Source organism: Pempheris klunzingeri, chromosome 13 (assembly GCF_042242105.1).
Source record: "Pempheris klunzingeri isolate RE-2024b chromosome 13, fPemKlu1.hap1, whole genome shotgun sequence".
Taxonomy (NCBI): Eukaryota; Metazoa; Chordata; class Actinopteri; order Acropomatiformes; family Pempheridae; genus Pempheris; species Pempheris klunzingeri.
Window position 1 is genome coordinate 6,688,976 of NC_092024.1, and position 72,089 is coordinate 6,761,064.

At 40.9% G+C, this 72,089-nt stretch overlaps 2 protein-coding genes across 2 annotated transcripts; one reads left to right on the forward strand and one right to left on the reverse strand.

The window, feature by feature from the left end:
• Window positions 1–1,766: 1,766 nt before the first annotated feature.
• On the forward strand, window positions 1,767–14,681 carry dapp1 (dual adaptor of phosphotyrosine and 3-phosphoinositides). Its single transcript, XM_070842406.1, has 9 exons — window positions 1,767–1,866; window positions 4,076–4,198; window positions 5,179–5,312; window positions 7,680–7,810; window positions 9,283–9,330; window positions 9,515–9,577; window positions 9,699–9,784; window positions 12,030–12,117; window positions 14,003–14,681. The coding sequence occupies exons 1-9, from the start codon at window positions 1,808–1,810 to the stop codon at window positions 14,024–14,026; spliced, it is 756 nt and encodes a 251-aa protein (XP_070698507.1). The 5' UTR covers window positions 1,767–1,807; the 3' UTR covers window positions 14,027–14,681.
• An 831-nt stretch (window positions 14,682–15,512) lies between these two features.
• Window positions 15,513–19,068, reverse strand: lamtor3 (late endosomal/lysosomal adaptor, MAPK and MTOR activator 3). Its single transcript, XM_070842402.1, has 7 exons — window positions 18,913–19,068; window positions 18,600–18,649; window positions 18,239–18,273; window positions 18,069–18,127; window positions 16,842–16,975; window positions 16,288–16,351; window positions 15,513–15,912 (listed from the first exon to the last, which is right to left on the reverse strand). The coding sequence occupies exons 2-7, from the start codon at window positions 18,606–18,608 to the stop codon at window positions 15,839–15,841; spliced, it is 375 nt and encodes a 124-aa protein (XP_070698503.1). The 5' UTR covers window positions 18,609–18,649; window positions 18,913–19,068; the 3' UTR covers window positions 15,513–15,838.
• Window positions 19,069–72,089: the final 53,021 nt, after the last annotated feature.

The window sequence follows — 72,089 nt, forward strand, 5'->3', positions numbered from 1 at the left end:
AGGCAGCGGTACCACAGCCCTGACCTGCCGGGGTGACTGAGGTCTTTTCTGCTCCAGCACCTACAGATTTAAATGCTGTATAATTCTTAGAGTTGACGTCCGATGGTGCACCACCCTCTGCAGGACCAAGTGTCCCTGTTGGTGCCGTTTCCACCCAGAATGTGATGCTGCCTGGTGGTGGGACTACACCGCCTGGAACAGGGACAGGTTAAAGATCTCCATAGATACAGGTGGTAGATGGTCAGGTCTGGTCCTGTGGCCTTCCTGTTCACGCTCCTGAAGCACCTCATGCCCCTCTCTGGTGGGGACTCCAGCCTGGATGTAGCCGGAGAGATGTTCGCAGTCACCGTCCTGGAGGAGGTCACCCTATAGCCCGAGGTCCACAAGCGTCTCTAATCAGTCCTGAAGAGGAGCAGGAGACAGTCTGTTGGAGACAGAGGGTGTCTGTTATGTGTAATAAGGCCTTTTGGTGGAAGCTGGATAAATTGGCTCATTTATTAACTGTCTGTATTTACAAAGCAAGTATGCAGCCTACGTGTATGAGGCCTCCATTATGTGAAAAACACTGCATGTGGAGTGCCTCTTCGTATGTTATACATTCACGTGATGTAAGGACGGATGGATGGGAACATGTTGACTGAAGACGCCACATGTGAAAGCACAACGCACGCAACGTGTGATGAATGTATATAAAGAATCACGTCAGTATCATAGTTAATCTCTTGTAAGCTGTGTTGTATTATCCCATCTCAATCAATCAATCAATCAATCAATCTTTATTTATAGAGCGCCAATTCACAAGAGCGTTATCTCAAGACTCTTTCCATAAAGAGCAGGTCTAGACCAAACTCTTCAATTAGAGAGACCCAACGATTCAGGAATTCAACATTAAGGATTCAAGAATCCCCACATGAGCAGCATCAGATATTAGATTAGGAAACAGTGGAAGAAGAACTCCCCTTTAACAGGAAGAAACCTGGAACAGAACCAGGCTCCTTGTGGGAGGCTTCTGTAGGGGGCCGTCTCAGAATGATTTAGTCTACATTCACATGGTCTTAAATCACTGGGATATGCTCAGGTGTCATTAAGACTCCACCACCTGTCCACCTGCTGACGAAAGGATCCTGGTCCTGGTCCTGCTGATGTGGTTCTCCATCAGCCAATGGATGTGCGTCTGTCCAAGGCTACAGCCTGTCCGTCCTTGGGAGCTGGATCTCTCCTTCACTGTGGTGCTCCCGGAGGTTTCTCTTTTCCCACTGGGTTTTTTGAGTTTTTCCTTCCCAAAGAAGGAGGGTCATAAAGGGCAGGTGATGCCTCGGACAGATCCACCGGACCGATCCATCGGCCTCATCGACTGCTGGACTCTTAGATTAGATTGTTTGTTCGCTTACACTTGTTTATTTCAGTGAACTTTGTAAAGCACTGTGAGACAACTCTGTTGTGATATTGGGCTATACAAAATAAATTGAATTGAAATTGAATTGAATTGAATTGAAAGCTGTAAACTGTGGAAATGATCAGTCTGTGGACCTTGAGTTAATATTACTTACTTTAAATCACACAAAGGAATAAGTCCTCAGGGCTCCTGTCTAGTCTAGTCTGCTGGTTTGGGAGTTCAGACATGTAATGAACAGTACAGGGAGAGCAGCACTGATACAGTTGCTGCCTATTTCCTCTTAGGCGTGTCTGACCGGAGCTTTCACTTCTGTCAGCCTGCTGGGCTCTCTCTCTCTCTCTCTCTCTCTCTCTCTCTCTCCCTCCTTCTCTCTCTGTCTCTCTCTCTTCCAGCCTGAATCCTCCTGGAGACATGAGCTTCTGCAGCGATGCGTCCACTGGAGACATGAGTGATGAGCTGGAGGCTTTGGGGTAAGACCGCCCGACACCCCACACACACACACACACACCCACACACACACACACACACACACTTCATCTCTCCGTCTTTCATTCTCCGCTGCGGGAGCGAACAGGTCACGTGCGTCAGTTGACCAACAGACTCTTAAAAATTAAAAGTGTTCTCACTTAATTCCCGAACACACACACACACACACACACACACACACACACACACACACACACACACGGGTTAGAACACGTGATGAAGTGTTTACAACACGCCGTTACAGTTACAGTCATTCGTTCTTAGCTTCAATCCGCCATTAGAGGATTACAGAAGTAGCCCATGTTCTATTGACTGCACACTGAGGGCTAAACTAATGTACAGTAAGTGACCAGACCAAGTCTTAGATGCTGATCTATTACTGAGACCCTGCAGCACTGCGCACAGAGGATCATGGTCATCTGATTCCCTGAGGAGCTGCTTCTCTTCTACAACATCCCATTTACTAATAAAAGATCCTGAAGAGGCAAAGTATGAAATTCATAGAAATGCCTCTTTATATGAGTTGTGTGTGCACTGCATCACTCCAGTCAGTCTGTATGAGAGCTTCAGGGCTCCAGCCTTTCTTCGTGTTGCTGTTAATGACTGGATAGGAAGGTATTAGTTCACAGGACATAGTTCCTTTCTGCGTTGCATTAGTTTTGTTCTGTTTTTTTTTTTTTTTGTAATGTGCATCAGTTTTTTTATTTACACATTCTCAGCAACTCTTAATGCAAACATGAACTTTCACATCCCTTTGCTGATTTCCTTTGCATCTGTCTTACGGTCTTAGGTTTGTTTGGTTCGTTAACTACAGTAGAAATCATCCCCCATTTCCTCTGAAAAACCTCAGAAGGGCTGTTGTTTCACGCTGTGGGCCCTCAGGTGGGCAGTAAATGAGTATTAACGTGTGGTATTGTATCGTGACGATATGATCATAGCCCATTATGGTTTGGCAGAATTCAGTCTAAAGTTAAGAAAGCTAATATTTCTGAGCAGACTATAATATTTTTAGAAATATTTTCCAAAGCTTTCAACTGCATCTCATAGTCCATCAGAAGAGACTGATAAATACTGACTGAAGTCCATCCGATGAAATAGTGAAATAATAGTGGAAAAGTTGTGTTCATAAGTTACTAACTGCTGACTTATTGTTGATTTGTGCCATCCTGTTCTACCTATTCTCTGTGAATTCCCCAATCTGACGTTGTCTGCTCCTAAATATCCATGAGGGGGATTAGTGATCCAAAACAGGCTCGGCTAATTCCTCCACGTGTAATGCAAGACTATAACTACATTTTTAACTGTCAGTGGATGCATTGATTCACCAACATCCTTTAACAGAACAAATCAAACAATATATTTAGCAGGTTCATTTTTTTCCCCTTGACTTTTATCTCATAGCTGTCAGCAATCTATCCCTCTTCTGTGGAGCAGTTTAAAACTTTAAAATTCGCAGAGCAATATACTTGTGATGACTTCCTCTATTTTGGACGTGTCCTTTGTCCCTCACAGGTCAGACTGTCGTGTAAGCTTTCTAGTGGTCAACAGCATGCATGTGCCAGGCATGAGCAGGCCTTAATGTAGATTGGCTGATAACTGATCTGCCTCAGGAGGTCAACACCTCAACTGATCCTGATCCAACAAACCAGATCTGTGTATGTCTACTGAGAATGGTTCTTATTAGTGTAATACTGTTTTCTAGGCTGTTTAAGAAATTATTTTCAGTTCTATTATGCCTATCAAATGCTATGAAATGGGGTAAAAATAGAAATGAAACAACAATAGAAGACAGTGTTGAAAAGATCATCACTTCATGGCAGGAGTTTTTAGATTAGATAAACTAACCACCTGAGGAAGTTCAGCTTATGATGATATGTTTATGGTTAGTTAGGCTTCACTCATGAGCTGCACTACCTACAATATTTGATCCTTATTCTAACGTAATCTAGACTTCAGTTTTACTCAGGACATGACTTTTCATTCGAGGTGCACCTTAATGCAAATAAATGTGAATGTTGTGAACCTTTGGAGACCTTCATGCTGGTGCAGCAGCATGAAGTCATCTTATGATCACACTTTCCCTGAAGAATGTGGCAATTTAGATGAATCTCTCTTTTCCACAAGAAATTTAAATGATCAAGACTGCTTCTTCAATATTGAGCTACAGGTGATTTCTTGTTTATTCGTTTGAAGTTGGTACCACTACGACCTGTCCCGCCACGCTGCAGAGGCCCTCCTGCTGTCCAACGGGACTGATGGAAGTTATCTCCTGAGGAACAGTAATGAGGGACCAGGCTGCTTCGCCCTGTCCGTCAGGTCAGTTTCCCTGAAACATCATCACTCAAAGTAAAAGAAACACACCTTGGTTTTAGTACGTTTAACTGATAAATGGTGATATCGTAAACATATGTTGTCATGTTGTTGTAACTAGTGCTTCAGTTCTTTATTTGTACATAGAAAAATGTCTTCATTGCACCAAGTATTGAAAACTGTCTAAAGTTGGCATTGTGTGGTTGATCAGCATTATAATCTTGTTGTGTTATTCTTTCCTCAAATTCACACTTAATACAGTTCAGTCACTCTGGCTTCTTTTATTAAATGAAAAAGACATGTTAAATCATGTTTGTATTGCTTACAGTAAGATATTGAACAAGGCATTTTTTTCGTGTTGGTACCAAAACTCAGGTATTCTATCAGCACTATAACAAAACTAAACCAGTGATTTACTGAGAACAAGTAGATGTTTTTGATGACTGATGAACTAAGAGTGTTGACAAACTTGCTTTTAACCATGTATTTGCATCATGACTGCATAGCCAGTATATCAGTATTCCATGTGGATTAATTCCATTTGACGTGCACATCCTCAGAAATGAATGAATGATTTGCAAGATGCAGTTGAGCATATAAACACTGAGGGTAGTGAGTTAGAAACAGCAGACTGTGACCGTGGCTGCGTGTCCCAAATCTGAGGTTCAACATTCTGCTGTTGGGTGGGGATGGATCACACCTGACCCCCCAATGGACATACTTTGTCATTTTCAGGTTATACACAAAGTCCATAGGTGAATATGGAACATGGTTAGCAGCCAGTAGGCTACACATACACATACACGCTGTTAAAAGCAAGCATGTTACAAGCCTTAAACTTTCGGCAAATATGAAACTAACATTTGGCATCTTATTTTAAGCAGTCTTAAAACTTTGTACGCAAACTTCCCACTGTTGCGTTTTTGCATGTGAGCAACTTTGAAAGTGCAATAACAAATGGTGTTTGTTTGTCATGTGACACCCAGGGCAAAGGATTCCGTCAAGCATTTTCATGTGACACGCAAAGACAAAGGCTACGTGTTCGGGTTTAATGAGTTTGCAGCCCTTCGAGATTTTGTCAACCACTTTGCTAACCAGCCTCTCCTCGGCAGTGACACAGGTATGCAGAACTTCACGTCTTCATTAACAAGCTCACTGCGTATACTGTAAAATGATATACAGGGAAACAGCATACCGGTCTGTTGGCTCTGTTTCTGGTTCAGTGTTTTCACAGGGAAGGTGACAGTGTATCTAAATCATTTGTTCAAGACAATTGTGGGAAAGGCCACAACTGAAACAGGGAAGTAGTTTGAAATTCTCAAAACTATGGGTATGTGTTAGGGTGGTTGATCAGTAGTAATAATGACAGTGATAATAATAATAATAACTTCATTCATATAGTACTTTCCAAAAAATAGTTACAAGTGCTTAAAAGTAAAACAATCCAATTAACAGTTGAAAAAATCAATTGGAAGAATAAGTGTTGATGAAAAGTAAAACAATGACAACAAGATAAAAACAGACTGTTTGTGTGTGTATATACAGTCATGGAAAAAATTATTAGACCACCCTTGTTTTCTTCAATTTCTTGTTCATTTTAATGCCTGGTACAACTAAAGGTACATTTGATTGGACAAATATAATGAAAAAAAAAAAACTAGCTCATAAGAGTTTAATTTAAGAGCTGATATCTAGCCATTTTCCATGGTTTTCTTGATAATAACCAAAATCACTTAAGTTCTTACATCAATACCTATGGCATTGTACTGCCTAAAAACAGTGCTTTTAGGCATTTCTAGCCCAATCATCAACAGTCCGATCCTTGTGATCCCTAGCAAAGAGTAACCAGGCCTTCCTCCGCCTTTTGTTGATGAAGGGCTTCTTCTGTGCCCTGTGTGACTTCAGACCAGCTTCAAGAAGTCGGTTTCGAACTGTCCTTGCTGAACAAGTCACATTTCTCGACAGTGCCCACTCATTTTTAAGGTCCCTGGAGGTCTGACGACGATTCCTGACACAGGAACAGATGAGTGCACGGTCCTCTCGTGGGGTAGAAAGACGTTTCCTGCCTCGACCAGCTAGCAATTTGGTAGTACCATGTTCGGCTTGCTTTTTCTTGGTGTAATGAACGGCTGTCTTGGAAATCTTCAGTTTTTTGGCTACCTGTCTCTCACTCATGCCAATTTCCAGCAGTGCCAAGATGGCTGCCTTTGTGGCTTCACATAATTATTTTGTTTTAGGCATTATGTGAGAGCTGACAACTTCTGAGTTGTGCTACGGCTTGAATGTAAGCAGGAAAGCACTATAGGCCTTTGCACGTGCAGTGCTGCTTATGACATGAAATGGCCTCTTACATACCCTGGGAATACAATTAAGCTTAAGCATGTCAAATAGGACATAAAGTATTATGGAATCAGCTGCATTTTTTGTCGTGTTCATTGTATTCTTCAGGTAATGTACCTTTAGTGGTACCAGGCATTAAAATGAACAAGAAATTGAAGAAAACAAGGGTGGTCTAATAATTTTTTCCATGACTGTATATATGATATAGATACATACATACATACATACATCATTTTTTTTGTATGATTGTCATTGTTTTACTTTTCATCTACACTTATTCTTGCGATTGAGTTTTTCAGCTGTTGATTGGTTTGCTTTGTGTATATTCCACCCACCCACTGCAGAGCTGGCCGGTCTTGGGCCACGCACAGCCCATGCCAGTTTAATGTGTTTCCACTCAGGAGCTTTCTATTGGTCTTCTGTGCTTCTGTGCAGGTTGAGGGGCTAGCACCTCCTCACCTACTTTCAGGCTGCACGGAGAGGAGATTTAGTGTCTCCAAATGCATTTGTCCTGTGTGGGTAATATTAGGATTTTCAGACTACTATTTACTGCATCTATTTTTTTCTTATATAAAAAAAATGTCAGCACGGGAATTAAAGCAGATGCCCAATGTCTCAATGGATGTATAACTAGACAAATAAAAATGTCAATATTATCTTCATTTTATTAAACGAAAATGATTACAACATACATCTCAGAGACAAGTCTTAGGTTAAAAAGATAATCTTTGGGACCAATTTGCCAAAGGACATTTCAGTAGGCTGATCGGGGGAGCTGGGGATCAAATCGTCCATCTTCAGATTGCTGAACTCTGATGGACTTCCATCCATCCATTCCACACCAACAGTACTACATCTGGGTTAATCATGGGCAAACCACAGTGCAGTCACATTGAGATATTGCAGGATTGCTTAACCCTACTACGCGCTTCTTTGTTTGCAGCTCTAGATTTTCCTGTGTTGCACAGTGAATGTATGACGTGTGAAACATTTCAACACCCACCAGCATTGTTTTAAAATCTCCCCTCCACATTTTCAAACACAACAAGAGAAAAGCCCCACGCATGTCTGTTCTGTTGCTGAATATCTTCAGTGTTAATAATGTCATCTTGTCAAGCCTTTAACTTCCTCTATGCCTTTGAACCAGGAACCCTCATCGTGCTAAAGCATCCATACCCATGGCGTGTGGAGGAGCCATCCATCTATGAGTCTGTGAGAGTTCACACAGCTATACAGACGGGCCGCACAGAGAACGATCTGGTGCCAAATGCGCCATCGGTATGACACTTACTGCACATACCCACGAGAAGCTCATATCACCTCTGTTATGTGACATAACCTATAATAGGGTTCAAATTCAACTTGCAAGTCAGCCATAAAAGGTAATTCTGTATTATTACAACATGGGTATTTGTAGTTTTATTCATTATTTTGAAAACGTGCTACTCACCTGTAGTTCCAGAATCTGATTAAATACTATGTGTGCTCTAGCTTTAGATACAGTGTGTCGTCAAAGACTTTATATAATGACATATATGTTATATGATATAAGAAGCCATCAAGTAGACCATCAAGGCAATTTCTAGACTTCTAGTTTTAAAACATTAAACATATTTCTGTAGATAGCACAGGGTCAAAAGGGTGCCCTAGCCCGAAGTGGGACCATTAATGTTGTGGTCATGTGTTATGCACCTTAACCATGGGGCTACTGGGACATCCCAACCTGAACCTGAGCTTTCGACCACATCTCTCAGCCTTCACCAGCAGATTGGGTTGTTGAAATGAATTATTGAAATTATTTTGCAGCTTTGGTTATCAATGCACAAGCCTATCAAAACAGCTGACACAACTTATTTCTCGTACAGAGACAATTTCTTCAAGCAAACTAAATGAATGGCCGTGGGTCCAACTCCCATGGAGCTAACCTGGAGCAATGATCAATAATCTCAATTTAAATTTTAACAACCAGTTTTAACAACCAGTGTCCTCACTGACAACACTACATGTTGTCAGTGAGGACGGAGATGCAGGTGCAAAATGCTAGGGCAATGGGAAAATGGAGTAAGTGATGAGCATTCCACCCTCATTTAAAACCAGGACAATACAGGGACCACCAGAAACATTTCAGTGGTATTCCCCCTGAACTGTAGCTGAAATATCTAACCAGGTTCATTAGGTCACATGAACTCAGCACAAACCATTACCTTAATATGTAGCACGTAGTATCGTAATATGTTTGCTGCTGCTACACCCAAAAGACAGGGCCCCCAGTGAGAGGAAGACTGGAGTGGTGTATGGCCTCATTATGACATCACATGTAACCGCTGTCGGAAGTAATAGATGAGTGAAACGGCAAAGACTTTGGACTGAAGGAACGGCAGAAACAAAAACCCGTCTGTGAACACCAAACTGGGAAGAAGTCAAAGATCACTGACCAGGGGTCAATGGACGACCAGAGAAAGATCAAGGTCTCATCTTTAGTGACATCAGATACCAACTTTGAACAGAGACAAAGGTTACCATCCATCCCCATATACAACCACCTGCCAACATGTGAGGGGGGTTCCATACTGTGGTCATGTGATGATAGCTAATTCCATGACAAATGAGCCAACAACTTCAAATGGACCTTGAGTTAAGATGATTTTGGCCTAGATCCACATTGTAATTAACCAAAATGATCCTTCAAATGTGTGTACTTCACTCATTGTAGAATTGTTTTTCTACTAAAACAAAGCATGTATTTTCAGCTGGGCACAAAAGAAGGCTATCTGGTGAAACAAGGAGCATTTGTGAAGGTAAGAGAAGTGGAATCGTGAAAGAGTAACACCTCAGTGTCTGAACACAAATCAGCTTTTGTCAGTTGTACTACAGTTGATCACTTATCCAACTATAGTAGAACATGGCTGTTTTACAAACATGTTCACTGTTTCAATGCTGAGGTGATTTTTAACATCCATCCACATTTAAACCTTTTTGCAGAACTGGAAACAGAGATGGTTCACACTCAACAGAACAGAACTCAAATACTTCAAGGACAAAATGGTGAGTCTTTCTTCAGTGTGAGTGTGAAGTTTCAGCTACTTCTAGTCACACCAGGCAAACAGCCGGAGGGTTTGAGCTTGCATCGTGTGTGTGTGTGTAAAGTGTCGTGTCTCTGTTGAAGTGTGAGGAGCCCATTCGAACCCTGGACCTGACAGCCTGCTCTGCAGTCCAGTTTGACTACTCTCAGGAAAGAGTCAACTGTTTCTGGTAAGTGGCAGTCAGTGATCAGCACTGACAGGGTGTAACCATTAGGGGTTTTGCATAAATGAATGTTGAAAATAAAACCCAACCATATGCCACACTCTTCATTTAACGTGGCATGGGCCTTTGATTACTTTCTGTGGCTAAATTGGGCTCTTTTAGAGGCAAAATAGTGCCTTAGCCCCACCCACTATGGTTAATCTGATTAATCACATAAATAAAAGAAATTGTGCAGAAATTGAAGGACAGTTTTCGTGGATTTTCATGTTAAATAATTCCATTCCATTCCAAAAATGACTTTTTTGTGTTAACAATTAAGACTTTACATGATGAAGGCACTTGACAATGTAAAACAAAATGTAAACCATACTTTGGCGTTTTATTTTTACCGCTTTACTCGATATTTCATGAAACTTTTTTTTTTTTATACAAAATGAACAAAAACACAAGAGGAAGATCTTGGGTGGATAATGATGAGAATAAATATGAAAAAAACCTCTCTAAACTAAAAATAAATCAGGTCTGAATTTGAAACACTATCACTACCTTTGTTTACCAGATATTTAGTCAAAGCTGATCTATAGAAGATGAATTCATTAAATACATTCTATCAGGACTGCGCCACACAAAGTCATGTAAATTGTTAGAGAAAGTGAATGCTAACAAGTAACCCTCTGGCTAGCTGGTGGCTGTTCACACACCCAGAGGAACAAGTGAGAAGTTGTAGATGGAATGTGGTTAGTGAAAGTAACGTGGGATACGGATGTGGGATAGATACCAGGCTGTCAACACACTCCAAAAATGTCCTTGGGAAATTTTGTAGTTTCATTTAGACGGCCCCCCAGGATAATGTGATAATTCATGTGCCTTCTAGCCTGCTTGGTTACAGCACTGTCTCTGACCAGATTATTTATTGATCAGTCCTAAAGAGTAGTCAAAAGACTAACCAATAATGAGAATAAATGTCAGCTAGAACTCTGTATCTTTAGAAACAAAATTTTTTATTACAGGATATGAGCGACCACACAAATCGGTGAATGCTCTGTATTTGTGTAGCGCCTTTCTAGTCATTTCACATCAGTCAGTCGCAGCAATGCAATCCAGGCCACAGTGTTGTATTTCTCCATGGCAGACAATCTGACATGTTTGTGTTTGAAAAAGAGGAAGTCTGAGCATTTGAATAACAGAAGGCAGCAGTAGATTTACAGAGGTTACAACCACTGACCCCCTTTACCTTTTACATCCTGTCTACTGCTATTTGATTTCAATTTTCTTCCTTCTCGTCTTCTTCTTATTTAGCGGGAATGTGGTCATTTCTCTATCAGGAAAACAGAGTTCCTGCAGCATCAGCTATGCACATTTCTCCTGGATTTATAATATATATAATTGTAGCAATTCTTCTTAATAATTAATCAGTAATAAAATCAGTATTTTTGCCCGTGTGGAGGTGGAGAGAAGTTACCGCTTTAAGAAAAACAAAGCTGAAGTGAGGAAGTAGTATTTGTAGGCTAAGTGTATACACACCTAAACACAACCAATGCACTCATATTAAGGCATCTAAAAGACACACACACACACACACACACACACACACAATATCAGCTTGCAATGCATGGCTTGACAAACTAAACCGACAGTAGACTGTGTTCAGGTGTTACATTTTCAGTTAATTAGTCACAGAGTACAGCAGGTCAGCTAAATGGCCAACTTAATGGCCAGTATTCATAGAATTGTTCATATGGACTATTGTTTTAAGACATACTTGAAAAATGAGCATAGTTATCTAAACCATATCCTAATCATGAAACAGACCTCTGCCAAGGTTTGTGACAAATTACATAGAAAGGTCTAAAGGGTGAAAGTCTTAAACAAGACATGTAAATATATGATTGATTCAATGATTTTTACTTTTCTTTGAGGTCAGATCAAAGGTCATGTATTTTCCACTTCACCACATTTTATTCCAAAAGTAGTTGATCCATCCATCCATTATCTTCTGCTTATCTAGGTTCGGGTCGTGGTGGCAACAGGTCAAGCAGGCCACTGCAGACGCCCTTCTCCCGAGGACTAACAAGTAGAACCAGCAGGAAGCACTGACACTCTCGACTATTGTCCTCTTCCTAGTTTTCAGAAGGCAAATGACACAGCGGATGTTTCTGTTTTAGTTTGCACGCGGACGACTTGTGCTGTAACACACTAGGTCTTTCTCTCTTTTCCTTGAGTAAATCTCTGTTTCTCTGGATGTCCACAGCCTGGTGTTTCCTGAGAGAACATTTTATCTTTGTGCAAAGACGGGCGTGGAGGCAGACGAGTGGATCAAGATCCTAAGGTGGAAACTGGTGAGTTTGAGTCCATGTTTTACACGGTGCTGGCCGGGGTGGGCTGTTTTTACCAGTGATTATAACTAGACTGGAGGGCCTCTCCTCTTCACTCTATAGACAGTGTAGCAATGGGAAAAACACTCAAGGAACCACTGATAATTTGCTGCACATCTCTGAACATACAGCAAGGCCCTGACTTTCATAGGGATTGCTGAAAAGCATTCTGGTGAACACTAGTTGAGACTCATCAGAAGAAAACAAGGCAGAGGGAAAGTGTATAATTCTAACACTTCTAACACACTGAATCAGTAATCCTACAGTGCAATGAATCTGTTTGTAATGGAGGGTTTTTGCTTTAAACATTACAAATAAGTGAGTAATATGGAAAATAGCTCATGTAATATCAGCCCACTTCCTTATTACTGAAAACACTGTGTTTCTTCAAACACTGATCCTCAGCTAAACACCATATAGCTGTATTACAGTGTATGAATGAATGAATGTCTTTATTGTCATTGCAACAAGTACAACGGAATTGAAAATGTAACACAACACTGATAAAACCAGTTTAAAATTTGAAAATGCACCTTAGTGACCAGTTCAGTTTGAGCTTAACTTGTGCTTGTAGTTGATTATTTGCTTACACTTTGTCCATGAATGATTAAAAAACTCATTGAGCTTAAGGGAAAAGTAAGTCCAAAGGACAAGTGGTACTAGTCAGGCTTAGTGCTGCATTGCTTTGTTTCAAGAAATAGCCTCAGCCTTGCTCTCTAATACTGACAGAAGCTCCCCTTCTCCTGCTTGCTGAGTTTTAATGTTACCAAACTAACAGTCACTGATGGAGATGGAAGCATTACAACCATAAACAGTCTTACTGTGTGATAAAGTTGGCTTCAGGCAGTACGGGTGTTGCCTGACTTGTCTTAGTTGTACAAGCCTGGATTCATTTGCTACTGAGATGGGTCAGTAGCCTAGTGCAAACCCCTTTGCTTGACTCACCTCGGCTACTGGTGATAGTCCTCCCATATTTACCCGCTGCCCTCGCCCATGCTGCCTGTTTGCTGAAGGATTCAGCAGAGGCAGTTTTTAGCTGCACGCTGACCTGCAGTATTGGCTCATGTACCAGAGTACAGGATGTGGATACTATTTCTGAGTCCTGTCGCATTTTGCAAAACTCAGTGTTGTAATTTGGCCAAGAGACTATTGAATGTTTTCTTAGTGTAAATCATTTATAATTGAAATACTGTAGCCTACCCCTTAATGTGACTGAAGGACAATGAAGTATCATTAATCTACTTCAAACCAATCAGCACACCATGTAAGCTCTGCACTCTGGTGCCCTAAAATGCTTAATATATAAAAACCTGTTAAACTCAAACTTCCATATGCAGTATAAAGGGATGCAAACTTGGTATTTACTGAAGCAACTGATTCTAGCTACTCAACAGAATCCCACTCATTAAATGAGAAACGCTTCCCACTCCCATCCCAGTGAAGACGTTCATGTTGTCTATCATCCTGCTACATCCTGTAATTAGTGTTTAATATCAATGGTGTCTAATCGTTTTGGTACTTTGCATTTTTCAGAGAAAGGACCTGTGATATTATAGGCATTAATAGACAGACATCCATAATGTAACATGAGACTAGAAAACAGGATGGTTTTTGGAGGATTAGTTCAAATGTGCATCCTGGGAAGTTTATTAAAAAAAGTAATAATGTAAATGTGTGTAGTGGGAAAGCTCAGTCATAGAAGAACACAGCTTCTGAAGTGTTCTGAAGGTGGCAGCAGCAACCGAACTTACTTAAAACAGACAAACATACAGTATTTAATGGATCAATTGATTTCACTAGATTGCATTTTCAGTTTTTTGCAGTCAGCAGTGACATTATTTGTTTCCAGTCACAGATCAGAAAAGGGCAATGACTGCTGTCAGTGAAGACACTGGATATGGAAAGAAGCCCCACCTTCATAGAGGACATCACATCAACTGGATGAACAAGGGAGAACACTGGGACACGCTTAGTACACAAGTGGTTCATTTCTCATGAGTCTCCTGTTGGCAGTCTTGTTTTTTTCTGTTTATTTGTTTCCTGGTATGTTTGACATGTAAACCTGAAACAATCATTTAAAGGGATGCTGTAACTCCATCTTTCCTCACTTTCCGTCTACTTTGTCTGTAGCTCTTAGCTCCAAGCCCATTAGTTCTTACTGGTGAGGACAACTATAGCTGGCCACTGCAGCTTTTACTAAACACGACTCAAGTAGGAGGACGCAATGAATTTGTTGGTGGACTATTGTATCTCTGAGTATTTCCAGCAGCAGGATATTTATATATATATATATGTATTCTTATAGACTGCATGAAGATGCTTATTCTTTTCTAAACACTGCAAAGCATGTGGTTCTCTCTCCTCGACAGAAAAGCCATGTTTGTTTTTATCTAAATATCTATCTAAATATGGTACATAAAGTTTATTGAATCAAAATGCACTTAAAGTCAGTAAGAGATGAGATTCTGGAAAGCAACAAACTGAATGTGTGGACTGCAATTGTCAATAAAATGGACTGGAGAAACTGACCCTTACCCTGAGACTACATGAGCCCCTTTTCCACCGCAGGAACTTTTCTCATTTACACGGGATTTTGAAAAACCTCGACACGTTTCTACCGAAATTACCCAGGGAAAAAACCTTCCCTCAACCCCAAACTTTCCCTGAAAAAGTACCTAGTAGGGAGGTGGAACTTTTCAGATTACCCGGAAATGTCTTAAGCTGTGTGCTGAAGAACGCTGATTGGTGGAACACACTTGCAGCGCTCCACACTTCCGCTTCAGTGTGGCTGCAGACTGGTTTATTTCATTTCTACAAGCTTCACTTTGTTTGTGTTTTGATCATTTGGAAAATGGAGCAAAAGAAGAGAAGCTACGAGAAGTGGAAGGACGACGAGGTCCAGGCTCTTTTGAGCGTCATGCAGAGGAAGAAATTCAGCGGGACTTCGAGTCGGCGACCCGAAACGACCCGAGTCTGTGGAAGAATAGCTGACCAGCTGGCGGAGCTAAATGTAGGGCACACGCTGAAACAGATTCGTGAAAAGTTGAAGAAACTTAAGCAAGATTATAAGAAGCTGAAGGACTCAGGAGCCGCCGTTCTAACAAGTGGTATGACCAGCTGGACGCCTTACTGAGCCACAGACCTGCATATTCTGCCACTCCCCCATACGTCATCAGCCTGATTTGAATAAATGTTCTGGAACTTTGAGGTGCGGTGGAAACACAAACCACACAGATTACCAGGAATTCTTTTACCAGGTAAATAAATTCCTGGTAATGTTGGTGGAAAAGAGGCTAAAATGAACAATATGCATTTTTACATTAAAAGTGTAACAATAAAAAGGTCAGGGACAAATAATGTGCTTAGAAATGAAACATTTATTCAGACATCTTGACATTTGATTTGACATACAAACTCTGTCTTAGCTGTGAAAATGCTCACAAGGAGCAGCTAAATTCTACAGAAAACTGCAGAAATCAGAGTCAAGAGAACAAAAAGTGTACTAGAAAGTTCAATCATGATGTAAACAGCTCAGAGCTTGAGTCATTACTTCAAACTGTTAACACCCCCACACAGGTTTTCTCATAAGACATGAATGCACCAGTAGAGAAAGAGAGAGAGATTCAGTGAGCAGGAGAAGATCCAGACTGGTGTTTCTGCTGTTGGTTGTCCTGTATGTCGGAGCTTAGGTCACCTCCACCACCTGCCTCAGCTCATCTATTAGTGGAGCTAAATCCTTCTCCAGACTAATGATGAGACCTAAGGACACACAGTGTGCACCATCATTATTTCACCGGTCGACGACACGCTCGGCAAACAAGAGAAGCGCATGCTGAAAATAAGTCAACATAAGATGAACTCTAATGTCTGGTGTGACCTCCTGACCTTTCTTCTAATGACACCAACACATCAACTCTGCACACAATACACTAAGAGGGATTCCTTGTTTTTCAATGCCTGAATCAATATTCTAGCCGAACTGGGAGTGGAGAGATGTTAGCTCTTTTATTGTTGTAATCACATCTGCATAAAGAGCAGCAAAGCAGATAATGATTATCGTGTGGCTTTGACAGAAGAGCAAACACTATTAAATCAGTGGACTGGGTTGAACAGTGTTCAGAAAGGACATTTTACCTGTATTGGCGTTGCTGCCGGCAATGAAACTGATGACCAGTGGTAACCGATTGAACTGCACAATCTGTCCAGCACGCAGACACAACAGACAAGGTCAGCAAAAACCAGGTTAGACTTCGGGGAAAAGTTGATGTAAAAAGTGAACCATCACAGGCGACGGTCGACCACGGACCACGCTCACAGCTAATGTGCTCGCATTGATTTAAAGGGTTGTCTATGACACAGCTTTTAGATAGTCACGGCATCAGAATTCCTCCTAAACAAGCTGGCTAGTAATTTCTGGTCTAAATAAATGTACAGTCAATCATTATATATCGTGTACATTTTAGAGATGAGCAAAACTTATTAGACACTTTTTTTCCCCCCAAAGATTTAACTGATGAGACAGCACAGAGACAGGAAAGGCAGGAAAGAGGGGGGGGGGGGTTAGCATGCAGCAGAGGGCCCGGTCTGCATTCTAACCCTGGCTGCTACTGTTAGGATTCTACCTTATGTTTAGGGTTGTACCAGTGCAGCCCTGGATACATCTATTCTAGGTATACATGGCATCTGACCTGGTAAGAGTTGTAGTAGCAGATGATGCTCTTGTTCTTGGAAAGGCCCAGCTTGCTGCCCTGATCTGTGGCTAGAGCGAACGTGGACAAGAAGCCAGGTCTCAGAGCGTGGACTGGGGCATTGTCATTGGCAACTGCAGGAACACAGAAGCAGCATTAATAATTCTCCAGACGGTGAATAGCTGCTGCTTCTCCTCCTTTCTGCCGCCATTCATTGCAAACATTGCCTTACCTTATATATGCATACTGTAACTTGTTTGCTTTTACTTCCCTTTAAAAAGGCAAATGAACTACTTACCCACATTCTGTTTACAGCACTACGGTTGAGTTTCTATTCATTTAAAAAGGTAGGGGTTTCCATATGACAGGAGTGAGATCAGTCATCCTTAAATTGCTGAAAGTTTGACATTCCATCGCTATCACCACCTTAAAGCACATCTCTACTCTCTAGCTCCTAGCTGCCCCTAAGCTAGGTCCTCTGTCACGATGGGCACTGTGTGAACAAGTGCCTTTACTATTACTATTATTATTATAGCTATTTGTCATCACTCTGATTTTTCTTCTCTTCTATTGTGTTAGTGTCTTGTTTCCCTCTGTGTGCTGTACAGCACTTTGAATCAACTGTGTTGTGTCTAAAGTATCAGAGATGATAATGGCATGCATCATCATCTCTGATACAAAAAGTTAAATATCCATGGAGTTTCTCCACGTCAGATCGGTCTGTGAAAATGTATTTTCATTCACTTATTCCCTCACAGTGCAGGGTAAAAGAAGAAGATCCCATCTGAAAACCAAGATAATAATCCAACAATCAGTCTCCCAGTTATTATTCATTATTATTATTATTACTATTATGTCAACTGCATACAGTGTGACTATTATGCTTAGCTAACAGCTTGTGAGAGGTACGATTTAGATAAATGAGTATCCACCTACATCTGTTATCTGTTCATCTGTTATCAACTATGCTTGCAGATAGAAAACAATATTACAGATCACATGTCTGAAAGGGGCTTTGAAGGAAAAGGAAATTCTAAACCACAGTGATGTCTATGTAGTCCACTGCATGCTGAGCAGCGTGCTGCTTCCAACACCACCTCCAAATCATGGATCAGTGTGTTTACCCTTTGCTGTGGGGCTGTAGTGGAAATGTATGACAGTATGCAGTCTTTTCCCCAATACACAAATGAAGACTGGAGGAATCAGGGATAGTTTGTTTTTTTTTACCTTTGACAACTGGGACACCATCTCTGTCCGTCACTACAATAGCATGAAGACCTTCAACGCTGAAGGAGAACAGACATTAACATTAGACACTGATAGTTTCACTGTCAGCTGTAAAATGGATCACAGCTTTACCATTAAGCAGCATCAACCACACACACACACACACACACCTTTGCAGCTGTTTGTACAGGTATCTCTTCAGATCCTGCAAAGACAAATGATGTCGACAGAAAAGAGTTAGACAGGTTTCTACAGGAGTGTCCCTGACTGACAGACACAATCAGTGAACTTCTGCCTGCCAGAATCCATGTGGACCAACCGTCGGGTCTAAATGTGGTCCTTTAGTGCCGCCTTGTGCATGCTCAGTCTAACTCTTACATTTTATTTAACAGTACATTCACAGTTGTCGCTTCGGCCCTCTAGCTGTATGTCGCCGACATGCTGTGTACATCACATATATGGAACCCCCCCCCCCTCCCTCTGTGCTACAGAAGGACAGAGACCCCTGAGCGACCGACGGGCTGGACTCACATCAGCCATGGCGGCCAACGGGTTATGGTGTCCTCCAGACCGCTCGGCAGCTGTGGGGGAGAAAACAGGCTCAGTTAGAGTCCCCAGCGGTGGAGAGTTACTAAGTTTGTCTTTTAGTGGAACTGCGGGTTCCTTCAAACGACTTACAGCAAGCTAACATGGCAGCTAATGACCAGGATGACTAGCGATATTTGCTAACGTTAGCGTTAGCCCCTACTGTTTAAGCTAACCTCTGCGTGCTCAATGAATTTGGAATTATTCAGTAACAAACAGAACAAGAACACAAATCAAAGCAGTAAATGGGTTAACGTACCTTCTTTGAACCTTTATTTAACTGCCTTAACATCTAACAGCTAGTAGCATACTGGACTGGGAAAATCACATGACATAGTTGTTTTGTTTCCGGCTCTTGAAGAAGTGTCGAGGACAGTCAATGCTGCGCAACGATGCTGCGACGCATGCGCACAGCTTCCAGCAGTTGACAGACTGTTCCTGTCAGCTGACAGACTGTTCTTGTCAGCTGACAGACTGTTCCTGGCAGCTGCCTGCTGGTGGATGTTGTTTGGTGGCAGAATCAGAAATGTGGAACTGAAAAGTAGAAGTAGAGGTCATGAGCAGGCAGAGTGTAGGCTGTAGACTCTGGTTTGTGTTCCATTCTGATTGGCTGCTGGGTGTGCCTTTAAACAACAGGCTTCATAATAAAGTGTTTGCAGCACTTACTGAAAGTGTAGTCATTTAGTTGTTCATCTAAAACAGAACATATAGGCTGAAGATGTGCCTGAACATGGACACAGAGGACCTGGAAAGAGCCAGAGCAGACACCTCTTTACATCTTTTACATTACTATCTAACTGGAATTCACTGAATTGTCCTAGCCTTCCTTGGGTGTCTGCATATAACCATTGGCTTGTAATCAAACCCACGCAAATTATAAAATTTTTCAGTCAATGTAAAAAGAGACAGCAAGTAAAAGTTATATAGGTGATTTCAATTATGCCTATATTTTGATAACATCTAAAAAAAAAGCTAAAAAAAAAACCTAACCTGCTGTTGACAAAGAAGCACGGTGTGCTAAACAATATGCCAAAATGAAAGCTGTAATTTCTTTACTGCTTCTAATTAAACGTTTATTGCTTTAGCTAAACTTATGCTTCATGTGTTTTAGTTCCTGTTGGTGTAATCATGTGTTTAGTCCATTATTATTGGTGTTGTTGTTATTGTTACTTATGACAAATATATCGTCTTTGTGATTTTTATCATTTATAAAACTGAAGGAAAATAGGTCAGTGGAAACAGGAGGCTTCCCTTTAATACCAGTCATCAGTTTAAAGCAAAATAAGTAATTGAGGAGGATTTAGAGGCCTTTATCTTTTAAATTACGAATCAGAATGTTCAGATACTGTCTGAGGGACATCATGAGGTGGCCTTCTATCAGTCTAGGGGGATATTAGTCTGTGGCAACAGGACGATTCCTTTTACTATGAATCTGAATGTTGTGGGAAGATTTAGAGGGATTTAATTTTGAAATTCTGCATCAGAATGTCCTGAGATTGTCTGAGGGACATTCTGAGGTGGTCTTCTATCAGTCTGAAGTGAAACTGTTCTGTGGAACAGCAGGTTTCCTCTTCATGCCAATCTGAAATATAGAGGGACAGATAGAAGACAGATACAATGTTTTGGAATCCTGAGATAGTCTGAAGGACATCCTGAAGTGGGGCAGCATGGTGGTGCTGTGGTTAGCACTGTTGCCTCACAGCAAGAAGGGGTGTTTCTGTGTGGAGTTTGCATGTTCTCCCCATGCTAGCGTGGGTTCTCTCCGGGTACTCCGGCTTCCTCCCACAATCCAAAGACATGCACATTAGGTTAATTGGTAACTCTAAATTGCCCGTAGGTGTGAGTGTGAGAGTGAGTGGTTGTCTGTCTGTATGTGGCCCTGCGATTGGCTGGCGACCAGTCCAGGGTGTACCCTGCCTCTCGCCTGAAGTCAGCTGGGACCAGCCCCGCGACCCTGACGGATAAGCGGTATAGAAAATGGATGGATGGATGGACATCCTGAAGTGATCTTTTAGTTTGTGGCAACAGGAGGATTCTGCACATCAGTCTGAAGTGAAGTGAAGGGAGGTTTCCTTCAAGCAAGCAAGCAAGCAAACATATAGTACATTTATAAATAACTATATCGTCTCTCAATCATTCATTCATACTTGACATGTATTTTATGCAAGGTTATCACATTTACTGGAATGTTGCTTTTATTTTGAAATAAGTTCTGTTCTTTTACCGTAATGTCATGTGCACACGTGCATGGCAAAATATGTGGAGGCTAGTTTGTAGGGGTGTGCAATGCTGCAAAATTTGGTATCGATCCGATCCGAGTAAATACAGGGCCAGTATTGCCGATACTAGATATAATTGAAAATTTGAATTTTCATGATCATGAATGATTTTGTGATTTTCCCTTTAATTAGTTGATCATGATTATGATCATAATAAAACACAGGACAAAGATTTTAGGCAAATAAAAAATACTTTTTATTAACTAATTCAATTTGCAAACATGAAACCTGCACAGAATGATTACTAGAGAGCTGAGAAATGTTTTAAACTTACATTTTTCAGTTGAGAGTTTTGTTCAGTTTTTGTTCATTAACAATATAACAACAATTTCCCTTTCATTACACACAGTTGTTTGTGAAAAATAAAGTCCATAATGCAAATTTAAAAAAGTGCAAATAACTAAACAAAAGCAAAAACTACTATTGGCTCTCATTCACGACCTTTGGCTTTTTGTCCCCAAAGCCCTCCTGTCCAAGGAATTATCCCCTGAGGTCCCCTTTTGGGCCCTGTAGTTCTCAACATAGGTTTTTGTTCTCAACATAGCTTTTTGTTCAGAAACAATAACATGTTTACAGTTTTCCCTTTTATTGCACTTCTTCTCTGACTTACTGACTGTCCTGCCTCAGAGAAAATCCTTTCTGCGGGTGCAGATGTTGCAGTTACTCCCAGGTGTTTCTTGGCAAGCTTGCTCGGACAGGGGAATGTTGGCTCATTCGTTTTCCACCAAAGAAGTGGGTCTCCACCCCGTGGAATTGGCCTCTCTTCTGAGTACCGGCACATTACAATAAAGGCATCAGTGCCAGTTGTGCGATGCTGCTGGGATGGAAAGACCAGAGAGTCAAACTCTGTCCATATCCCACGTTTGCTGCAGGTGGGGATGGAGAAGCCCCCCTGCAGGGGAGCTTGAGGTAGTTGCAGGAGACAGAGCTGGTTCACTAATTGAATTTCAGTGATGAGTTGTTTTTTCACAGCTTCAACATTTGCCATGTCACCGAACCCAAAGCGTTTAAATGTGTCCAGGTAGGTGCTGACAGCAAGAACATGAAAGGTTTCAGTACCTCTGAAACGGGGCTGGCATTGTGCTGACAGCTCAGCAGCTAGCTCGCTACCTTGGCACTCATGAGATGCAGCTGACCTCAGAAGTTGTGTAACCAGGGGAATCACCTTTGAAACTGAAACATATTTTTCAGTTGATATCTCTCTTGTTACTTCTTTAAATGGAAACTTCAGTTGTTTCTGAATTTCTTGGAGCTTCTCTGTTGCGTTTGTGCTGTGGTGAAAGAAAGCTATTTAAGGTGTGTGCAAAACATGGATACTGTGCCCAACCTGCTTTGTGCACAGCAGCAACCATATTGGCACCATTATCTGTGATTATCTGATTCTTTTTAATTCTGTGTTTTCCTGAAATACTACTGGTTTCTAGGACATATGCTTGCATTTGCCAGTTCTCGTCAATGATGTGGCATGAGACAGTTGACTAAGCCTCTGTGGCTCTTGATGTCCACATATCCGTTGTGAGTACAGCACTGTTTGCAACATGCAGAGATTTTTTCACTTTTGAGCGACCCTCTTCATACAGTGCTAGTATTTTCCCTCCCATTCAATTTTTCCTACTTGGAATCTTGTAGCGATGATCAAGTGTCTTTACAAAATTCCTAAAGCCCTCATCTTCAACCACAGAGAGAGGTTGTAGGTCCTTTACAACCATTTCAGCAAGGCTCCTTGTGATACCCATTGCTCTTGGGGAATCACCTAGGTGAACTAACAAAATAATGAAGTCTATAACGTACACAGACCCAACCCCCCCTTCACAGACAATGGCCTTCCCCAGCCTGGCTGTGACCACCGACCAGGTTAGAAGGCAACTGGAGAGACTCCACCTTTGCAAGGCTGCGGGCCCTGACGGCATCAACCCCAGGATCCTCAGGACCTGCGCCAGCCAGCTGTCCCCTGTCCTGTGTCGCCTCTTCAACCTGAGCCTGGACCAGGAGAAAGTACCAACGCTGTGGAAGACCTTCTGCCTGGTTCCAGTGCCCAAGAAGCCTTTTCTTAAAAGATACACAGGTGTTTGGAATAGGCTTATGGCCGAACAGCGGCAATTCTAAATGGAATGAAGCCAACTGATGCCGGGGAGCCCAAAACAATAGTTGAACTATCTAATATATCAAATATCTAGTGCAGCCAAATTAGTAATAACACTGCATCTAGATCACATATGTCAAACTCAAGGCCAGCGGGCCACATTCGGCCCGCAATACAATTATAAACGGCCCGCGAGATAATTTCATATCACTATTAAGAATGGCCCATCGGTAAACAGCTCTCCCACCTCTAATACTACAAATCCCACAATGCACTGAACAGCTGCCGCGCTAGTCAGGACCCGTGCAGCAGCCCCTCCTCCCGCTGACACACCGATCAGCGGATCAATGCATCAATCAGCGCTGTAGTGATGGGAATTTCAGCTCTTTTTAGAGAGCCGGCTCTTTTGGCTCAGCTCCCTAAAAAGAGCCGGCTCTTTCGGCTCCCAAGTGGCTCCTCAGATTTTTTGTTCCTTCAATAAATGTATTACCAAATTATGTGTAAAATGAATTATTAATGTAAAAAACACATTATATAGAATAGTTATTGTTTATATTGCTTTATTAACTGAACATTATTTAGTTTTACTGGGGTCATAGAGCTCTGGGCTGTAGGTTTTGGTGGCTGTGGTGTTGTCCTGGATGATGCTGTAGACATTGTAGGAGCAGTAGACACACTGGCACCTTCATTAACAGCAGGTTCCCTTGCTTGTCTTTCCTCCTCTAACTGAATTGATGGGTGAACAGTACACACTTGTCTGTGCAGGTTGTTTGTGGAGCCTGCCTAATATGAAATTTTAATTTTGCAAAGTCTGCACTCTGCCCTCAAACTATCAATTGTATTAAAATTTGTCCAAATTTTACTACATTTTCTTTCGCTCATGTTTCTCACCTGTCCTGCCTGCAGTCTGACTATGTAGCAGTGCTCTCTCGCTCTCTTGTCTCTCCCTCACTCCAGTTCGTGTGCTCACAGCGCTGTGTGTCTGTAGCCCCCCCCCCCCTCCCGCTCAGTATGGACACACAGACACCACCACACATCTTGACCAATCATGTGTGGCTTTAACAGAAAAAAGACGAAAAAAAACATATCAGCTCCCAACCAAGAGCCGGCTCCCGTTGTTCACTTCAAAGAGCCGGCTCTAAGAACCGGATCGTTCGCGACCGACACATCACTACGAGCGTTTCCACTAGTACCTACTCAGCTCTACTCGAAGTAGGCACTAGTGGAAACGCGCCATTAAGCTAGCCCCCCCAAAATAAATGGCTAAACGAAAAGTGGACTTTGAAAACAGAGACTTTCAAAGCAGGTGGGGGACAGAATTTTACCTGTTTGTCGATATCCGAGGTGAACCTGTGTGTCTTGTTTGTGGAGCTGATGTGGCCACAATTAAAGAATATAAATATAAGACGACACTATGAGACAAAACATCGGGATAGTACAAAAAAGAAAAAAAAAATATTTAAAATTCTATTTATTTTATTGAGGAAAAGTTGTTGAAGTTTGGCTGTTTAAATTCATATTTCTGGATAATATATACAAATATATATATACACATAATATTATATTATATACTATAATAAAAGAGTCACTATTAGAGTCTTCTCTAAATGTTGAGCCCGTTTGGCCCGCAACGAAGACCATGTTTTAAATTTTGGCCCTTTCTTTGATTGAGTTTGACACCCCTGATCTACATGATCTATGTTAAGGAAAACAACATTTGTTTGTTTATGTCAGATATTTAAGTTTAAGTATTAAGTATTCTAGAAAATGGGGTTTTGGGATGGCAGTTCTCACAGTTTAGAAGTAGGGTTGTAAAAAGATGTATCTATCGAATATATCAAATATCTAGTACAGCCAAATTAGTAACTGCATACAGATGATCTATGATTTAATTCAGTAATGTACACAATATAATAGTATCATAGTAATGATAAAAGTTTTGTAATGTAATGTTCATCTCCACAGCAATGGTCAATGAAGATCTGCATGATGACACAGCTTGAACACAGATAAATAAACAGATAAAATATCTGTTATATGGTTTTAGAATTGAGAAGGAAATTATTCAACCTGATGGCCTTAACAGTGGTCCGGCATACTGTGTAGTTGTCAAGCTGTCGTGTTTTTATGTTGAGAGATTAACAAGAAAGCAGTGACAGTGAGGAAAAGCAGAGCATCTTCACCTCCATAGAAAGAGTTGAGTCCCTTTCTCCTCCAAAAACAGGATTTTTCAGGATGGAAGGACAAATGAATTAAAATACATGGTCATAGCATAAAGCGCTCGCATTGTTGACTAATCAAACGCAAGTTGGACACAAGGACCGTCCGGACCGACAGACACAAAAAAGAAAATCCCATAGGAAAACATTAGTTGCGCAGGGACATGAAAAAAATAGAAACTCGTGTCCACAGACATGAATTTATAGATTAAAATGTTGCGACAATTTCACAAACGTCCGTTTAAGTGTTTAAAAGCCTGCTCCATGTCAGCAGGTCTGTGTTTTGCACCACGAGACTCATGAAAAACAGGCTGGATTACAATCTTTTCAATCTAGAGGAATGATTATTTAATAAGCAACCCGGTGTCCACAGAACACCGTACAGGTAAGTGTGGATAGGGATGAGTTTTCATTGAATTAAGTGACAAAGATCTTTCACTCCATTACCTACAAATATGCAGTCGCCCTTCCATTTTATCACAGCAGTACAGTATCTTCACTCACATGTTTGGCAGTATTATGGGCAGCATGTTATTGTGCTGGCTGCAGAAACACTGTTGTATTGGTCCTAATACTGTCTTTTTCTAAACTTTGCGTTTGATAAGGTGAAGAAGCTGTGTGTGTGGATGTGGACAGAGGAAGATGTTAACAGTTACACTCTACAGAGCTGTGACGCATTCAGAGGAAAGAAAAGGAACAGAGTTTTCCCACAGCCTCCATGATGTATGGCATTCTAACGAGACTCTGACAGCCACAGAGTCACTGATGTTCTGCAGACAACTTGCCTTAACAGCGGGGAGAGCAGGATGGGGAGAGAAGTGGCAGCAGGGATGTCAACACAATTTACTGTGATATTAACAATGGGTAACTTGTAAGGGTCCTGGTCCAGTCAGTCAGGTGGATCCAGTCCCTCACATGCTGCATGAGCTGACAGGATCGAGCTTTGAGGGATTGAATACCATGATCTCTCCCTGCTCTGTGTTTCTGCTCACTGTGGTTGTTCAAAAACTGAGCTTCATTACAGTGACTTCGACAGAAAAAGCACAACACTGCTTTTTTACTAATGTCAATATGATTATGGATAGCACTAATCATGTTGATCATTTCACTTGCATTAGACAAAATATTAATGAAAATGAAAATACTATGAAATAACAAAGTATCTTTAAGTAGTCCTTCATTTATCTGAAAGCACAACAAACACCTTAATCTTAATTACGTTCTTTGGTATGGAAGCCAGAGATCCCATAATTAGAAAGATTGGAAACAAACCTTTGGTTAGCCAAACGTTTTTCATGTCCTTTAAAAATAAACTATAAGCATTTCAGGTACAAGGTTCAAGATGTTTACTGTCGCTCTGGTTGTACCACTCTGGTAGAGTGGGTCGTCCCTCAATAAGAAGGTCAGGGGTTCGTTCCCCAGCTCCTATGAGTCAGCATGTCGAAATGTCCTTGGGCAAGACACTGAACCCCAACCTGCTCCTGAAGCAGCTTCAGCGTGTGAATGAGTGTGAAAGAACAGTCTCCTCCAAAATTAGATTCCTCCTGTATGAATGATGTCAATGAGGATGTGATGTAAAAAGTGCTTTGAGTAGTTGAAATGTCTAGAAAGGAACTGTGCAGATACAGACCATTTACCATTTATGGCCTGAGGGAAAAGCTGTTCCTCAGTCGAGGAGTGAATTGAGTTGTTGTGTGGATGTGTTGATCCTTAATGACCCTCAGGGACTTCCTGAGACACCGCTGGTTGTACAGTTCCTGCAGACTGCACAGCTTGCACCCAGTGATGTGCTGTGCACCATCCTACCCTACCATGTTGGTGCAGCTGCGATATCAGGTGGTCAGGCAGCCTGTCTTCGGGCTCTGTATGGTGCCCCGGTAGAAATCCCTGTGGATTTGGGGTCTCAGACCAAAGTTCTTGAGGCGCCTGAGGCCACACAGGCGCAGTGCAGCCTTTTTAATGACAGCAGTGGTGTATGTGTAGCTGCTCTCAAGAGCCGTTATGCAATTTAAGTTCATTTCGTAATTTTGAGTTAAATATGTAATTAATTTGCGTATTGAGTGAATTTTTTGTTTAATTAACATAAATATGATTACGAATGTTGAAAAGGGACGGGTTGCTGTGTGGAACCAATATATTGTCGCTGGTAGCTGGATTAAGTCACGCTGCTGAAAAGAAATGTTTGAAGACTATGAAGCTGGAGATTTTCTTTTCTTTTCTGTCTTTGAGTTAACGTGGCCAATGAGGTATGGACTTCCTCCTACATTTTATTTATAATAATAACAGGACTAATATCAGCAAAAAGTGTTGGCAGCCGACGATCCGCAGCAGTGATTCATGAAGCCAGAGAACCACAGCAGGAGAACCAGGACCAGGATCCACAGGAACCTGAGAACCACAGCAGGAGAACCAGGACCAGGATCCACAGGAACCAGAGAACCACAGCAGGAGAACCAGGACCAGGATCCACAGGAACCAGAGAACCACAGCAGGAGAACTAGGACCAGGATCCACAGGAACCAGAGAACCACAGCAGGAGAACTAGGACCAGGATCCACAGGAACCAGAGAACCACAGCAGGAGAACCAGGACCAGGATCCACAGGAACCAGAGAACTACAGCAGGAGAACCAGGACCAGGATCCACAGGAACCTGAGATGAGAACCACAGCAGGAGAACCAGGACCAGGATCCACAAGATCTTTTTCCGCTGAGTTTTCCTCACTTTGGGAAATTGTTAGAGGGAATACAGATTGAGGAGATGTTGGTGCTTGCCTCTTCATCTTAAAATCTGACATCAACAGGAAACATAAACCTTATCATCAGCAGATTAACTCCATACCTCCACTAATGTCAGGCATGTTACTAGATGAATAAACTCCCATGTCTATTATCTTGGCCATTGATAGTAGCAGAGGTCAGGGTTGGTTGGAATAGTACTCACTCTGCTGTGGGCCTGTTCTCTAGCATCATTTCTGTTAGAATCTGTTAGAAATGAAAGGTCAAAGTCTCAGTTATTATGTGTTTTAACGTACACAATCATTTTCTAGAATTAGGTGATTTGTGATTAAGGTTGTCTCATGCATGTTTTCCAAAACAAATATGTGAAGTAAAATGTCACTTTTTTAGTTAAACCTGGGGTAATTAGAAAAAAAAAAAATCTCTCCCCTCTCCTGCCCTAAGCCTCCCACCAGACGAGCACGGGCAGATGGACTTCAACCACACGAGAAAACATTTCTGTCATCCTGACTGTGATTGTGATCCCAATGAAGTTACACTGCACAGTGGCAGTTTTGAGAACGTGTGGACATATAAAGCTCTTTGAGATGATATACCGTAATTCGAGGCTCTAATACCAGCTAGCAACATAAACATCAACTGGAACTAGCAGCAACCATGGGCCTTACAGTTAGCAGGAAGCAAAATTATTAGCATCAACTTAGCAACTCATCGCCTGGATGGAAGACCGATAACTGCAGCCAAGTGTAACACCACCACAGACCACATGAGAGATGAGAGAGCACAAAAACTCCAGGGAAGATACCAAGTTAGTAACATACATTTAAGGGACTTTATGTCTACAGATGGACAGGTTGAGGACGGGGCAGAGGATTGGGCTTTTCTGTTTGGAGTTTGCATGTTCCCTCCTCGTGCTGCTGTGGGCTTTCTGGTACCCTGGCTTCCTCCCACAGTCCTAAGACATGCAGGTTAATTAATGACTCTAAATTGAGTGTGAGTGCTTGTCTGTCTCTATGTGTTGGTCCTGTGGCTGACTGGCGACCAGTCCTGGGTGGACCCCGCCTCTTCAGAGTCAGCTGGGATAGGCTCCAGCCCCCCTGCGACCCTTCAGGAGAAGCAGTACAGACGATAGATGGATGAATGAATCAACACAAATAATTTGTCATCGATGTACTTTTGCATATTGCTGTACATTTGCAAGTGTGATTGTACCTTGTGCAATTTCAGACAATTTCCTCCCTGGTGGGGTCACCTGTGTGTTGGTCTTTATTGAACATATCCTTAACAGATTGATCAAGCTGAAAGACAGTTTAGTGTCAGTGTGTTTGCCATAGATACATGGCTGTGCAGTCACATACAGTTCAATTCAATTCAATTCAATTTATTTGTATAGCCCAATATCACAACAGAGTTGTCTCACAGTGCTTTACAGAGTTCACTGAAATAAACAAGTGTAAATATTATGTTAAATATTATGGCGCTGTACTAATAGTCTGGACAAGCCTTGACATAGACCCTGTTTCTTGAAAAACTCAGTATACCAGACTTTAGAAGTCTGGTATACTGAGTGCCTACTCTAAAGAATTTTCCCTCAAAAAGCATAAACAATCAATGGTGCTCCTTCCTGTATAGAATTAAGTATTTATGCCTGTATTCCTGTATATATAGTGGCAAGGAGTATTGAGTCTTATCCGTAACAGAAAGAAAGGCACAAGTATGAGCTTGTGTCTTGTAAATGCGTGATGTAACTCCACACCAATGCTATGTTTTACGTTGCTATACCTTTACAGCAGTAGGGGAGAGAGACAGAGAGAGAGAGGTTAGAGAGATAGCTGCCTGACTACAATTACCATGTGTCCCACGTTTCTTCTCATTACTGAAATCACTGTGCAGTCAAATTTGGTTACCGAAGTTAGCAAAAGTTAGAAAACAAGACTTGCAGTGCACAGTGCATGTTTTGCATGCTGTCAGACTCATATGGTCTTGGCTTCAAAATCCCATCCTTAACTCTATCAAATCACCAGGAAGATAAACCTCAGGTCTAAAATGAGTGCCACAATTGATTGCATTTTTCGCAACGGATAAAACAGTGAAGAACACAGCCAGGCACAAAAGCTAGCAGCTTTCCTTTTCTTGCAGAGAAAACGGTGCACTCCATGTCCTGACAGGTTAGAGTTTGTGCAACCCGCACAACCACGATAATTTACTATGATGATGTGTGGAAAAATGCAAATGAAAACCTACTGAAAAAACACCCAGTCACTGTAACAGCACTGCTCAGACTCAGTACCACCTACTGCTGTACACTGAGCAGCAGCACAGCTGAGAGCAGCGACGTTGCATCATATGATTGTTGAAAAAGGGGTGTTTTTCTGAGCTCTGGAGAAAACTGCCACATTCTCCTCTGAAGTGAAGACATAAGAGCGAACCCTTATGTCCTGTAAAACATATTAAATCCTGCATTACCCTTTAAAATGGTCATTTTCAGACCAGTTTAGGAATAAATGTAAAAATAACACAAAAACCTGCAAGTTGCTCTTAATACTCGTATTATAATATATTATATTATCATTAATTACTACTAATAATTAATAATAATTCATTACTTAATTATTTACTGCTGTAAGATACCAACATACTGTGAAGATGGGGTTCTTGAGCTCTGAGTCACAAGTCACCTGGTAATGTTATGTTGCCAAAAGGAAATTTTTACTACTACTTGTGCTAAATTCAGTTTCTACCAAGCAAGAAGATGGGTTGAAGTACATGCACACTTAAAATGAGACTCTGATGCTGTGGACTGTCACTGACTCTATGCTCCCTCACCAGTAGGTGTCTCTGTAAGATTGATGTATTGGATATAGAGACTGCAGAAGGAAGTATGGACAACACAAGTAAAATGTAACAGGAAAAGTAGAATATAATATTTTCATACAGTATAATATAAGTATAAACTGTCACTGTACATTTTTCAACAGTTTGCTCACCTCCCATGTTTCACTCACCAACATCTATCAACCAGCAACAACCTCTATGGTTAAGATTTAATCATGTTTAGGCACAAAACCTGCTTGTAGGGGTGGTTTGAGTGTCAAAATGATTTAAAGAAACACTAGCTGGGAAATGGGAAACAAATAACAGCCTGTGGTGCCTTCATGTAGCGCCTTTTGCGTTTCATGCTTTGTCGTGTCGAGTCACGTCTTTGCATTCATTTTGTTTGTGATTCACCACTGGGAAAAATTCTGTCCATGTTTGGTGGAACACACCTTCACAATGACACCTGACATAAAAGACTCCTTAAGTGGCCACTGGAATGCTTAAACATGTGTTATGTTTCGCCATTTGAACAACTTTCTGATTTTGTCTCCCCAGATCCCAGCAATTACTTTAGTGGTTATTATAATATAGTGTTATTATAACTAAATGATTGACAAAAATATGAGTCAACATGCAATTCATTTGATTAATTAGCGCATACAAAGGAATGGGTTGTGGGTCAAGGCACAAGAGTTGGCGATAAGGTCAGGGAGGAGTTCATGCACACACACATGCACACACATGCAATTGTCTCCATGAGGCAGTACCTGGGCACAGAGGGTCTGTGTTTAATTACATGTTAAAAAAGTTAACATATTAACTTTTGCAGATTAGCACAACCACTAAGAACAGGCGAGGATGACATCATTGATTGGTTTTGGAAATATATAAATCAAAGTGCTGGATTATTATTAATGGTCTGTATTTGTACAGCACCTTTCTAGTCATTTCTCAAAGCGTTAAGTTGGAGGAGACTGTTCTCTCACACACATTCACACACTGAAGCTGCTTCAGGAGCAAGTTGGGGTTCAATGTCTTACCCAATGACACTATGACATGCTGACTCATAGGGGATCGAAGCACCAACCTTCCGATAGAGGGGCGATCCACAGCCACCCCTGTTGTTGCTATTTTTTCTTTTTTAACCTTGATCCATTGCTATCTCCCAGTTGAGCTGCAAGAAAAAAAGTTAATACAAATTTACTGGATGGTTCACTGATGGGTCATTAAAAAAACAGCATCAGGCTTCAGTTAGCTGAAGTGACAGCATAAACAATGGGCAAAAAGTGTGTTTATAATAAAGAAAGAGAAAATACATGTGTGTGAACAGAAAGAGGAGAGACAGGGAAAGACAGTCCTACAGTGTGACCATGAAGAGCATGCCCCGTCTCTCTTCTCCTGACTGTTTGGATTGGTTAAAGCAAACAAATCCCTCTGGCCAAGCAGTAGGCTGAAGACAAGCGCTCCCTGGGCCCCGCGAAACTCTCCTGCTACTTTACACTAAACTCTTCCAGATGATTTATGGGCTCTCTCCTCTCGGAGACACATTCTTTTTTTACCTTTCAGTCACCAGAGCACTGGCTGATTGGGATCTCTGCTCAGTGCACTGTGACCAATCATTAACCAGTCCAATTCAATTCAATTCAATTCAATTTTATTTGTATAGCCCAATATCACAACAGAGTGTCTCATAGTGCTTTACAAAGTTCACTGAAATAAAGTCCACACATGACAAATAACTGATTCAGATCACAATCTGCTGCAGATGAGACCTGCTTAATCTGAATGAAACCATCTATTCCGTGTAGCACGTTTGAATATTCATGTTTCATTTTCAAGGGATGTAATATGGATGAGTTATGCTTTGAATAAGTTGACTTCCGGCTTCTGATGAGGCCAGAGGGTTAGTATGTATTAGTATACAGACTAAGCTCATGGAACAAACAACATGCTGCTGATTTCAGCTCATCCATGGGACTGAAAACTGCGCTGACAGTTTTAACTTGTGCTTTAATGACCACAGACTCATTAAGGACATGTCCTCTGTATTTTTATATACATTTGGGGCATATCAACCGCCAGTTTGGGGTATAACATATAGTCAAAAATATTAGTATTATATTGTATGAATATTATATTCACTTTATTTATATGCTTGATAGCATATAGTTACAAAATATTATATTGATGTTAGAAATGATTGACAATACCGTATGTTAAGTTCACTGTAAAGTCACTAAACCCACCAAATGTGTTCTGGAATATTATAGAAATATTATAAACTGCATCATAATAACAAGTGAACCAATGCATGATTTTTTTGTGTATGTGTTTCAGGGTGAGGTGTGTTATGAATTGTCTCCTCCTCTGGTTCTTTTGGTTCTTTTAAACTGGTTTAAATTTGATCTGAACCTCTTGTCACAGAGACAAATCCTTAAGCCCAGACCTGCCAAAGTGCAGGCCTATTGACAGCTGGATTGTGACTAATAATGCTCATAATGGCAAACTCAATATGAACTCATTTCAAATTCATTATGAAAGTGTTGATATAGTTTGTGATTTTAAAGAGAACATTGTACAATCTAGTGATTGGAAGTTTTCAGAATGAAGACAAACAAAAAACTTACAATGAGCCAAATGAAATAAAATCAACTAAAATGTTCTCACTGTTACAAGACTACTGGTATTTAGTTTGACCTTAAAAGGATTTTGTCATTTGAAAACTAAATCTTGATTTAAATGACTAACTGTAAAACCCTCAGATCCATCCATCCACCCATCTACTCCCGCAAAGAATCACCTTCGTATCATTGGGGGTGGGGTGAACCTGGGAGCTTTGCTGTTGGGACTAAAGCCCCTGGTTGGTCTCCCAGATCTACTGGGGGGCTTAGCCATAACAAACATGTTCAAGCATAGGGTGGTTCATAAGTGTAGATGGTACCCTAGGCCAAAGATCTATGATCAACTCTCTGGTTGTTTCATCTGATCTGCGGCCATATGGTAATGATCGATTCTCATGCATCCCAGGAGAGGGTGGGGACTCGGAATCCAAGTGGGCCATGTTCAAAGGCTCCATTATTGGCGATGCAGAGTCGAGGTGGCAACCTCAGAACCCGCTGGTGAGGGAGGCCATTAGGCTGAAGAAGGAGGTGTTTCTGGCCTAGCAGCAGACCAGTACCACAGGGACACAAGTTTTGCAGCTTCAGTGGTTGCTGGAGTGAAAACCTGAATGTGGGAGGATCTCAGGGAGGCTATGGAGATGCACTTTCAACTCAGGAAAGGAAAGCAGGTTGTACTCAGCAGGGGAGAACTGCTGACTCAGACCGGGGATATCGTGCAGCGGTGGAAAGAACACATTGATGAACTCCTGAACTCTGCCTACACATCCCCTGTAAAGACTAAGTGGAGGCCTCACCCAAATCCCTCTCCTGGGTGGTGAGAGAGAAGGAAGAAGCTCCTCGGTGCAAAGGCACCAGGGTGGATGAGATTCACATAGAGGTCGTGACAAAAAGGGGCCCAGAGGTTGTGCTCCGTCAGAAGTATTACACTGCTCAGTTTGCTCCAAGATGCTGAAAAGGAGGCTCTGACCAACTGTAGAACCTCAGACTCAAGAGGAGCAAGCAGTGGACCAGCTCTTTACCCTTGCAGGGCTATTGGTCAGGGTCATGGGAGTTTGCCCCTGTGTTTTGTGGACTTGCAGAAGGTCTATGACCGTCTCCCTCTGAAATCCAGTGGGGGGTATTTCTGGGGTATGGGGTGCCATCCAGTCCCTGTATAACTAATGTAAGACCTGCGTCTGCATTCTCAGCACAAACTGAATCACATTTTCTGTGATATTCATGAACAGGATCTCAAGGCACAGTGGGGATAAGGAGAACTATCAGAAATAGTTAGTAATTATTTGAGATAAGTCATAATTATATAGATCAATAGGACCGCAAAGTCCACCTCAGGAGGGGGCACTACTTCTTTAAAATGAGAAAAAAATAGGCAGTTTAAGTGATTCAGTCTTATTTAATAAACTACACTATCAATTTGGTGATATGATTAATAATTAACTAAACTACAACCATAATTACTATTATTTGATAGATTAATAGATAGAATAGATAGTTGAAGGATTTCTGAGTTTAGCATTAGACACACTTATACAACATTAAAAAGAACAGCATGTGTATTAAAACATTTCTTAAAACATAGCAAAGTCAAACAATCTAACTAAATGTGCCTAGAGAGAGTGGAGTGGGAGGGTGTGTGTACATGGGAATATGCAAAAGAAGGGAAGATGGGGCTCAGCCGGCACACAGCTGAGACAAACAAAGACTACATGGATGGCTACAAAGAAAATGACACTCAGACCCCCTGGTGTGTAGGGCATCGGTAGACAAAGGGCCAGGCTATGTGCAGGGTGAGGCACGTGTGTGGCTGTTGGGTTTGTCCCTCAGTAGACTTTGAGGCCAATTTGTGTAACTGATTATGAGTGTGAGTGGGATAAAGGTGCCAGGCTAGGAAAGGATGGTTAGTTTGCATGCAAGACCTGTCTGCCATACACATTACCACCCACTGAAAAACTCTGCGTGGTTTAGTTGAGAGCAGGGCAGCATGATGATGCGGTGGTTACTGACTGAGAAACTGAGACGCACACAATGTTGAATCAGGTCACAAACACAACAAAAGCTTGATTTTGAGTCGAAATATGTCCAGATAAGTTCAGTAGCTTTGCAATTAGTCTTGACAAACTATGAAATGACAGCATTATGTGCACTCTGAGACAACATCTTATCGGTCGCTCACTGCTGAAACTAGAAGAGAACACAATGAAAAACTAATATTTCATGGTGCAATATAAACCAGGCGCCTATGTGGACATGTGCAACCTTGTTGTCCAATCTATAACTTTTTGTCCATTTCACTTAGTTTGTGAATTGCCAGACAAGCAAGCTCTGATCTATGAATAGACAATGTTAACTTTTAAAATTTCAGCTTTTGTAAGTTTATACAAGTTTATCTATCTATCAATTGTTATAAAGCTGCCTGCTTGCTTGTTATTGTATTCTGTTTATCTGTACGGGCCAAGACACATATGTTAACACCATATCTGCAGGCTGCATAGTTGACATTACACAATGACACAAATATTATGCATCTAAAATATTTGTATCATCTTCATCGATTCACTTTAGACACTTACAATACAATACAGTACTAAATTGTAATAATACAATACTACAACATAACAGGTCCATCATCTAACATGGTCTGACTAAATACAAACATTCATTTTTAGACATTTCTTCTTCAAGTTATGAATGTCATGTCCCGTCGTACCTGTTAAGTTTGTCTAGTTCACTCGTGCCTAGTCTTGTCTCCCACTTCCTGTTTTATTGTAAAATCTAACTCTCCTCTTGTTTCAGGCTGTTTCACTTCCTGCCCTTGTGTGTTCCCAGGTGTTGTGATCGTCTGCCCTGCCCTGATTGTTTCCACCTGTTTCCAATTACCTCATGTCTAAATTGTCCCTTCGTCCTGTGCCAGACCGTCTTGTCTCGTTCCATGTTGCCTATCAAAATCAAGTTAACTATTGTAAGTATTGTTTGTCATTGCGACATTAAAGAGTTATTCAACTGCCTGAGAGTGTTTGGTGTCGTGCATTTCAATTCAATTCAATTCAATTCAATTCAATTCAATTTATTTTGTATAGCCCAATATCACAACAGAGTTGTCTCACAGTGCTTTACAAAGTTCACTGAAATAAACAAGAAGTGTAAGCGAACAAACAATCTAATAAAGAGTCCAGCAGTTGATGAGGCCGATGGATCGGTCCGAGGCATCACCTGCCCTTTATGACCCTCCTTCTTCGGGAAGGAAAAACTCCGGGAGCACCACAGTGAAGGAGAGATCCAGCTCCCAAGGATGGACAGGCTGTAGCCTTGGACAGACGCACATCCATTGGCTGATGGAGAACCACATCAGCGGGACCAGGACCAGGATCCACAGGAACCCGAGAACCATTTGAGTCCTTCCTGATTCTCTGACCTAGACGTAATGATGAAATATTCAAATATATCTGCTTTGAGGCCGAACCATTCTTGACCACACCAAAACATGGATAAACATTTCACCAGAATTTTATTTCAGACAGTGTTTGGAATTAAACACTGTCATGTGTGTAAATAAATGCTTTATTTCTAATTTATATTAGTTTGCTCTAATCACACAAAATGAGCAGAAAGACAGTAATGGTGACCGGTGCTAATAGGAAGAGCCACAGCAGAGGGCCGTGTGATAACGGCCTGTCTCCGACAGGACACAGCCAGCTGTCAAACTGCTAGACCTCGCCTCGCTCAAATCTGTACACACTTTCTGTCAGGACATAATAAAGGATAAATAAAGATGGATTTTTTTTCCCAACGCAAAGTCTGCTTTCCAGGCAGTGTGAATACAATCCGGGTCTGCAAAAAGTCTGATTCGGTAATTATCACGTAGTACAATTTACGTGCGTTACAGAGTAACTGTAGATATGAATAGCCTGTTGTGATTACAAGCTGCAGCTTGACTGATGATATCTGTCAGTATATTGTCGTTTTATTTTAACATAACATTAATAAGTTAGAGGGTAACTGCCATTATTACAGCATAATATATACTAAACAGTACAGATTTGGCATATTATGTAAAACTGAGACAAAAGCAGATTTTCCTTGACTTGACCTTTGAAAGATTATTCAAGAAAGTTCTGGAAGTCATAGAGAGTCTTTGACAGCTCATGTTGTTCAAATGAAAATACAAGGGCTTAGTGTAGATTTGTTCAACTGTTCAAGGGCTATGTAAGGGCTATACAAGGGCTATGTAAGGGCTATACATTGTCATTTTTTTGTTTTGTTTATTACTTTGAGGAACACATTTTCCCACAAAACCCTGCTTTCAGTTTAAGGCCCTGAGAATTTATTTTCTAAATCAGCTTCTTGCCATGAGTGATGGGATCCTACATGCCCATGATGCCAAAGTTTGAACAGTTTTGGTAAACACACAGAAGATAACTATGTATTACTATTGTTCTCTGTGCTCTTCTCATTGCCTTGAAGTGGGCAGGGTTTAATTGACAAATATGATGGTAAACAGAGTGCTTTTACGTTTTTTATCTTTTGAAGTGGAATGTTGACACGTTAAAAAAGTGAATAATTTTATAATGTAATGGAGTATCAAGAGACACTTTTTTAATGCTTGCTTATTCATGAAGAATGAACAGTAATTGTCATAACATTTCAATAATCAATGGACCATCAATGGAAAAATGACTGGTGCTGCTCTGAAATTTGTGATTTGAATAAATATGGTATCAGAGTTTGAATCTCACTGATGTTAACGTTGCAAGATTTTAACATAAGGAAGCACTGCCATGATTATTTGGGACTGAAATCACCTGGCTGCTGAAAATAGAGTTGTAAAGTGTGAGGAGCTGCTGGTTCCAAAATTAAGGAATTTAAAGCAGGAAGATTTCCTTTCTTTGCTCAACAACAGTCTTCTGATACTGTGGGTTTATGTTCTGAACATCAGCTTAAATGAGTCAATTTCAGTTTGTACGTGTCAACAATGAGTCCTCCGTCTACACTTAAGTTAGACATTGAATTCCACAAGGTTCGGTGCTTGGACTGATATTATTACCTTACCTTTCCTCTGGTTAATATTATCAGGAAACAGTCCATTAATTTCCACTGTTATGCAGATGATACCCACTGCGAGGAATCTGGGAGTTATCTTTGATCAGGATTTCCAGGACTGCCTTTTTCCATCTACACAAAATGCTAAAATCAGGCCCACCCTGTCAATGAATGATGCAGAAAAACTAGTCCACATATTTGGCACTTCCAGGTTGCAATTCCCAAATAAGTCTGTAAAGACTCTCGAGCTGGTCCAAAATGCTGCTGCTCGTATACTATCAAGAACTAAGCGAAGAGATTATATTTCTCTCATACTAGCTTCTCTTCACTAAAACTATGGTTGGACCATCAATCTATGGTCTGGTTACCTGGAGACTCCTGTGTCTGGGTTAAGCAACATTGAAGGCACAGAAAACTTGCCATAGCTACATCTATTCTTGTTGCCAATTTCATCCAAATTTGAACTCAAGCGTATTTAATTAACTGTCACTTATTAGAGGTCTTTTTTGCAGTGAGGTTATTTCAACCTGATTCTTTTTTTTTTAACAAAAGTGTCACTATCTTGATTCTTTAAAGCAATCTGTCAATCTATTTTATTGAAGATTCCGAAAATCTTTTCTAGACAAATTTGAAAGCAGCAGCAGCAGCAGCAGATTTGTATTAGAGAAAACGAAGAATGGAAAATAAATGATTGCCTCATGTTTCTCATGTTTGTGCTTAAATAAGCACATCAGCACTCAGAGGTAGGTCCCTTATCTTATTGTGCTGTAAGCCTCCATGATCAGGTGTACATAATAGAATAATGCTCAGTAACTTGCATCATTTACAGACTGCCTCATTTCCACTCAGGCTCCAGGGGCAGAGGAGAAGTGGGGTTGGAAATCACATTTCTTTAGGGGTTAGTTAGGCTTCAGTCAGCCATGCCAGTTGCTCAGAGAGCAATCATTAGCTGGGAATGTTTTCTTTCCAGGTCACCCACAGATAGGTTACTTCTCCTTACATGCAGTGGTAGTGAGACCCTGATGATACATAATGACTTTCCCACCTGTATGCTTCATTAGGACTATTCTTGATTATTTATAGAGAACTGAAAAAGAAGGTAGAAACACAGAGAAAGCTACTTTATCAAATCCATTTCACACAAAGTGCGCCTGGGGCAATTTAATGGCAGCTCCATTCTATATTTTTTTAACAAATAACTCCAAGTAGTGCAGTCAGTTTAATGTCCTTAATCAGCACAGCAATATCGATTGGCACTAATACTAACATGGATGTGAGGATGTGGATGTGGGCCTCACCCAGGCTGCTTCTGCTTTAACGTCTGACACATAATCAATTAGAAGTGCATTAAATCTGTATTTTTTCTCATCTACTGTTGGAGTGCCAGTATAAGCATTGACACATACATTGAAATAAGCACAAAATGTTCTGTATTACTACTCCTATTTTCTAAGTCAAACTGCTCTTTGATTGTTTCCATTTCTAAGTACACTACTGTCGAGCTCTATTCATCAGGAGTGTTCACGAAAATATACCAGCAAAAATAAAACATTTATTAAAACATATCAAAATCAATCAGAAACAATCTAACTAAGTGTGACTAGCTAACAAACAACAGGGAGAGTGTGTGTGTGTATGACAAAGCTGTGTACATGTGAATGGGCAAAGGGATGTAACATGGAGGACTACAAAAGGTCTAGAACCCACAGGGCGACTCGCTACAAAAAACCCCTGGTGTGTGGGTCAGAGGCAGACTGAGGAAAGCTAAGTGCTGTAGCTGTTAGCTTTTAACAAAAGTGTCACTATCTTGATTCTTTAAAGCAATCTGTCAATCTATTTTATTGAAGATTCCAAAAATCTTTTCTAGACAAATTAGCTTTGTCTCTCAGTCGAGGCCTATTGTAACACTGTATGTGTGAGTGTGTAGATAAAGGTACCAGGTTAGGAGAGGATGGTTAGTCTGTAGACTCTGTGTCTGTGTGAGCAAACTAACATCAACTAAAGTTTATGGCTGCACAGTAAACTACAACACATCACTATAATCAAACTCAATGATCATTAAAGCAAATCAGAACCAATACACTGACAAGGTTAAACCATTGCTTAGCCATGTATACAGTTATGCTATGCTATATATGCCCAGTTAGAGTTTGTTGTCGTGGAGATTTGAATGCAGACGAAAAGGATTCAGTTATTTACTGGAGAACATTTCACAGAAACACAAGGCAGGCGAAGGTCAAAACCAAGAGGGCAGTCTAAACAGGCAGACAAAGGGTTCACAGCACGGCCATGGTTTAGGTTTAGTTTCTGGCTTGAAAGAAAAGACATGAAGCATATGGCAACATTGACAGTTTGGCAGACGAACAATGGATCTGAGGATTGAAGCATATAGTGCAGGAGCAGCTCAGGTGGGAGAGTGTGGTGATTACAGGGCAGTTGGGAGTAGGAGGATCTGGAGTGGAAAATGTCTGAGGGCATCTGGTGGACAGGTAAAGAATAACACTGAAGGGCTTGGGAAAGTGCTTAACAAAGATACACATCTCCTAGACCAAAAGTTTATGCTCTGACCACCAGTTTAAATTAGTTAACCTTGTTTCTGTCTGTCTGTCTGAAAGTTTTGTATGGTACATGGCTCTTAATACTAGGAGCCTCGGCTAAAAATGATATGGAGAGGAAATCAGTAAGAGGCACGTTCAGAGTTGTGGCAATTCAAAATGCCACAGCTTATAGTTGCCAATTCCATCCAAGTTTGAATTCTGTGGTAAATATTCTGAATTCAGGCAGCACGGTGCCTCACAGCTAGAAGGTTCCAGGTTCGAATCCAGGTTGGAACCTGCTGTATTTCTGTGTGGACTTTGCGTGGGTTTTCACAGTCCAAAGGCATGCAGATTAGGTTAATAGGTGACACTAGATTGCTCGTGAGCGCAGGTGGTTGTCTGTTTCTGTGTGTTGGCCCTGTGGTTGGTTGGCGAGGGTACACCCAGTCCAGGGTACACCCCTCCTCTCGCCCTCCATCTATTATTACGATACGAACCTAATAAAAAACAACTGTAAAAATCTGTACCACTAGATGTTTTTGTATATTATTGACTTAATTTCAAATGACCCTAAGCAATTCGATCATGCGTCTTGTGATGTTAGATTCATGAACATGAAGTTACCTAGCATTCACTGTGGTAACAATATCCAACCCAGAGGCCCAGCACTTGAGGCCACTCCTCCACCTCAGCTGAAAATCATATGGCATTACATCACAGCTGATATGAGAATAATGGAGGAACTGAGGTCACAACGGTCTTCAGCAACACAATTAGAGAGGGTGATAAAATGGATGAGATGGTTATAGTTTTACATATCAAGATGTTATGGTTAATAGTTTCCTGCTATCACCCACAATATCCCTTAGATGCTAGACCCCTAGAGAGCAGTTGTGATTAGGCTGCAGGAGCTGCATATGGTAAAGAATATACATATACATATTTTAAAAAAAATCACATATACTGCACATATACATTAGTGCAGATTTTTAAAGCACATCAAAGTGTAAATACAAGGATTCAAGGAACTTTATTTGTCATACCAACACACATTTACACATGGGGAGGTACGAAACGACGCTCTCAGATCCCGATTTAAGCCACGATAAATATATAGAATAAAATATAGAAAAAAGAGGTACTATATAAAATGGAAGTACTGAAAGAAAAGAGCAGTATAAAATAAAATAAAAATAACATTTACACATCTATTAACGTAATAGGAACAAGCAGCTGAATTTAGCTTAGCTAAATATGTGTGCATGTGCAAATATGCGGTGAGAGGTAGTCCAGTTGGCCAGGTGGCCTATATTGTGCTTGTGTGTAAAGTGTTCATAGTGCGGGTATGTATGTAGGTGTGTTTGGGTAGGGGGGATGGTGTGGGGTGGGGGCGTAGGGTCTACAGAGCACCACCAGAGTTCAGCAGTCTAACAGCTTCCGGAAAGAAGCTGTTTCTCAGTCTGGTGGTCCTGCTCTGGATGCTCCGCAGCCACCTGCCTGAGGGGAGAGGGTCAAAGAGGGTCTGTGCGGGGTGGGTGGAGTCCTTCATGATGCAGATGGCCCTCTTCCTGCATCTGCTAGTGTAAATGTCCGTGGTGGTGGGTAGGCCGCTCCCCACAGTCCTCTGTGCAGCCTTCACCACCCTCTGCAGAGAATTCCTGACCAGGTGGGAGGTGTTACAGCTCCAGGTGAGGTCCTCGGTCAGATGTACCCCCAGGTACCTGAAGCTGGAGACCACTTCCACGGCTGCTCCTCCGATGTGCAGAGGAGGGAGGGGGTGTCTGTCCCTCCTGAAGTCCACCACCATCTCCTTGGTTTTCTTCCCGTTGATGCAGAGGTTGTTTTCTCTGCACCAACCCACCAGGTGTTCCACCTCCTCTCTGTACACGGACTCATCGTTGTTGGTGATGCGTCCCACTACTGCTGTGTCGTCCGCGAATTCACTACATATAGTGTTACCATATTAATTTCAATTTGTTTTCATATATCCAGGAAGCCATATTTACTTATTACACCCCAGTACACAATGAAAACTAACTGAAACTTCATTTATTACAGTCATCCTCATTTCTATTTATCTTCTTGTCAAAATAACATCACTAAAAGATACAGTGCAGATCCTCGATGCAATGGTCCATTGCACTTTAAAGGAGTTGCTCCTCAAATCTCATTGTACACTGTACAATGAGGTTAAAAGCTTTCTATACATTTCTATTCTATTCTATTCTGAATCAGTGAGTAGTTGTTGTAGCACCATGTAATGACCATGTTCTTTGTGCTGAATGCTCACTCCTACTCAGTTTTACCATTAATTTTAGTAATGCCAGATGTGGCCAAGATTGTTGCTAGACAGTACCTGTTCTTCTGTGTTTTTCCCCATCATCATTACATCGTGGTCAAAAGACAGGTGTTCCTTATTTTTCTTCCAGGCAGCTGCTTCTCACACTTTTTACTTTTTTAATGGTGACTTTTAATCTGGTGTGTTGTTGTTGTCTCTCCTGGCCAGGACACTTTTGGACAAAAGTTTTATTGTGTCAAGGAGACTTAAAAAGGTTTAAAAAACTATTGATCTGTTTACAGTACTATGTACATACAACAGCTTTGCAGTTTAGGCTGCTTTAACCCTACCCACAAGAAGGAATTTATTGACACCAAGCATACAGAAAGCAGCTTAGATAAACATACACCATTATAATGGGGCATTAATGTTGCACTGCAGATATAGGCCAGTTAAGGGGCCCCGGTGGCCTGCAACCAAAAGAAACAACACAGAGTCAAACTCTTCCACATCCACCACTGGTACTAAGGCTGGGCCTGTTCTGGTTGGTTTCACAGTTGGGGCTCTACCAGCACCCATAATGTGGTAATAACATCTGTAACATCTGGAAAACATTGAACTTAAAGCCACACGCGTAACAGACAAATAACCCTGGGTCCAGTCTGCTGCTCTGCTTCAGCTCTGCAACGGCTGAGAGTGAAACTTCTTCACTCTGTAGCTTCCCATCACACCAGGAGCCACTGCAGAGCTGCCTACAGAGAAAAATGAAAATTGTTATACTTTCATACAAACTATGACGACATTTATAAATTCACAGTGAAAAGCAAAGGAAATAGAATAAAACGCATACAAAGAAGCTCCTGAAAAGAGCAGTACAACTATTTGAAAAGTACAGGTTTCTATCAAACTCACCATTACATAAGAGATCAAGACTGTTTGTACATTTCTAAAAGGAGGAGGAGAAAATAAATGTGAATAAAATTCCACCTAGCAACAACATAATGTTTTGTTTGAATGAGATTGTGTGTGATTACAAAAAGTCACTAATTACAACAATTAGTAATTTGTTTTGGTACATGCACGCATTGTAATGTATGCAAATATTTTAGGCATTAAAGGATAAGTCAGTTTTATTACAACCTGGGTATTGTCCTTTAGTCTGTCGTAATAATTTTGTACTGATGAAGTTAATAGCTGAGATCAGGGATCATACTGACATCACTAAACATCGGAGGGAAAAGTGAGACCAAAGTTCTTTTGACCGGGAATGATTCTATACCAAGACTTTAGTAAGACAATATCTTTCACACAGAACCTGGAAAACACTATAGCCAGCCACACTGTCCTCTGTACTCTGAATTTTTCAGTTTACAATGACACGGCAGACTAGAGGAGATATAAAAATCTGTACAGCTGAGACAGAGAAAGTATAAAAATAAAAGAAAGAAGGGGGGTATTAGAAAGTATTGCACATTGTGAAGTGGGGTTAAAAGATTAATAAATATATTGCACATTGATGAACATTACAGTTGCGTTATTGTCAGTTTTGGTGCAGTCAGGTGGTCTACTGGGAGCAGTGCTTGTTGAAGCGTCTGACCTGCCATATTGCTCCTTTACACATTTAGGGTGGAGGAGTCTGTTACTGAAGGAGCTCTCCAGTGCTGTCAGTGTGTCCTTCATGGGGTGGGAGTCATTCCATCTCATGGATGATAGCTTTGCCATCATCCTCCTCTCTCCCACCACCTCCACAGGGTTGTGGGACCAACCCAGGACAGAGCTGATGAGCTTGTCCAGTCTCTTCCCGTCCACAGCTGTGATGCTGCTGCATTTGAGTTGTCAGTCCAGTCAAGTTTATTGTTTAGCACTTACTTATACTTGTCACAATCTTGATGTCCATTCCCTGGACGTTCACTGGTGTTAAGGGGGCATGTGTGCATCTGCGGAGATCCATTGCCACTTCTTTGGTTTTCCCTGCGTTGGTTCCCAGAGATGGTTCCTCTGGCACCAGTCCACAAAGTCCTGCGTTAGTTCTCTGTGCTCCCTGTCATCTCCATCGGTGATGAGACCAACGACGGCAGAGTCATCAGAGAACTTTTGCTGGTGGCAGGTGTGAGAGTTGTAGGAGAAGTCTGCAGTGTGGAGGTGAAGAGGAATGGAGTCAGGACCCTTTCCATATGGGGCCCCCGTACTGCAGACAACCATGTTGAACACACAGTCCCGTGTTCTCACATACTGTGGATGGTTGGTGAGGTAGTCCAGAATCCAAGATGTGAGGTGATGGTCCAAACCGGTGTTCTCCAGCTTGTCCCTCAGAAGTGCTGACTGTATTGTGTTGAAGGCACTTGAGAAATCAAGGAACAAGATCCTCACGGTGCTTCCAGCTTTCTCTAGGTGAGAGAGAGCTCGGTGTAGAAGGCCACACTGCCTCACATCCTCGACAGAAAACTGTCCACCTCTGAGCCTGGTTCTGTTCGAGGTCTCTTCATATGCTTGCTCATGTGGAATGTGGAGATTATTGAATCCTTAATTTTGAATTCTTGAATTACTGAGTCTCTCTCTTAATGAAAGGGCTTGGTTTAGACCTGTTCTTTATCGAAAACGTCTCGACATAATATTTGTTATGTATTGGTGCCATATAAATAGATATATAAGATAAAGATTGACAATATTGTAACTATATATGTGCAAGAACTGCATCAAAACTGACAGACATGGTATCAGGCCTCCTATATTGAAAATGCATAAGCTGACATTTGCAAATATGTTTCATCTAAAAATGATGTACAAATGTATAGTGGCATTTGTTTATGTCAATGCTGTACAGGAGACTGACAGGGAGACTGCAGGTGGTCAGACTGAAAAAAAAGAAAGGTACTGGCCTTACATGAGCATCAAGATATCAAGAAAAACTGGCCAGATGATTTCTATTTGTCCTCCACCAATCCAACCCTCCTGTTTAAGCACTATCTAAACTTGCCATGACATAATTTTGTCTCTGTATAAAAATCACAGGTGTAAGTAATACAATGAATAATGAATTCCACCGAGCTGCTTCCAGGCTCCTTGTTCATGCTGTCTCATAGCTTACTTGAATACAACAGAACCATCATTAATGCTACAAGTAAGTGTTTTCTTAGTAATTAGTCAAAAGATCCACCATGAAAGGAGAAAAAACAGAGGAAAGCAACCAGGAAGCAAAGAGGAGAAAAGCAACAAATCCTCACATTTTAAGAAGTTAGTGAAAACAAATGTTAGGTTTTGGTTTCCTTGATAAATGACAAAAATTGTCATCAAAAATTATTAATTTTCTGTTTCATGACTATTAAGTTCATCATCTAATCATTTCAGCCCTACACTTTGGTTAACCTCCATGGACGTAAGTAACTGATGATATAATGTCAAAAACAGACGTTCATACGTTATAAATAATCACAAGCCAAAAAAACAAGGCACCACTACATTACACAAGTGTTTCAAAATAATGAAGTCTTGTTGCTTTAAGTCATGGACAGCACTCTACAGTAAATAAACCTTCAGCGCTCACCTTCTGACTTGTGTCAGAGCATGCAGCACCATAATCTCACCACCTCCTACATCATTCAAGTCCACTCACTAATTAAGTATTAAGTTTATTGCTATTAACTAGCTCTCTGTATATCACCATAATAAAATTCCTATCACACATGCTCTGTAAGACTAATTTTTCTGTCCAAACATAGCAACAGCAGAGTTCATGCATTCCCATGTTCAAGCCCATGCTTTCCCACACGAAGAGAAAAAATTAAACAATTAAATAACTATCATCCAGTTAATGAAAACCACCTTTAACTGATATAATGTATGGCCTAGATGACAGCTTCAGCCCCAGTGTGTCACTAGCCCAGGCCAAGACTTCGCTTTGATAAATGGAGGCCAGCACTTGGGGGTAGGGATGCTGAAATAGAGATAAGACTCCACTGTTTAGCTCAACATTTACAACTGAGCACTCCCAGGTCATGCAGCCCACCAGTATGACCCATCAGGCCCTTCAGGTGACTGCCTCGGGTCCCGTATGCTATATTTCATATTAGAAAAGAAATTAAAAGGCAAAACATATATTGTATGTTAATGGTCTGTCTATGATCTGGTGATCTTTGACCTTTTCACTGATTTTCAGGTTTCAGTCACATACTGCACCATCTGTGGTGTGACTCCCACTATATGTTAATGCCTTAAGAGGAAAAGTCGCATATCAAGCCTTTAATTAACTACAACCAGCCCTCCTCTATGGCTAGATGAGATCGGTCAAGAGCAAGAGGCACTGCTGGACTAGAGTGAACCAAGTGGGCACTTAAATAACTTAAATAGCAATCAAATTACAAATGCGTAGTCTCATTCCCATTTTGTATGCTTCGACATCTGCAAAGCAAAAGTTGCCATGCATTTGTGATGTCATTTCATGACTATGATTTTATCATAGCAGCTATTCAAGGCATGTTTGCTGCCCCCAGTGGTAGATAGTCATGTGATTTTGAATCCAAATCTGGGACCACTTTTAAGTGCCTTCGTCATTACCACCTGTAACTAGGGGTGGAAGTAACAAATTAGATTTACTCATACTGTAACAAAGTTGTTTTTTCTGTACTTTTAACTTTGAGAAAAAAAAACCCAATAATTTTGGTTATTCTTAAAGGAGCAATGTGTAAAGCCATACCAACTGCTCCATACTAACAGGGGGCAGCATTTGACCTCTTTCTCCTTTCCTCCTTCTACCCTAATAAATGAGACCAGTGCTTTTACTTGAGTCAAACATTTTAGTACTTGTTCACTCATGCTAATAACAACATTTGCGCCAAATCAACCAGGACTACAATCAGGATTACAACATTCAAAAGACCTTTTTCAGAGATTTTATCAGTATGTAATTGCTGTTTTACATGTTTAACTATTTTAAAATTGAAAAACACCTTTTTTTAAATGTGTAAATTAATTATCATGTGTGTATCCCGGCCGGTAGCACAGTGGATAATTGCGCATGCCATCAGCCTGGGGAACCCGGGTTTGACTCCCTCCCAGTCCTGGCTACCAAAAATGGGCGAGGGTTGTGTCAGGAAGGGCATCCGGTGTAAAAAACACCAAAATCTACAAGTGGATAATCCGCTGTGGCGACCCTGGAAGGGAGCAGCCAGAAAAAGGACAACAACAATTATCATGTGTGTAACATCACTAGTTTAATCTTTCTGGTCAACATCTAGTTTCTAATGCAATGGGGAATGACATGACATAGAAATCAACTGTTGTTTTGGTTCACAAGTTAGCTTACAAAAATGTCAGTGTGCTCTTTTGTCATCACGTTTCTTTGAAGGTTTTCATTTCTCTCAGTGACAGTAATCACTACTTGTGCATAAATCACAAATTGGGGGAATTGAAACTTAAGGAGTAAATGGTCAGCCAGCAGCAGGCAGGAGCCAGTAGTGGTTCTGCCCTCTGCCCAGGGCTTCTGCAGTGGATTGCGATCTCCCTGGAGCTTAGAGGGGCTCCCGCCTGAGCTCTGTGGCCTGGCAGTGTTACCTTTGTATACTATTGTGGACATCATTATATACCTGGCCTCGTCAGTTGTTGTGGTTAGCTTGCGTGTACATGACAGTCTCCTCTATGTCGAGGGGCTTCAGTGGCAGAACTGAAGTGCAGCAAGGGAGGGGACTTGAAATTGTATTCTTTCAAATTCTGAGGCTAAATCCACTCTCATTCCTACCACCTGTTGGTTTAGGGTACCAAAAGCTCTCTCTCCCCATACATAGTTGTTACCATGCACAATCCATCTGTAGGCAGTACCACCTTTCCAACACCCGAACTCACACACCACTCCATTTGTGTTATTTACATCAGACAACAGAGTAGTATGCAGTCTTTAACTGTCAGATAAATCTCTGGATGTTAAGCTCTTTAACCAAACTCTGAGAGAGCACGACCTCCACCTACATGCATTTAGCTGATTCATTTCCTGTTCTACAGTCATTCTGAAATTATTCTAAGCCTTAGCCCCGAGTAGAATTCAAAAATAGTTTGGATTTTTGTGCTTCATGCCTTCTCCTGGGAGCCACACTGACAGGCCTGACCTCAGCTAACCCTGCCTGTGATTACCATCTAGTAGAAGGAGGCCCTGGAAACCCGAGAGCACACTGGATGTTTTACAGAGAAAAGGATGTCTAATTGTTTTTTGAGTTGTTGAATTTTATGTGGATTCTTAAAAAGAAGATAAAGGAGTGATGAGTAAGATGATTATTCAGACTTTACTCCCTTAAACCCCCTTAATTTGTTTAAGTAAGACAATGTAACTTTTGAAGAGTTTAACTTCCACCCTAACGCTCCAACAATGATACTCAGCTGGTCTCTAAACGGGGATGTTACAGTTATGTGGTACGTGCCTTAACCACTCTGCTGCACCACCACCATGTGCACCACCATGAATGTTATGAAGGAGAGAGTGTCTGAAAGTGTGTGCTGTTATCCTCACATGTACAATTCGTCTTGTGTCGCCCCTCTCTTGTCACTTCCCCCTGTGATGCTGAGGGTTTTGCCCTGGTTCCCTGAAGTTTGTTGGATGTTTACGACATACACTCTTATTATCACAAGTTCTGATTATCAAATTATCCATGTGTATCCTACTCTGCACAAAACTTAAATTAAAGAAAAAAAATCACTTCCAATAGTTGAACTGAAGTCCTTTGCTGTGTCCACCTTTTGCTTTCCTCCATCAAACATCAGCCCTGTGTTTAGCTGAGATTAAAGCAGGAGTGATAGATTGTAACACACTTTGCAAAGCACAATTAGAGAGATGTAATTTGCCAGCTGCACTAATCCATCATATGGGTAAGTAATGTCAGCCTGGGCTACATCAGGGGCTGCAGCATGCGCTCTAAGCTCTCCCTCTCTGTTCATTGATTTACACTTACTACCCACTCCAAAGTCATTTTGGGGATATGTAAACAACTTAACTGCAGGCATGTTCCTGTTCTGTGTAGGATGACTTATAATGCTTGACTGACTTTCATGCAATGCATGGGGCCATGGTCTGCTTGAAAACCCCCTCCCCTCTGGTGGGCCTTGCAATCTCCCACCCTCCCTTTTCGTCAGCTCAGAGTGAGGGAAGTGCGACCCATTGAAAAGTGTGGTAGCCATTTTCCGCATTAATACTCTGACCCCCACGCTCACTGTTGACTATGATGTTAATCAGGTTTACAGGCCAAGGAGAGAAAAAGGGTTGGAGAGAAAGCACTTTTAGGTGTGGGACATCAGAACAGTGCAGACTCTGGCAGTTTATGGAGCTCTATGCAGTCACTTAGCATGAAGATTTCATCATGAGTCACAGCTCTGTGGTTAGATGAAACACGAAAGGGTGAACTATTGCGATGCTGACTGGCTCCCCTAAACTATGTGTTGACTCCCTCAGTGCTACTATGTTTATAGCCCCTCAAAGTTTGGTTATTTTGGCACATCTTGTGACTTACAAGCAATTAATTAGAATTGGAGCTCAGTCACTCAGTCACTCAATTACTCCGAGAACCAGTGCACTGTGTTTCAACGTCAACTTTTGACGCTCTCCATCTGGAGCAACAAGGTCAGGTGTTGCAGCAGCATCAGGATAGAAATAAGTAACTGTTAATAGAGAGAGGGGGGAAATATTAGATGTATCTAAAGTAAAATTAAGAATAGAATAACAATAGAAACTATATAAAAGCAATTAAATGCAAAATTCCAAGATAAGTAATATGTATACCGTGACCATGACCAGAGTTATACTTAAAATATTAGTAAAGTAATAATTACAGTTTAATATAGTCTGGGATGGAAAGTACAAGTTAAATTGTAATTATATAGTACTATTGTGCACAGTGTATTACAACAATAAAAATATGAAATAAAAATATAATAAAGTACAGCATGATCATAGTACACTTACACTACATATTGGATCATAATAAAAATTAATACAGCATAATATGAAGTGTAACATCCAAGATCCCATGGTCCTCCTGTCTATGTGTTGAAGAGTCCCTGGGCAAGACACTGAACCCCAAGGCAAGGTACCTCAGGATGAGTGAAATTGCAAATACAAGAGTCATATCGGCCTGGTCAATGCCTCGGTCAACAAGGTCCATGTCAGGTATTGGGGAACCAGGGCAACCTGATGAGAAACTGGCTACTGGGCCAAAGCATAGGTGGACAAATATGAGAACATGGATCTGTTCGAATGCTACTATAGAAGTAACCCCAGCGAAAAGGGCTACATGCAGAGGATGTGGGATATATGGATGCTACGAAACCCAACATCAAAGCTAACCAAGAAACAACTATTAGCTCGGTGTTCCAACATCTGCAAATGACAAATGCTATCGCAACTGGAAATTGATGGGGTACAACAAGGTACCAGTTCAGAAGCAGAGCAAACATCAGTTACCTCTTCTACAATGATGACATTAAGCTGCATGCCAGGAATGAGCAAGACATCGACTCACTGATCCACATCACCAGGATCTATAGCAATGACAATGGAAGGTCATTCAGGATAGATAAGCGTGGTCGGATCGAAAAGAGGGAAGGTGATCAGAACCGAGGGGGTCGAACTACCAGAAGGCAGCACTGCAGATGTTCAGGATAGCTACAAATACCTTGGGATCCCGCAGGCGAATGGTAACCATGAGGAGGCTGTAAGGAAGTCAGCTACAACCAAATACCTTCACAGAATAAGGCAGGTCCTGAAAAGTCAGATATATATATATTTATATATACAGTATATAGATATATATAGATATATATACACACAGTACTGTGCAAAGGTTTTAGGCAGGTGTGAAGAAATGCTGTAAAGTAAGAATGCTTTCAAAAATATAGAATGTAATTAAAAATGCAAAGTCAGTGAAGAGAAGAAAAATCGAAAACACATCAACATTTGGTATGACCACCAAATGTAAAAATAGTTTTATTGAATAACACATGCTTACGCCTGTGCACTGCTTGAGACACATTTCTATAATTCAAATCCCAAATCACACAAACTCAAAGATTGAGTCACAGAAAAATGCAATGCAATGAGTTGCAACAGAGATTGACAGAGAACAAAAACTGGGGTATGGAGAGAGAATTCACCAGAAAGAATGCTGTGTGCAGTATATGGATCATTCATTGCAACATTTGACATAATTCTCATGTATGAGGGCTTGACAGATCATTTATGGCACTGCACACCAACATCATTTTCAAGTTGTTATTATCCAATTTTTGCTCTCCAAACATCATACAATTCACATATTTAGATCATGTAAGTCAATTTATTTTTTAACCCTGGTTTGGAGGGAGGCTTAAAAGGGAAGTCATTAAATAAATGCTGGGTTTGCTTGGCACAGAGAAAAAACTTTGACTTTATTCATTTGTCTGTATAGTTGTCTTGGGTGGGTACACTTCATTCAAGCAGTCTGAGTCAGATACTACACTGGGGGGCCCTTCCAAGAGGTGCCCATATTATTGAGGTGTTGAAAAGTGTTGTAGACTGATGAACCATGTATGCAATAACTTCTGTGTGAATCTGATTTCATGAGGCTTTTTTTGTGTTTTTTGAATTGATCGTATTACTTAATGTGGATCTGACAAAAAGCTTTTATTGATAAGTACTGACACATGACTCCATCTAATTTGGTGAGCGTTTAATCAAAAGTCTTCTTATAAAATAAAGTGATGACTGTGGTTACTGGGGAACATTGAACCAACAGTTCAGAGAAGACACTTTTGTGGAGTTTGGTCTGTACCTATCCTGCTGTGACAGACTCAAAGGGACATCTGTTGCCTTGTTTTATCTTATCAACACTGCAAAACCCAGAGATAGTCAGGTTACTGTCATGTATAGCAAAGAAAAGCATCAAATCCTCATATGTGAAAAGCTGGAAAAAGCAAATGTTTGGCATTTTTGCTTAAAGATTGATTCAAATGATTGGTCAGTTATAGTAAATACTTGCCATACTTCATTCATTGTCCATCAACTGACAAATGGATAAATCAATCCATTACTGCAGCTCTATTGCCAGAACATTTGCTAAGCACAATCATACTCCTCATGAGAATATCTGTGATTCCAATACTGTTTTAAAAAATGTTGACGCTGCACTGATTCAGGTTAGGCCTAAGAATAGCAAATTGGACCAAAACATGAAGATAAATAAAATAATAAATACAATCATCAATCAATGTCCACTTACTGCCCTGTTCTGGTCAACCACATCTGTTGAGTCTGTTCAGTTGTTCAGTTGTCGCCTGACCTAAGTATTGAATTTCAATCAGATTGCAGGCGGCTGAAGATGGTTGGAGTTGTGAGCCTCTGTCCCTGTTCAAAGTGGATGCTGTGAGCAGTTTTGCTCTGGTTTAGCTTCACAGGCAGCTGGTGTTGTCTGTTGTCGGTGTTCATTACAGTCTCTTGTCCAAGTTTGACTGACTTCACATATGGTGCAATAATAATGTCATACACCACTTAAATGGTTTATGGTAAAGGCTGATTCCTTGTGACTTTAAGACTGCAGTAAGATGGTCTGACAGGCTAGACAGATAAAGGAGTCTCATGCTTCTCTCTACTCATTTCAAGTCGTAAACATTAGAACCTCTCTGAGACTATAGCATACATTTAGTTTTTCAGTCTTGCTGTATACAGACCCAATAACATTTTAATTTGTCAGTCTAAATTTGGGCATTTTGAATTAATTCCCAAAATACCTTCAGAGGTCCATTGTGTCTGTTTTGCAAACAAGCATTCATATAGAAAAATGCCTTTATAATGAGCCACTTAAGTAATTTCTGACAGATAAGTCCTATCTGATTCTAAGATGGAGGTCTCCTGTAGCCTGATAGAGCTTGAATGCACCATTTCCTCCTCACCTTTGCCCATTTTACCAAGCCAGGCGTTGGCACTTACATATCTGATGTAATACTAAGTAGAGGTTGACTTAATGGCTGAGTGATATGGAGTGTGGAGACCTCACAAAATACAGTCAATGATTATGGGGAAAACTTCAGTTACTTGGAACACAAAGGTTACAAATCCAAACTATGCTCCTACCTTTGCTCTTCATTGTTTTACAAGGCACTATGGTTAAATGTTTCCTCTCCATGCTCACTTTGTTGGTATAACAGTGTGTTTTGCTTAATTTTTCTGCTATGTCCTGTCAGCTTGTTGGACTTGGCAGTCTTCCTGCTTAGTTAAATGCTGATGTAAAGAGGATGAATTGGGAGTAAAAAAAAACAGGATGAGCTGGGACTGAGTATATGTAATTGTGCAATTGTGGTTGTGGGAACCAACCAAAGCCAGTAAGGACTGCAGCAACACAATTATATACAATTATAATATCAACTTAACTGGAAAACCAGTGGTACCTTCTGATGGGTTGGTGTTTACTGTATTCATATAATAAAAATGACCCTCTACAGTGGTATTTATTACCTCAAAATGTCATGTCTCGTCGTGTGTAAGTTGTCTATGTTCACTTGTGTCTAGTCTTGTCTCCCACTTCCTGTTTTATTTTGAAACCCTAAACTCTCCTCTCGTTTCAGGCTGTTGACTTCCTGCCCTTGTGTGTTTCCCGCCTGAGTGATTGTCTGCCCCGCCCTGATTGGTTCCACCTGTTCCCCATTACCTCATGTATAAATAGTCTGCACCTCCCTTTGTCTTGTGCCAGATTGTCTTGTCACGTCTCAGTGTTGAAAACCTCTGTAACCAAGTTAAGTCTTTTGTTGCCAAGTTCCATGTTGTAAGTATTGTTTGTCTTTGTTAAGTAAAGAGCATCACCTGTCCGAAAGTCTCCGTGGTCGTGCATTTGAGTCCATCCTGTTTCTGAGCCTAGCCTTAATACAAAAGAGGCAATTCTAATACCTTTGAGTTCACAAGTTTTGATATACAGTGGCATTTTAGTTAATTCCTGTTCTTTTCATTCCATTTTTCGTTGTTTTTTCCTATTTCTCTTCTAATTTAAAGCAATGAGCTTAATTAGTAGGGCAATCCATGGAAGGTTTCTACATGATCCACCATTATTCCAATTACCCAAGTTTCAAACGCCATTATGTGCAAAGGGTCCAATCCAATTGTGGAGCTGTCTCCTCTTTTGGTCTTCTGTGCTCTAGACATCGGAAGACTGTCTCCTGTTGGATAACATGCTGATGGTGACCTAGAGATTCCAATCAATGCATTCTGGGATAAGGTGGATGGTAATAGTTGCTTGTTTAGAAAAAGGGAACCAAGAGACTGCCCTTTTAAATTATTGTATGTATGTGTATATTGCCCTCATCTGTGCATGAATTAAAAGACTCATCATGGGAAGCAGCCCTCAGAATTAAAGTGGCAGTGGGCAGTGTTCTCCTTCACCAAGCATCTATAACATTGCTGTGTAAGACATCAAAGCCTCCAGTTAGCCTTTCTTCACAGTCAGAGCCAACCAGCTTCAACAATTTCCATAACAGCTCCCATAGTGATCTAGCTTTACTTTCCTTCAGATAAACAAAGTTTTATATCCCGTCCACCCAACCAGTTTTCCACTTTCAAAGCTTTCAACTGCATCTCACAGGCATCTTCATCAGGTAATAACTTAGGCATCATCAATGGAACACATCAATGGAGTTAAATGCTCTGGAAAAAAACTATGAAAACCTGGGGTGTTTTTTTCATATTTTACATTTGAAATGATTGGTAAGTTCAAAAAGTTTTAGAATTAGTCCAGTAGATTGTCTTAGCCAGCAGCTGAGGATGGATTATGATGGTTCAAATTTAACCCTTAACCCATCAAAGTAGTAGTGTTTTTGCCACTGACAGGCACAGATTGTGTCTGACAACATTACAGAGAGGATCCCTACAGAGATAGACCTGTAAGATTCAATTTTCTTAACCAAAAACAGCTAATTGGTTCAAAGCAACCAGACTACATTGACAGAAAAAATAATTTTACCCTGCAGAACATGTGAGTTGCTCGGCTAGTTGCTGTGACTTTGGTGACCTGAAAAAAATCACACAATAACACACACAAACTACCTGATCAAGGCAGCGGTACACCAGCAACTGTCCTGTCCTGTCCTGCAGAGTAAAATTACTATTTTTGTCACCATTGCAGGCTGAGGCCGATTTCCAACTAATACCAACTAGTAATTTCAACCCTTTATCCTTTAAGCAGACTTGCCAGACATCCAGTGTGACATGTTGGACTGTTTCTCATTTGGTTAAACATCCGCTAAGTTGGAGCACATGGAAAAGGGCTGACAGGCAAGCATTTAAAGACTGATTGTCTTGTCCCTGTTTTCTGCACTCTGTGGGGAGCTGGGAGGACATAATGAAACAAGCTGACATCATTACCACACAATCATCCATTAATTTCCATAGAGTGAGCTCTTAGGCGTTTTCACACCAGGATAGTCCTGGGGACTCGGTTCAATTGGGCGGGGAATGCCGAACAATTTCACACCTTCATTTGGTTTGGTTCACTTTCACACTGCACTTTTGAAAGTGGACCAAACCGCCTGGACAACGTCATGCAGTTACAACAGCAACAACGGCAATACTGCCCGAAACGAGCACTGACCAGGAAGAAAAAAAGCATGAGTAAGAAGAAAACCAAGCTCATCGATTGGCCAGGACTGAAAACAGATATCAGCCGGCTTGTTCACCACAAAAACAAACAATGGAGCAACACCAAATTTATGCAGTCTTGGGGCTTCTGTTTTTACTTTGGTGTTCAAACCTAATTGGTTTTTCACAAGAAGCTGCCCAGTATGAGCAGCAAGCAAGGCAGCGAGCTATCAAGCATGTTGCTCTGTACATGAGACTGCACTGCGCTCTACGTCACTTCCTCTCTTTGGTTCACTTCCTCTCTTTGGCTCGCTGGATAGTCGGTTTCCATTTCCCACTGTAAGCGAACCACACCAGGGTTCACTTGCAAGCGATCCGAGACCAACGTTTTAAGGCAGACCAGAGATCGCTTGTTTGGTCCACACCAGAGTTTGGATGAGCTTTAACACCTGCCCAAATGAAGCGGACTATCCAAGGAAACGAACTCTGGTCCGTTTAAAGCGAACCAAACAGCTCTGGTGTGAAAGTGACCTAAGAAGCTCAAGTGTAACAGTTAGCTGAGTGGCTGTTGGTGCACCATGAAATGGATATTATTTGACATTCAGGATAGTGAAAAGATCCCTTTATATCCACCAATGACCAATGAAACCATTTGGATGAGAGGACACACAGAGGGGGCTCATTGTCTCATTGCTCAGTGACTGGTTTCCGCTCATAGTGCCTATGTGATCAGCATGTCACTGTCCAAACAAGGCAGCTCAGCAGCATTGTGTCAACATAAGATGGCTCACTGAGATGAGAGAGTGGCTAATATCTGAGAGGTGCTCCATGCTGGGTTGAGTTATACTTAAAATGAAAGCGTACCTCCAAACACATGAATACATAGAAATTCTTGCGAAAGTGGTTGTGTGCTGCCCTTCATTGGAGGGAGAAATGTTAACCAGACTTTTATTTTCTGGCTCATTCTCAGCCTCTTTATGAAGCTGCTGTTATTCAAAATAGTCTAAGAAAAAATAAATTACCCATCAATTTAACTTGTCAACTATTACTTTTTTCCAACTAGTCTTGTTTGACAGAGGAAGCACAAATGTAAGGTAATAGGATTCATCCTGTGGACGTACTTGAATATCTGCACCAAATGCAGGCAATCCATTCATTAGTTGCTGAAATATTTAAGTCTGGAACAACACGGTGGGCCAACCAACCAGCTTTACAATTGAGCTAGGCAGGTGTTAAACCTGTTTCCTAGCAATTACATTTGTAAGTAAATACTAAAGGATAAATGACTTAAATCACAGAGGGCAGTAAAAAAGAAACCTCAAAAAGTAATATATAAATCCCAATATTTTCCATGGTTAGCCTAATGACGTGTCCAATTACAGATGTGAACTGGGCTAGTATATTGTTCCTTCACTAAATTACTGTGCTGTCAAAGACAACAATGCTGATCAGAGCTGACCAAACATGGATCAAAACTGGTGGTTCTCTCACACAAACCTACAGGATCTACAGTCTGTCCAGAACACAGACAGTTTCTATGGTTTGCCTTTCAAGGACAAACCTATCAGACCAAGGTTCTACCATTCAGCCTTTCCCTCTCACTGAGGGTGTTTACCAGGTTGGTGGGGGCTGCCTTGTGGAACTCCATGTCAACCTTCAGTGTGGACACATCGTTGATATGTACAAACTGAAATCTATCTGAGCTTAATGCATTTCCTTTTATGCCGATTAAGGGATCCAGTCTCTGTAATAGGATGTGATAGTCAATGGTATCAAGCAGCACTCAGATCTAACAAGACAAATACGTACATAGTGCTTTCAGACAGACACGGTTCTGGTTCTGGCTCTGGCTCTGGCTCCGTTCTCGACCTTGGTGCTTTCTGGCGAACCAGCCTGCGTTCACACCAGTTTAAGTGGAACCAAAGTGGGAGGACATTACTCCGCATTACTCAGGCAGAATTAAACACAACACCGGCTAAATGGCAAATCGCATCCATCTCTTCTGCAAGTTCAGCATATAACTTGCTATTTCTTGTACTGCTCTCTAGCTCCACCTGGAATTCTGTGGATGCCTAGATCGCCACCAAACATTTGGTCTCCTCAGCAGACCACTGCAAATTCCTTTTCTCCATTTTCTTCCTCTACTTCCCGCTCATCTTCACAACCTAGAATATTACACGCCCACTGATGATGTCACGGTTTGCGAGGAAGAACCAACTATTTTTTGGTTCCAGCTGAGAACCAAGTTTTCAGGTTCCAAACCAATTTTCTATTGGTTGGAATGCGTCGGCCGGTTCAAAATTAGGTTTGGGGACCGGGAACCAGCACAGAGCCCTGCCGGTGTGAAAGCCCTAACGGAGAGTAGTCTTCTCTTTGCTGCCATAAGGAGGTCATGTAACCATCTCCAGTGCTGTCTGTGAGCTGTGCACTCTAAAACCTGACTGAAAATAAAATCAAATAGACTAGAAAATTACACATCTGATTGGTTACTGCTTTACAAGGATCGTGGAGAGAGAGGGAGGTTTGGATATAGATGTATAGTTGGCAAATACATTTGAATCAAGAGTGGACTTTGGCTTAATTACAGCTCTGTCAGAGGTCAGATGTAAGGCATTACTCATTTCTTCATTGACTAGAAGCTTTTCATGACATGTGACTTCCATCCAGTCTTGACTTGAATGGTCTCTTTAGGAAACATAAATATTTCCCTTTGTGTTCTTGTGACTATACATAGGTGACTGAACAGTGGACATCAAAGAGAGTGTATGTTTTCTTAACCCTTTCCCTGCATGGCATGTGTAATGTTTGAGAAAGTCCCATGGGAACAGAATGGGAATGTCCTGCTACATTCTGATTTGTACAGAGTAACTGCAACTGACAAGATACAGCTTTCTTTTTGAGGTGACAAGCTTTCACCAGGTTCACAACTTAGAATTGTGAAACTTAAACAGCATCACTTTAGTCGGTTCTTTCTGAACTTAAAAATCATGATCTTAAAAGTCATCTGGATCACTCTAGGCCACATCCACCCCCTACCTGCCTCCTGTCTCACACACAGGATCTGTCCCTCAGGGAGTATGTTGAATTAGAGGAAGCTGAATCAACATAGAGCCTTTAACTCCTGTCAGTGGAGCAGGTGGAAAAGCTGTGGAAGATTCTATGACATTTAGCTCCAAAGAAGAAGTTGCAATGCCCATTAGAGGTACTGTGGGTGGTTTTTGGGAAAGATGACAACTGCCACCTTATGAAGATGAACACCTTTGTTGTCTTTGCTTTACAATACATCCATTACAGTATTATAACTTATTGAGACACCTTATTAAGACACCCCTGCTGTTTCTGAGGCAGTGTGTCGGTCTGCAATAGACAGTACTACAAACTTTGATTAGAAGAATATGATTAGAGCTTGTATAATTTATGAGAGATAGCCTTGTGGCACAGTATGATATATTAGCCATGTCAACTTTAAAAGAAATGCATGCATTTATTTCTTATTCGACTACAACAACACAGTGCAGGTGGTCAAATTAGAATCCTGTCTTACAGATGTTAACCCTGTAACACCAAGTGTATCATATTTGATGCATGAGTTTTTGAGACCTCGACATCATCAGTGTGATATTTTTTTTCCTGAAAAACCTAGTGTGTACAATCAGACACATGCAGTGCACGGATAAGCCACCGAGCACTGGCCTTTAATTGAGAAAAGTTTTTGTTGTTTAATTTGTCAGAAGGTTCAATAAACACTCCAGTTTCAAAAAATTTGACTTTTCATGCAATTATTTCATGTTGATATGTTCAGGCTTTACAGGGTTGAAAACTAATTCTCCTAAAACCATAGACAACCAGGGAGGCTAGCTCTGTTTCGTTTTTTTTAAAACATTTTTTAAAATCCACCTTTCCAGAATTATTCCCCTGAGAAGGTTTTCCTTATTTTTTCATGTGTTTTATTAATTCATAACTTGCTTTTCATTATTACTGCATCGTTCATAGTTATTATTCATCTGATTTGCTTTTAAGTTATTTGTAAAGCACTTTGTTACTTGTTTTGGACAAGTGCTACATAAATTAAGTCATTATTATTATTTAGTAAAATAAAAAGTATATTTTGTGTATAAGTCCAAGTTCACCATTAGATCTTGAATCAGAGAATCACAGGCACTAAGACCCCTCTGAGGGTTTGGCTCGAGCACATGAGCATGCCATCCCCAGAAGATTCAGTGTTCCAACTGCTAGAAACAGTCTGACACAAAGGCATGTGACCCCACCAGTGGAGGAACAGCTTACTGATGCAACTGAAGAAAACAAAGGCCTTCTAAATACAAATAAACCTCTGTAACATCTGCAGAAAGAGAGAGGGGAGACATGGGGAAGCTAACTGCTTCTGCCAGAGCCACAGTGACGAAGAGGGGAACATGTGATCAGAGAGTAAATAAAGCTAACAGCATGAGGTGGCAGTGCAGCATGGGGTTTGGACCCCTCTGGCAGATGGATGCTCTGGTCTCCACGGTAGAGGTCTGGCCGGCCAGAGAAGTGGACATCCACAGCTGTGTTTTCACTGTTTGTTCCTGAAGGCCACATGGAGAAGCTTCAATAACCAACAACTCTTCTAAGACGACTGTGTTCCACTGCACACACACACACACACATTGCTAAATCCCGGACTCAGTCTTAAAAAGGGTGATTTTGCCACTATGATCTTGGAATTAATGTCATTAATAGAAGAAGAAATTTGTGAAAACACAAAAATAATAAGCGACAGCACTGTTGTAGCTATCACTATAGCTGTAGTGGTGGTGGGCTCGTACTACTAACAGCAGCATGAAACCATGTCTCATATAAAATACATACATCATCACTATTTTGCTGTTGCTTAAATTGGTTTGGCCTGGATTATGTTGATTGGCAATGGTTTTTTTTCCAAACTAGGAAGTGTGACTTTGTTTTATCAAACAGAAGTCTTAAGGAGATGATAGAGCAGGTTTTAAATTCTGTGCCCCATGTGTTGTTAGACTTAAGCTATTAAAACACTTGAACGGAGAGATGGTGGACACATCATGTCATGTGTATGTATGTGTGAATACACTAGTAAAACTTGTATGTACCGCACACGTACCTTACTCACATTTCAACCAGGAGAGACTTAGTTGAAACAAAGACTTAAAGAATGATCAAATTAATTTATTTGACAAGTGCACATAATGAAAATAAATGAAAGGATATACAGAGTCTTCTCCTATTGGAGTCCATCTTGACGTCATCTTAAGGGGTAAGTGATGCCATTGGTTGAACAGAATAACTTCGGTGATGGAGTGTAGACAATGAAGAACTAAAACGCAATGTTTAAGAGCTGGACGGATGTCATTTGGACTCGAACATGATAAAGACTGGATGTGAATAAGTGCGGAGGAGGGATGCATTGATTTGGCTGAAAATACAAGTGAAAGCAGCAGAGAGATGAACAGATTTAAACTTTGACAGTGGGAAAAGAGAGTGACAAAGAGAGAGAATAAGGAAATAAAGAGTCAACATGAAGATACTCTAAGTTTCATTGACATGAAGAAAAAAAAAAACTTCAATGTCACAAAATGCCAGTTAAGCCACCCTAGCTCCCCCTAGCGGTCAGGAGTGCTAACTACAATGTCTGCCATTTCCATGTTGACCAGTATCGGAAGAAAAGTTTACCCGAAGCGCCCAGCTACTGTCTGTAGTCTGATTCCTTTTACCTGCCAGCCACAGTCTGTCTCTGTCAATGATTTTGGTACTTTAAAGTTAGTGTTACAAAACATTAGGTCTCTGGCTGGAAAGTCATTGCTGGTCAATGATTTTATTATAAAAGAAAACCTAGATTTTATGTTTTTAACTGAAACTTGGCTAAATGAGAATAACAGTAATAGCAGCCCTTCGTGAATCAGCTCCTTCAAACTTCCATTTCATCAGCGAGGTTAGAGAAAAGAACGTCTGTACATCCTTGACAGCTTTGGACTTTCTCAATATGTATCACATTCAGCACACAATAAGGGGCATACCTTAGACCTCATTATGTCCAAAGGCCTGCTCATCTCCCTGGCTGTAATGACTGATGTTGGGCTTCACCAAATGGTGAGGACTACATGTTTCTGTCTTTTGAACAAAGGACTCCCTCTCTGAACTCAGTTTCCCAGAGACCTTACGTTTTCACACATAGACACTAAATCACCCCTGGACTCAGCTTTAAAGCCACCATTGGTCAATGTGGGACACGTGACCCTACAACCTCAGGCCACAAAACCAGAGCTCCCCCACTGATCTCTCTCCCTCTGATCTCTCATCTGGACTGAGGAGAGTCCTCCTCCAGCTCCAGCCTCAGTGTGGCCTGTACCACACAAGGCCACCTTAGTCATGGCAGCGACACAAAGTCCTGCCTGAACCAAGTTTATCAGCGCCAGCAGGTATGACCCAAAGTCTGCCAGCTGATCGTCTTTATTGTCTTTTAATGCATCTTCTTTTAAGTTTTAACTATTTATTTGCTTGTGCTTTTATGATCTTTTACATGCAATTTCACTGTTTTAATGTTTCTGTGTCTTGTTTTTGTTGTGTTTTTTTGTCCCTGTAAAGCACTTTGACTTGCCTTGTGTCTGAATGGTGCTATATAAATACATTCGCTTGGCCTTGCCTTGCCCTGTGAGTTTGTGACTTTCATTCCGGTCTGTGTTTTCATTCCACTGCAAGCCAATGTGCAGGGTGGCACAGCGCATGCTGAATTTATGAGATTCCCCACCAGATTTGGATCCACACACAGTACTTATTACTAGTAATGATTCAGATGCACATTTGTTGACAGATGGAAAATATAGAATATCACCAGACTTATTCTTTAAGACAGTCGTAATATACCAAGTCAAACTCCTTATGAAACAATTTGGAGGTGTACCAGTATTTGTGTTTATTATTCAATTCTATTTCATCTGCATCAACAAGTGCTGTTGTCTCGTGGGCCATTATGATTTTAAATCTTTGTGGCTGATGGTTGTCAGGCAGTTACATTTTAACAGCTGAGGGCAGCCTTTTCCACAGTTTGAAGGCTGTCAGACATGAACTATGTAATAGAAACAGTGTTTTTAGCTGCTGCAGCACAGCTGTTTTCTTGTTGACTATAATGACTAAATCTTTCTCGGATATAAACAGTGTCAAAGAATTATCATTGTAATTGATCTGTATAGGTTGTGTTGTACAGATTGAAAGCAGCAGCATGTGCAGCAGGCCAGACACCCCCTCCTCGCCTTAATCCTTCACTTCCAAGCATTCTACTGGATTTGTTATTGTTGCAGACTGCCCAAAGGGCAAGGTCTATCTCACTAAGTATCCCTTTCACTTGCACCATTTATACACAAGATTGATGCTCAATTGAGGGTGAGAACTCCTGTTCAGCTGACTAAATAATTTAAAATACTAATACTTTACTTTACTAATACTTTAAAATATTTTAGCAGTGAAATTAATTACAATGAAATTACTTTAAGATGAAACTCTAGCTATTGGGCCTTTGGGCACATTCAACTCATTCAACAATCTAAACGTATATGCAATATTTAACAATACAAATGACAAATATTTATGAGATTATACTTCAGCACGTGCCCCAGAAAGATATCTGTCATGTGCAAAAGACAGAATCCTTTATATGACCAGAGAAATTATGACGGAACCAAAAAATGAAGTCAAGACAAATGACAGCGTCCACTAACCTTACAGTCGTCCACTCAAAAATGTCTTTACCTTTTTGTTACTTGTCTTGAATGTTTGACCTTTACTGTGCAGAATGATGTAAAAGCTGAGCCTAAACACTGTTCACTGTTCCGTGACTACCCTTCCTCTCACTTTCTCTCATCTCATTTTTGATCTTCAGAATTTTTTACCTGTAACTCAACTTCAACTAGGTCATCAAACGTTTTATGGAAAAAAACATTTCAGACAATTACTATTCCAAGTATTTTTATGTCTTAAAAGATATCTGAAGAGGATCTTTAAGAGAGTCATTTTAATCCAAACCACGTTTCCCTAATCATAGCTAAGAAAGACAATTGATCTTCTCATTAAACACTTTTACTGTGAGCACTCTTTTAGAGCAACATATTTTTATTTGTTTTTAATTTGAAGGAATTGAATTTTGTTTTTGTTGCCAGACCTCTGACTGATGGTATCATGGCTGATGTTGTTTGTGTTCATGAAAACATTAAACATAAAAAAAGTTTTTTAGTTTTGATTAACAAATCAAAGGAATGCTCGGACAGAACGTTTGCTTGCTTTGACCGGACTGTTTGTGTTTCTGTGTAAATTAATCAGACTGCCAACCGACTGTAAAGATGCCGTAGTAAGCTGTAGTAAGATAGCAATGAAAGTGGAGTGTAATGTGTTTGTGTGAGAGATTAGTCTCTGACTAAGTTCCAGGAACCAGGAACTCCAGTTCTTTCTGTTATTCTCCTCCATTCTCTCTCCTCTATTTATAGAGAGCACAATTTTTTTTGTTTGGAATTTTAAGTTTGTTGCAGTTTACATCGCTGCAGTGTGATTTCGCATCCACTTGCGCCTCTTGTCGTTGATTTTATATGCAATGGTTTTTCTTTCAGACTTCAGCCATTGTTTGTAAAGATGGTGAATGGGACTTTGTTTTTGGTGTTCACAGCACCGATATGAAACATTTGAAAAAAATTAGTAGTGATACTAAAATATTCAACCCAGTCTAATAAGAATTTTGTGAAATATTCACAAAATTTAAATTTATAAATTTTTGTCTGTGGACACGAATTTCCTATTTTTTGTGTCCCTGTGCATGGATTTCAAACCGGTGTATTTCTATGGGATTATCTTTTCGTGTCTATATCACTTTTTTCCTGTCATGCTTTGCTTTTCCTTTTTGTCATTGGCTCCTGTTAAACATGTTAACAATACGGCGGACTACCGTTAAGGCCAACAGTCTGAATTATTTCCTTCTTGATTCTAAAAACAATCAAGGTTTTTCTGCGTCTGTTTGCCGGCAGTCACTACCCATTAGCCTCATCGACCACTTTGCATCGTAAGCATGATTCTATTATATCGTTTACATTACTGAATCATAGGTCATCTAGATGCAGTGTTATTACTAATTTGGATGTACAAGATATTTGATATATTCGATAGATTTATCTTTTTACAGCTCTATTTTGTAAACTGTAAGCACTGCCTGTTACAACCGGAAGCACACACAAGAAGACGGACGCAAATGCTCGACACGAGGCGAACAGATGGTAAAAGGTACCGTTTGTTGTTGAATACGATCAACAAAGACAAGGCACCAAAAACAGGCAGAATCCAAAAAACACTTATTGACAAATACAAACCTGACTAGACTCTAACTCTCTCTACAAGGTACTAACACTGACGAGGTGCTGGAACACTGGACACAAGGGCACCAGACCATCTGGCACAGCACAGGGTAAAACTCAGACAATATATACACCAGGGAGGGGGGCACAGGTGGAAACAATCAGGGCGGGGCAGACAATCACAGTAGAGGGAAACACACAAGGGCAGGAAGTCAAGGGGCATGAAACAATGGGGAAAAGTTAATAAAACAATAAAACAAAATTTTTTTTTTTCATAGATCATCTAATGTGCTGTTATTACTGATTTGGATGCACTAGATTGCTTTGACATATTTGATAGATATATATTTTTACAATCCTACTTTATAAACTGTAAGAACTGTCAAACCAAACCTCATTTTCTAGACTAGTAGCTTAAATATCTGACATGAACCAACATATTTATCTTTTCTCAACATAGATCATGTAGGGACAACTTTTCCGTGTGGGGTGCTGGAGGTCAGGAGATGAGTTTAGACTCACGGTACAAACAAAAGCACTCTCAGAGATCCTTGTAATCCGTTCCTTGATGTACATTTATTTAAAGTTACGTCAACAAAAACTCTCTGAGGTTGACTTTTCCGTCAAATTAAATTCTCATTACTTAAACAAAAGAACAACTCAAAATTAAGACCTGTGATCATAAATCTGTTTGTCTTCCTTCCAACACAAAAGAGATCCCACAGCTGTCTCCTGTCAGCTGATTATAATGCAGGAGGGGGCGGAGGAAGGAGATGACCAGCGCCAGATACGGTAGAATAATTATAGCAATGCAACGTTTCTCTAAATCAAAAGATTCAAATGATCGATCAGAAAATATATCATTAACAATGCATGCTCCAAATACAACTCAGAAATATAAATACAAATTAATTTCTGCGTTGGCTCCAACACTCCGGCCCCTAATTGTTCTCTGCTTTAGCAAGACAATTACAAAATACATAATTATATGGAGCCAGGATATAACAAATAATTCATACTTTCAATTCATGCATTAAAGTCCATTCAGTATAAATGTCCATGTGGTGTCCATGTTGATATCAAAGTCAGATTGTATGTAGAATGTATGTAATTCATATAATGTGATTGTGGTGTGTGTTCCAGTGTTCATTCTTCTGCTTCTTTCAGCAGACAAAGTTTGTCTATAGGGCGCTGAAGAACATTAGTCTTGGTTTTAATCAGAACACTTCTAACAAGTCCAGTAGAATCTGGGAAGGTTTTGATAACACGGCCCATGATCCACGAGTTTCTTGGTGCTGTGTTGTCCACAATGATGACAATGTCACCTGGATGTAGATTCCGCTTTGCATGCTGCCACTTGCTCCTTTGTTGCATGAGTGGAAGATACTCCCTTGTCCATCTTTTCCAGAATAGGTCTGTGAGGTACTGTACTTGTCTCCATCTTCTTCTGGAATAGAGGTCTCTTTTTTCAAAAAGTCCTGGTGGCATTATTGCTTGAGCTTTTAACTGAAGTAGATGGTTTGGAGTTAGAGGTTCCAAGTCATTTGGATCACCTGAGATGGTCGTTATGGGTCTATCGTTAAGAATGGCTTCCACTTCACATAATGCAGTTTGCAGTGTCTCGTCATCCAGTGTTTGTTGCTTTAAAACTGCCATCAGAGTCTTTTTGATTTGTCTAATAAGCCTTTCCCAAACTCCACCAAAATGGGCTCCAAAAGGAGGGTTGAATGTCCATTTTACTCCATCGATCAGTAATGTGTCTTGGATTTTCTTATGATTTAGTTCTTTCAGTGCATCCTGTAGTTCCTTTTGTGCTCCTATGAAATTAGTTCCACAGTCTGTCCTGATACTAATTATTGGTCCTCTCCGGCATATCAGTCTGCGAATGGCATTTATGCATGAGTCTGTGGTTAGGGAGTTTGCCATCTCCAGGTGGACAGCGCGGCTCACAAGACAGGTAAATATTACTCCCCATCGCTTCACTTGAGGTCGACCTCTCTTGACTTCTATAGGTCCAAAGTAGTCAATACCTACATGACTGAAGGGTGGTAGATCTGGATACACACGGTCCTCGGGAAGATCAGCCATTTTCTGTTCACCTGGCTTTGCCTGTATCCGTCTACAGAAGACACAATTTTTGATGATCTTCCTGGATAAGGAGTTTGCGTGAGGAAGCCAAAATCTCTGTCTTAATCTTGAGAGCATATAACTCCTTCCTGAATGTCCCACTTGATGATGGATGTGTTGCAGGATCAGGTTTGACACATGTGAGGTTTTAGGGAGAATGATGGGATTTTTCTGATGCACCGGCATTGCTGCCTTGTTTATTCGACCTCCTACTCTCAGGATGTTTTGATCGATAACAGGGTCCAATTTGTAAATGGAGCTTTTCATACTAATCCGTTTCCCATTCTCAAGTTGAAGTAGTTCTGGACCAAAGTAGCGGGATTGCTCAAAGCGAATAATAGATTTCTCTGCAGTGTTCATATCCTCTACTGATAGAGTCTGTGTTCCATCATTGTTTTCGAGTTGCCTTGTCTTTTCCGTCAGAGATTTGCTCGATCCTTGATCCTTCGAAGCACGGGTCCCTTTTAAGCTCAACAGTTGAAGATTTTGTCTTACCTTCAATATCCAGGCTACAGCTCTCTGAAGTCTGGTCCATGGCTTCTTATCCTCAATTGACATCTCTCTTTTCTCTTCATATCCATTTTCAGAGAAATCCTGGTTATATTGTCTGATGAGGAGATCCTTCAGCTCAACAACAGAAATGCGGTTTGATGACACTGCCATGAGTCCTGACTGTGTTGCAGATGCACCGGAGTTAAGCGGTCCATTTATTACCCATCCCAGCCGTGTCTCAACCGCATATGGTCCATTGTTCTGGCTATTAATTATACGCCAAGGTTCCAATGCCTTTGGAACATTAGTTCCAATGAGAAGTTCAATGTCTGCATCAATTTCATTTATCTGGATCCCACTGAGATATGGCCAGTTTCTCAAACCATCCTTGGTTATTATGTTTTCTTTGGATGCAGGTATGTGGCTCTGGGTGAAAACCTTTGGCAGTTCCAAGAATGTCCTGCCTTCCACATGCCCAACTTCCAGTCCTGTGACTTCAAAAGTCCTTATGGGTTTCTCTTGCCCCATTGTCCTTAGAAGAATCTGTGTTTTGCGTCCTGAAGCATTCAGTCTGTTCATAAGATTTTCTGTGCAGAATGTTGCAGTGCTGCCTGGATCCAGGAATGCATAGGTAAGAATTGACTTATTCCCCTTTGCCACCTTGACTTGAACTGGAACTATTGCAAGTGCACAGTCATTACCGGCCCCAGTTGCATCAGAGGCTGAGACAAGAGCAGTGTTGATTGAAGTCTCCTTAGCCTGTGTGGCATTCGGTTGGTCTTCCTGTCTTGAAGTTCTCAGACCTTGAATATGCAGCACAGTTGGATGTCTCATCTGGCAAATCTGACACATTAATCTCCTTTTACAATTTTTACTTAAGTGACCTTTTATTAAGCAACCAAAGCAATATCCATTATTTCTCAAGAACTCAACCTTTTTCTCGCGTGTCTGAGTTTTGAATTGTGAGCAGTCCATCAATCCATGTCTTTCTTGACAGAATCCACATGCAACAACAACAAAACTGGGAGAAGATTGAGGTGATTGTTGATGCTGGAGGAGGGGTTGTTTTGAAGTCCCTTTTGTCTGTTCAGTATTCACTGCCACTGAGGTAGCAAAACTGCTATTTCTGCTTCTTGATGCCTTCGATTCATATCTGCTTTTTGGTAAAACCTTCTTAGCAGTAGCATGGTCTTGAATGTCTCCAAACAATGGGTCCAGGAGGATTTTAGTTTGCTTTTCAATGAATTCCACTAGGTGTTGAAATCTGGCTCTTCTAAGAGTTTTCTGTTGTGTTTCATAGGCTACTGTTCGCCATCTTTCACGAAGCTTGTAGGGTAGTTTGGATACAATTAGCCTTAAATTTGATGGGATATCAAGTTCCTCCATGTACTCTAAATCCTGCCCTACATTACAGCATCCTCTCAAATACATTGCATAAGCATGTAGTGCTTTCCCATCCTCAGCTTTAATTGCTGTCCAGTTCAAGGCCTTTTCTAAATAAGCTCCTGAAATTTTAATTTCACTCCCGAAATGTTCCTTTAAAAGTCGTCTTGCCTCAGCATAACCTCTCTTTGGATCCATATGCAAACAGCTGCGGATCAAGTCTTGTGGTAAACCGGAGGTAAATTGTTCAAGGTAGTAGAGCCTGTCCTGATTATTCTTGGTCTTGTCCTCAATCAAGTGTTCAAATGCACGAATAAAGGACTGATATGTCAGTGGGCTCCCATCAAACACTGCAATCTCCCTTGCAGGAAGTAAAGACAGTTTTTGTTGTGAAATGATAAGTTCAGCAATGTCACTTTGTCTTTGAATAACTCTGTTTATGCTGTCATGAGTGATTTGACCTGTGGTGTGGTTCATGTCCCTTTGGTCATCTTCTTGTGAGTTCCTTTGAGTTATTGTTCTTTGCTCTCCTAAAGGCTGGAGTGTATTTGAGCCACTTAAAACAGTTCTTTGGAGTGGTGTTTTAGGTACAGCACCTAAATGCAAAAACTCCTCATCTGTGCCATCAGTTTCTGTACTTATTTGATGTGCATCGTAATATTCGTTCATAGCATTAGTTTGCTTTTCACAAAGTCCATCCTCCTCTTGCAAGACTTTTATTTTGGCGTTCGATGCTGCCAGTTCTGCATTCAACTCCACTTGTTCCAGTTTGGATTTCAGTTTCATTTGCTCAAATTCCAGGGTGTGTTTGTCCTTTAATGCAGCAGCTTTGGCCAGCAGGGCGGCCTGTTCAGCCTTGGCTTTTTTATACTCTGAGGAGAGTGATGAAGAGGTAGAGGACTTTGATCTACATTTTGTATGTCTTGAGCCATATGACACATTTGAAATGCTGTCCAGTGGTCCAACTGTTCCTTGAGCAACATGTCCCTTTCTCCATGACTCCACCTCTTTCATAAAGTGGTTTATATTGGATATCCTTGGTTCGTACCATTCAGTGTGATCATTTTCCTTCTCCTCCTCAGATAAGAGCATTTGCACAGACATATGAGCATTTTTGAATTCATCCACAACTCCTTTATAGGTTTCAAAACAAATATTAAGTTCATCAAAGTTTTCATCATGCTGCATCACAGGTTTCATTTCATTCATTTTTCGTGTACATACTGCTAGTCTGACCCTCCGCGCTGCTATGCGCGACTTCAACAGCTCCTCCGCCTCAGCTGCGGTTTCAGGAATGTCACTCATTTTGACAAATCGATCATCAATGTTTATTCATCCAATAGATCCCAACTTTTCAGCATGGCTCGATCCAGCGCCTTCGTAACGCAACAGCGCGTTTCATTCATAAATTCGATCAGCTGATTTTACTCACGGCCTCTGCGGCTTCTCCTGCTGTGCGGTCCGCAGAAACCGCGGAGTTTCTTTCCTTTCCTTTCGCTTCCTTTGTCAAGAGGGTTGAAGATTTATGACTTGTTGGGACAACTTTTCCGTGTGGGGTGCTGGAGGTCAGGAGATGAGTTTAGACTCACGGTACAAACAAAAGCACTCTCAGAGATCCTTGTAATCCGTTCCTTGATGTACATTTATTTAAAGTTACGTCAACAAAAACTCTCTGAGGTTGACTTTTCCGTCAAATTAAATTCTCATTACTTAAACAAAAGAACAACTCAAAATTAAGACCTGTGATCATAAATCTGTTTGTCTTCCTTCCAACACAAAAGAGATCCCACAGCTGTCTCCTGTCAGCTGATTATAATGCAGGAGGGGGCGGAGGAAGGAGATGACCAGCGCCAGATACGGTAGAATAATTATAGCAATGCAACGTTTCTCTAAATCAAAAGATTCAAA

Excerpts from the sequence above, each read along its gene's own strand:
- dapp1 (XM_070842406.1), top strand. The coding sequence starts at position 1,808 with ATGAGCTTCTGCAGCGATGCGTCCACTGGAGACATGAGTGATGAGCTG. Across the intron at positions 5,313-7,679 it reads TCTCCTCGGCAGTGACACAG|GAACCCTCATCGTGCTAAAG; the intron begins GTATGCAGAACT and ends CCTTTGAACCAG. Across the intron at positions 7,811-9,282 it reads TGGTGCCAAATGCGCCATCG|CTGGGCACAAAAGAAGGCTA; the intron begins GTATGACACTTA and ends ATGTATTTTCAG.
- lamtor3 (XM_070842402.1), bottom strand. Across the intron at positions 18,128-18,238 it reads CTGTACAAACAGCTGCAAAG|CGTTGAAGGTCTTCATGCTA; the intron begins GTGTGTGTGTGT and ends GTTCTCCTTCAG. Across the intron at positions 16,976-18,068 it reads TGGTGTCCCAGTTGTCAAAG|TTGCCAATGACAATGCCCCA; the intron begins GTAAAAAAAAAC and ends GTGTTCCTGCAG.